Source organism: Octopus bimaculoides, chromosome 12, assembly GCF_046866305.1.
Source record: "Octopus bimaculoides isolate indiv1 chromosome 12, ASM4686630v1, whole genome shotgun sequence".
Lineage (NCBI taxonomy): Eukaryota > Metazoa > Mollusca > Cephalopoda > Octopoda > Octopodidae > Octopus > Octopus bimaculoides.
Window position 1 is genome coordinate 21,992,512 of NC_142939.1, and position 72,089 is coordinate 22,064,600.

General features: G+C 38.0%; 3 protein-coding genes across 6 annotated transcripts in view; 2 read left to right on the forward strand and 1 right to left on the reverse strand.

The window, feature by feature from the left end:
* Window positions 1-3,417, forward strand: part of LOC106874181 (coiled-coil domain-containing protein 112) — a 38,744-nt gene extending 35,327 nt beyond the window's left edge. For all 3 annotated transcript variants that reach the window (XM_089360874.1, XM_089360873.1, XM_052972113.2), the window contains exon 14: window positions 1-3,417. This exon is cut by the window's left edge and continues 160 nt beyond it. The gene's annotated coding sequence lies outside the window, so the exon portion shown is untranslated.
* A 4,871-nt stretch (window positions 3,418-8,288) lies between these two features.
* LOC106874183 (uncharacterized) lies at window positions 8,289-22,130 on the forward strand. Of its 2 annotated transcripts, none has more exons than XM_089360877.1 (5): window positions 8,289-8,635; window positions 13,543-13,612; window positions 18,067-18,215; window positions 19,431-19,600; window positions 21,600-22,130. In XM_089360877.1, the coding sequence occupies exons 2-5, from the start codon at window positions 13,609-13,611 to the stop codon at window positions 21,691-21,693; spliced, it is 417 nt and encodes a 138-aa protein (XP_089217003.1). In that variant the 5' UTR covers window positions 8,289-8,635; window positions 13,543-13,608; the 3' UTR covers window positions 21,694-22,130. The 2 variants fall into 2 exon arrangements, with proteins under 2 accessions (XP_089217003.1, XP_089217002.1); XM_089360876.1 differs by having other exon boundaries at window positions 8,304-8,635; window positions 21,597-22,130.
* Window positions 22,131-24,451: 2,321 nt separating this feature from the next.
* On the reverse strand, window positions 24,452-42,971 carry LOC106874182 (cytochrome c oxidase assembly factor SCO1). The gene is made up of 8 exons (XM_089360875.1): window positions 42,765-42,971; window positions 37,172-37,303; window positions 35,726-35,800; window positions 32,567-32,657; window positions 30,123-30,320; window positions 27,718-27,810; window positions 26,057-26,172; window positions 24,452-24,683 (listed from the first exon to the last, which is right to left on the reverse strand). Exons 1-8 carry the CDS (start codon window positions 42,804-42,806, stop codon window positions 24,549-24,551), a joined length of 882 nt encoding a protein of 293 aa, XP_089217001.1. The 5' UTR covers window positions 42,807-42,971; the 3' UTR covers window positions 24,452-24,548.
* Between the last annotated feature and the right edge of the window lie 29,118 nt (window positions 42,972-72,089).

Here is a 72,089-nt window from a genome sequence, read left to right on the forward strand (position 1 = left end):
AATAAAATTTCAAGTGTCATCGTTAACTCCAGAGTGATACTTGCCACATGAAGATTATTAAGATGGTGGACATTGGAAACATGTAGAATTAAGGAAACTAGGTGCAGATAAAGGCCTGAGAATGGACTGAAAGTTATGGCTGTGTAAGGGACGACCGTGCGAACTCATAAAAGGAGAAATGGTGACGAATGGAAAAACAGAGGACTCCTTTTATTTAAACGCGTCACACGGTCGAACACACAATAATATATCGAAGATGATATACTAATATGTTATGCGACGATAACATAGATGACCAGTAATGAAAGACCACAACCGTATAAGATGAATAACAGATATATTTATTGTAGCGTTAAAGATGTATGTCTGTGTGAGAGTGTGAATGCGACATATAAGAACATAATCAAAGACAGGCCGTCGTACAAAGAAAAGTATGTATGTGAGTGATACATGTATGTGTATGTGTATTATTACAGCAGATAGAAAGAGTCAATAACACGTGAACAATTATACCAGTTCTTTAGTACACTATAGGAAAAGTTCTGTATGTGAAAGTGAGGGGGCTGAGTGTGGCAGAGCTGATCACTAGTTGTGATGTTGTGGCATCGATGCCGGGCCGTGATTCTTGTTATACAGATGTTCGTCGCTGGCTGAAATTTTTGTCTGTTTATTTATCGTGGTGAAGCTGAGTCACCTAACAGAATCGAAGAGAGAGAGATGTGCCGCGGAGGTTTGGTTTGGTGTACATAGTAAGTCGTGTTGACGCTGGTGGTGTAGAGGCTGCTTGGTAGTAATCGTGTTGGTCATGACGATGGTGCTGGTTAGTAGTCGTAGACTCGTATTGCTGATGTGGCGATGGCGGTGGTCATCGTTGGCTGGACGAAGCTGTTGAAGTGGTCGCTGGAACTGCTGCTGCTGTCGTGTGGTACACGGAACAGTTCTCAAAGAGAAACTGGACCGAGACCCATTTGTGGGGTATGAGTTGATCTATTTATAGCGTTAAGAGGGCTCCCAGATGGCTTCAGAATTTTACTCTATCACATGACCTTATTAGGGGCCGTGATTGGTCAGTTTGCGTTCTGGCGGGAAAGGTTCGAAGAATTTGCCGATTCGAATAATAATCAGTCACGTGATGACAAGGTTAATGTTTTCCCTACGTTCGCATTTGTTTATATTTAAATGAGAAGAATGGCGATAGCAGTTTTGTATCTAATGGCGATAGGTATTAGAGACGATAGGTAGTTTCACTACAGCTGTAACTTAAGTGACCATTGGAAAAGATCTTCTTCTTTATCTCTTGTCACCTCTATTTTTGTCATCTCATCCTAAGCATTTGATACCACACATCCTTCTCAAAACAGTCTTTGAGAATTACATCATCCACCACCATCACCATCGTCATCATCATCATTATCATTCAATGTCAATTTTCCATGCCAATGTGGGTCAGATGTTTTGATAGAATTTGGTGAGCCTCGGGGCCAAATCAAGCTGCAATATCAGCTTTGGCCTATTTTCTATGGCTCGACGTCCTTTCTCGTGTCATTCCCTTCAGACTGTGTACTGGGTGCTTTTTACACATGCCGCCAGCACTAGTAATGTTGCCAGGTAACACAACAAGATAAGAAAAGAACAGGAAAAGAAAGGAAAAGAAATGGCTCCTTTAACTAAAGTAGGTGGGGTTGTATTTGTAGGGAGACAGAAGTTATACCAGGTGTTGAGAAGCTAAAATATGATAGATAGATAGATAAGCTCAGGTGTCTCATTATTTTTAATGTTAACCCCAACCACCAGCCTGAAACAACACAAACTAATCGTTTCTAGCTGGTGTTTGCACTTTGTGAGAACCAAATGGCTACGTATTCAGTGGTTATTTCATTTGAAGAGTTAGTTGTATAATTGTGTATTGACTATAGTGATCTTGCTGTTTTGATGCCAACTTGCCTGAGACTGCCTTTGGTTTTTTTTCTGGTTGAAAATCTTCCTGGGCTTTAAATTAACCCTTAAGCTTTTAAACCGGCTTTATCTGGCTCAAATATTCGACCTATTTTATGTTAAAAGTGGCCAGTGTGGCCTCTCACACTTACCCTATGATGTCATTTTATAAGTTAACAATCACATCATTGAAATCTTGAAGTTATGAGATAATGCAAAATTAATTCAAAACAATGTGAATAAATAAGCATTACATTTAACAGAATAATCTGAAAGCTAAAGGGCTAAAATCTCCCGTCAAAATACAGGGTGGCCCACAAGTTGTAAAGGGGTCTGAAATTTTAATAAATTTGTCTTAATTACATTTTTTATTTGTAATTTACAAGATGTGATTTTTCATACCTAACATACATATATTTCCTATATATAAACTGTATATGGTGCTAAGGTATTATAAATTAATCATCACACCTTTATGATTTTGGGGCCAACCTGGATAATGTTAATTTATGTTCTAAACACAAGCTTAATAATAACAAAGTTATTTTTAGTAAATTCTTCTTTAATTTCAAAATTAATTGAAATCATCAACCTGGTAACCTCTCTGTGTCCAGGGGATCAGTTTGCTGAGACCCTCCTGTGTGCTTCTTGGATATAATTGTTTCCAGTTCATTCTTTACTGTTGTCAGTCCACAAATGTCTTTGACAACCTCTTGCTCTCTTCCCCTTCTCACTTCCTCTCAAGATGGCCTTGGGCAATGGCTTGTGGTGCACTATTTGTCCAAAATATGATAGCTTTGTGGACTTGATTCAGTCAGTGTATTTAGTCTCAGTTTTTCTTGTACTGCAGCATTTTTCACTCTGTCTTTCCAGCTTATTTTACTCAATCAGTGAAACATCCACATCTGAAACACATCTACCTTCTTTTGCATTGCTCTGTAGATTGTCCAAGTTTCTGCCTTGGAGATGGCAACCAGCATAATGTAACAGTTTATTTTGACAGAATTGTGATGACAAAATGACTGGTGATACTTCATTGCATGAATCTTTATCATTCTGGCTTCATTTGTCAGTGGATAACACTGGATAATGATGGTAAAAGCTTGCAGTGGTTAGAGCAAAAAACCTGCACTGATTGTGTCATTAAATAAGTTTCTATTCTTTGAAAGGTGTTGTTCTTCTCTTTGGTGATTATCAAGAGTAATAATCCATGGATTATCAATCTCAGTGCAGGATGTCTGATCTATCTTTTGTGACTTGAGGTCCAGTGCCAGTTCATCAGAATTTATTGCTGATTACTGACCAATGTGTCTAGATTTTGTCTTTCAGTGGAAAAGACACAAATGTAATAATGAAGTATTTCTTCTTGAAAAACCAGACCATTTGTGATTAAGCTTTTGGTTAACTTCTTAGATTAAATAGAAGGAAGTATAGAAATATTTTTTTTTAATTAAAAGAAATAAAATTTATTCCACTACACAACTGGTTGTATATGTCTGTCTTTGCATTTTTTTTTTATTTAATCCTATACAAATCATCATCATCCTCATCATCTTCTTATTTCTGTTTTGTGTCTGCTTGCATGAAGTGCAATTACATTAAAGGAACATGCATCTGCAAAGCAATGAAAAATCACACAAGTCCTGCCAAAAGGAAGAAATCAAATAACAGGAGAAAAAAGGCTTGACAATATCAACCTCATCCTCCACCAACATTACCATGCTGTCAAAGCCATCGACTCTTCTATGCAAGAATTGGTCTACAGAATCATCAATGCCATCACCATAAAGGAAGCATTCATCAAAGAAGAAATTAAATTCTTGGCTATGAGATAAAGCTGCTACCACTGATGATTATATATAGGTTTATTTCAAATATCTCTCTCTATATAAACATACACTATGATGCACTTTTAATACAGTTAATATTTGTTAATAAACACAGTACCATTATAAATACAGTTATCCTATTTATGTTTATGTGTAGTGAAAAATTGAGCCCATCTCATTCGTATTACTGTCACCATTTTGATGGAAACCGAATAACAGAAGTATATTCTTTGTTTTTATATAACATGCAGTTATATAATTAAATATTGTTACATACAAAATAAAAGTGAAGTGAAGCAAGCTGATATGTAGATATATATATATATAATAGAAATGTAATCTTATTATTACTTATGTTTAAGCGATGAGCATACGTACACAATTGTGCTCCCACCAACTTTGTTTCCTCATAACAACTGAGATGATGTAGATTCCAATTATATTGGAATTTCTTGTGAGAAAATTTTTTCCAGGGAAGTGGTAGATGATTTTCAGAAAAGTCAGACTGGTCATCTTTGTTTCCTCATAACTTTTGTAAAAATGGTTATTTTTTAATGAAAATTTTGACAAATACCTTTCAGGGTGTTTAGATTATGACTATTTTGAAATTTAATATGAAAGTGAAAAATGGTGGGAAAGCGCACACACATACTGACACACATTACATTTTTTTCAGAAAATTTTTTTTCACCACAAATTGCTATACAGTTGGAATCTATACTATCTGAAGCATATTTGTAGAAAATTTCATAAAAATAATATCTGTTTTTCTGGAAGTTATAAAGAAACAAATTTGTTAGGGGACATATTTTTAAGTATGCAGCAGCCAATGTTCTGGCTGGTAAACTGTATATCATTGTGCACGTGTTACTAAAAGACTATAGTAAACATATATTTAAAAAAAATTATAATTGTAGGTATATATATATATATATATATATATATATATATATATATATATATATATATATATAAAAGAATTTGTTTGACTTACAGCTACAATAAAAATATGTCTCCAAGGTGCCATACAACAAGATTGAAATAACAGGACAAATTTTAACAATGTTGCATTAAGAAGTTGGCACTCTGTCGCTTACTACGTCGAGGGTTCCAGTTGATCCGATCAATGGAACAGTCTGCTCGTGAAATTAACGTGCAAGTGGCTGAGCACTCCACAGACACGTGTATCCTTAACGTAGTTCAGCATGACACAGTGTGACAAGGCTGACCCTTTGAATTACAGGCACAACAGAAACAGGAAATAAGAGTGAGAGAAAGTTGTGCTGAAAGAGTACAGCAGGGTTCGCCACCATCCCCTGCCGGAGCCTCGTGGAGCTTTTAGGCGTTTTCACTCAATAAACGCTCACAACGCCCGGTCCTGGAATCGAAACCGCGATCCTATGACTGCGAGTCTGCTGCCCTAACCACTGGGCCATTGCGCCTCCACAATGTTGCATTAGTTTAATGCTTAAAAAGAAAGGAAAGTCTTGACACTTCATATGCTTGTCCTTGATCAGAAGAAAAATAAAAGAGTGTGGTTGAGAGAAAAAATATATGTATATGTTAATTTTTACAAGGAAAACATTGACAGTAACTTTGAAGTCTCATCTTACCTGCTGTCGCCAGTCTGTATATTTATTCTGGTTTTACCTGGTTTTATATAGCTTTTGGCAGGGTGTTCCTTTGGTAGGTGGAGTAGTGTGAATAAGATTTAGTTCCAGCTTGTGTGATAGCATTCCAGGAAGATTCAATGAATTCAGGAACTCTATTGGATAATTCACTGCCTGCTTTTGTTCAACCACAGTATCAATGGGAAAGTACTTCATGCTGTCTTTTGGAATTTCTTGGAAAAGTTTCCTGTTGATGTTATCCACAGTTTGATTCTTGGGAGCTAATATGGCCCTCTCACAAAGTCAGTTTGAATCCATGAAATGGCGTTTAACATTTGAATAAACATGGTTTATCAAGTTTTGGATACTTGAGACTGAAACTCCACAACTATTTGGGAGTGAAATATCTCCATTTTGATGGTTCCATTGCCAATCTGCAACAACAAAGCATCAAATCTTCCTCTCATGTTTATTTTCAGGCTGAGTCTTTGAACATGGCTCCAGATGTAAGAATGTTTCAGGCAAGCATTGATTTCATCAGCTGGAGTTCCTCTTGCAATAACTGGCAATGCTTGTCTAAAATCACCAAAGAGTAGCACGGTGATACCTCCCATGATTTGTGAATTCTGTCTAATGTCTAATGTCCAGAGCCTCAAATGCTTGCTTGTGTGCCAGGGTACATTCATCCCAGACAATGAATCTTGTCTCCTCCAGTAGCTTAGCCAAGTTGGTTCCACTCTTGATGTTGCAAATGACGGTTTCATTATAGTTCAAATCCAATGGAAATTTGAAGGTGCTGTGTGCTGTATGCCCTCCAGGCAAGAGGATAGTAGCAATTCCAGATGATGCTACTGCTAGAGCTACTTTTCTCTGGAGTCTCACTGCAAGTAAAAGAAGGTTAGTTATAAAAGTTTTACCAGTACTTCCAGATGCATCCAAGAAGAAAATCCCTCCATTCTTGTTGTTGATGTCATCAAGGACCTTCTGATATATTTGCTGTCAGTTTTGGTTCAAGAAGGGGTTCATTGTTTTGATCACATTGCTGCAGTTCTTCCATGTTGTATCCTATTTCTCTCAAAATTTCCCTGTTGATTTGTCTAGTTTCTCTGTTTGGCTTTGGCAGACCAAAATTGCTGAGATCTCTTTGAGCTAAGTTCATCACTTTGTCTTCAATTTCACAGAGAGCTAAATTTGTAATCTGAGGATTCAATTACAATCCTGGATGAGCAAGTCTCATTTCCTGAAGAATATCCTCACTGATATTTTTCCCAAAGAGTAACTGGGTTGGAAAGTTCACAGGTGGCAATCATTACTGCAAACAGATCTCTGACTTGTTTTGGAGAATTTGTTGCAATTGCTTCACCCAGAGTCATATTCCAATGATGATCATATTTGTTGCAAAAAATCACATAAAAAATTCGCGAAAACAATCGCTGGATTTCACAATTAATTTCGATTATTCCCAAAATTTATTTCAAAATTATAAAAATTGCTGCGTACAAAAAAATTCGTCGTAAAAAAATCGCTGAAAACAATCGCAATAACGAAAAAAATATAAATCCTAAATTTCAGGATTGCGGGTCCGGATTCAGTCCGGAATGTTTTTAATTTACTCACGGAGTCGGCCTGATTTCAAAATGGTATATGTTGGACTACGGCCTCTAGGAGTAAAGTTGAAAAAATGTGACACTCTGACATTCGCGTTTATTATTAAAGATAATTAAGTAAACTAACAATCAAAAGCATTCCAGTTGTGGGCGGAGGTAAAAAATACGTACACCACCCGTTTTCGGCATAACAAAAACCCTAACCCTAATCCTAATCCTAATTTAAACCCTAACCTTAACCTAAACCCTAACCATCAAGTGTACGTATTCTTTACTTTCGCTCAGTTGTGAACATCCAGTATTTCTATAAGGCCGAGCGAATGTGAGACTACATTATTCAACGTGTCCCTTCTTTTCTATGACGATAGTTTATAGATGTAGTTGTTATTTCTAGCAGGTAAAGAGACAATGTAGATGCTTCCTTGTTGGCCTTAATACTATTGCAATAGTTGTAATTCCAATTTGTGTCAAAGACTTTCGTAACCTTTGATGTAGTTCTACTAAAATCTCCGTATGACTGACGACAGAGCATGTTTCATATTAGTTCATGTGTCAACGATACAAGATCTATGATTCACAGCCATAAAACTGCTATAATAATGACGCCAACATTAAATATAGCTTATGTTTGATAGACAAACGTATAACTTGGTGTAAGTGTAAGAAAATAATGGTTTCAAATTTAGCATAAGGTCTGCAATTTTAGTGGGAGAGGTTTAACTAATTACATCGACTCCAGTACGCAATTGGGACTTAATTTATCGACCCCCGGACAGGTTAAAGGTCATGTTGATCTCGGCAGGAATTGAACTCAGAATGCAGAAAAATAACGGAAACCGTTTAATAATGAAGTCTAGTGAAGACAAAATGAACATATGTACTAATTTCTTGGTTTTAATAAATTCTAATAGTTATCTAAAAAAAAAAAAAAAAAAATTCAAAATGAAATATTAATAGTAAAAATAATGAAACGAAACTGAAACCGAAAGACGTTTTATCGCTCCATTGATTCTGGTTATTAATTATTTTTAATATAAGTACAAGGCTACACATTTTAAATGAATTTTAAATTAGTTTTCTGAAATTAAAAACAGCAAAAAACAATAAGTTAATTTAATTACTTAATATTTTCTTTCTCTTTTCCTTCTGCAATACGGAAACTGACGAGAAGGACATTGTAGATCTGAACAATATTTTCACATTAAAAAGAAAATCTAAAATTTAAACTGAACCTTAGACAAAACATTTCGAGACAAAAACTATAGCGATGATAACAATTAAAATAATTAATTATAATTTTTTTTTTGTAATTAGACATAGAGCCATCGAGATCGGCGTCTTATTGCTTCATTAACAACGGTTGTAACAACGTCACGATACGGACTTAGGAAACCTTGGAGCAAGAGTTCTTTAGTCATCTTAAATGACAAATCTAAATTCATTTTTATCTCTGTTATTTATTTGAATCTCTATGAGAAACCCTTCTTTAATTTCCTGTATGACCGGTCGTAATTTAATTCACCTAAAACGCGTCTTTAGTCGATGATTCGAAGTTATTGTAATTGATAAAAAGTTCCTTCTGAATCTCATTTGAGGTGTTATTTCACACAGACCAAAGAAATACCAATACCATCAACTTCATAAAATACTTCAGGTAAAGGAACATTAACACATCTAATTATATATATATATATATATATATATATAGTTTTAGAGAAAAGAACCGAACTCATCTATGAATATTTTCCCTAAAACTATATATTTATATATATTTTATACTGTGAAACTTAATTTAATTTTAATTTTTAATAAATTGATTTTAATTGAGTTTTTACCTGTAATTTTGGATTTTATCCCTAATATTATTATTATTATTATTATTATATATATATATATATATATTCCAGTGGAAGCCGTTCACAGATATTGTTATCAAAATTAATATCCCAAACCCTTTCAGAATATTGTTATATTAGGACATAGCAATATATATATTAGGATATAACAATATATAACAATGCTTAATGTTATCGGCTGATAATGATAGTAATTCAGATTGAAGGAATATTAACTGTAAAAATAATTTCGCGTAATTGATACCCAAAAGACATTTTATAACTCCGTTGATTCTGGATATTTAATTATTTTTCAAGAAATTAAATTCCAAACCACACAGATATTGTTATCAAGATTAATATCCAAAACACTTTCAGAATATTATTATATCCTCTGCTTAATATTATCAGCTGATAATGCTAGTAATTCAAATTGAAGGAATATTAACTGCAAAAGTAATTTTGCGTAATTGATATCTAAAAGACATTTTATAACTCCGTTGGTTCTGGATATTTAATTATCTTTTTAAAATTCAAATTCCAAACCACACATTGTAAATATCTCTGAAATATCTCAATGGCTCCGTCCCAAAATAACCAAAATTATACATTGAGGGGAAAATCAACACCTTAATTAATTCTATTACAAAACTCGGCGCTTATTACTAAACTCCTGCATAGCATGGCACATTAATTTTCTTGATTGATATATTAAACATGACTTGAACCTTTAACTTTCAGATTACTCTGTCAACTGTAATGCTTATTTATCTACATTGTTTTGAATTAATCATGCATGCATTATATCGTAGCTTTGAGATTTAAATGACGTGATTAATTATGCATACACACACACACACACACACACACACACATTAATGTTTTTATGTTCAGTTATAATATAATAAATAGTTTTACATTAATCTGATGGGTTACTTTATACTTTTGTAGAGTACAAATTTATTCTTGACAGTGACTTCGAAGTTTCGGTCAGCTGAACCATCATCAACATTCTTGTTAAAGAATAGAATATATATATATATATATATATATATATATATATATATATATATATATAGGCATAACTACAGAGTTGTACCCCACGCGACTGTGGAAGGTCATAACTTTCAGAAAAATGAATATTTTTTAATGAAATTTTCTATGCATATATTATTTATTATGTAGATTCCGAATATACAAAAAATTTTCGGTGAAAGTGTTTTGGAATGGGGGTGGGGGACAATTTTCGGTAATTCCAACAGAGTCCACTTAAATTCCTCTTAACTTCCAGGAAAATGAATATTTTTTCGTGAAATTTTCTACAAATATACCTTGATGTATGTACATTTCGAGCATGTAGGAATTTTGAAGGAAACAACTGCAGGTTATTTTTGAGAAGTGTTCCCCACTCGGTGGTGTTTCGGAGCAAGTCGTTCATAATGGTTTCATTTTTCTCTATTATGTTCGTATGTGCATCCGTAAATTTCTAATGAAGTAATACGCAGAAAAGAGAAACCGTCATAAGAAAACTTACGTTAAAAATAACATGAACACGATTTTTTTCTCAATAGAAGTAAATTCCAAAGTAAACGTTTCTAGTAGAGAAGTAGAAGAGAACAGAAGCAAAAATAGGAATATACACGCACGGTTAAATATAGAAACTATAAAGGGCAGACTCGGCGCAGTCACCCTGTCCCTTCCCCAAGAATTTTAAAATGTTAGCTCTCCGAAACTTTTTTTTCAATCTTGCAAAAACACGAAGATTAAGAATAAACAGAGAAAAAGTACACAAATATATTTTACTTACCTGTCGTATACGTCGGTTCTGTTTTTTTCACATTAAAGGTGGATTAATCCCAACAAAACGACATAAGTTTAGTCACTGTTTCAGTACGTGTTTGTGTTCTTCATTGATCTTAGGTGAAATCTTGTATTAGTTAAGAAATGTTTGTTTAAAAAAAAAAGTATGTTATGTGTATATGTATTTAAAATGTGTATTGCTCAGCAATTTGAGCAAAGAGGTGCTCAAATTGTCTAGTGGAATACCTCTTCCGCCACATGAATTCTATTAAATACGAGGGAAACAACTCGGATGAGGTACCATAAAGTTGCCGATATTTGCGCTTAGCATGCGCCCACATTCCTTCTACATGATTTGTGTGTACACCTGTGGCTTCATCAACAAATGAAACTGAGTGGTTTACCGTTAAATGCAGGAACCCTTGCTGCTGCAAATTACGATAACCTGCCCATTCATCTGTGAAAATGATGCTCCCTGGATGGACATGTTGCCGGATAATGGATTGCAAGGAATCCATGGACCGGCTATTATCCGGGCATATAGATAAGAAGCAATTGGTGGGATTGTCCAATTCAACTCCACCCAACACCCAAGTGCCGTCGTAGTGCGCACCCCGCCGATACTTTCGGTGCATAAATTTAGACTCATCGATGGCAACCACGACATCAGGGCCGCCAATCATTAATGGATTATCAATTAGGTGTTGTGCCAGAATATCTCGGCAGAGATTGGTCCAATCCACCACAGTGGACCAACTCGCAATTTTTTAGCTCATGCATAATTTTCTGCAAGGGTTCATCAATGGACCACCAATACAGAAAGGGCAGTATTGTTCTTAAAGATAAATTACTATTTTGGAAAAACGATCCTTTTCTAATGGAAAAGCGTTTTCGACACTGTCGAGCAGTGCACTTCTACCATCTTGAAGTCGTGGAAATTTCACAAACGAACAATTGTGGCCAGTCACAGACATGAGCTTCTGCTAAAAGTCCATATGTTTTCAGCCATTCAATTAGATGGTCCTGGTCACGGCTGATTTCAAACAAATCCAATAGGCGAAACGGAGGACATTGCATGATATTCATCTTGAAACCTTCCAAAGTGGCAACAGAATAAATTTAATTTTAGTGTGATAATTTCCAAAGTGGCAACAGAATAAATTTTAGTGTTATAATTTCCAAAGTGGCAACAGAATAAATTTTAGTGTTATAATTTCCAAAGTGGTAACAAAATAAATTTCAGTGCGATCTCGGGTAGAGAATAAAATAAAAGCGAACATTGCGATGCTTCAGGGTCTCCAGTTGGACAGCGTAAAGTAGAAATCTACGGATGCACATACGCACATAATAGAGAAAAATAAAACAAATATGGACGACTTGCTCCGAAACACCACCGAGTGGGGAACACTTCTCAAAAATAACCTGCAATTGTTTCCTTCAAAATTCCAACATGCTCGAAATGTACATACATCAAGGTATATTTGTAGAAAATTTCACGAAAAAATATTCATTTTCCTGGAAGTTAAGAGGAATTTAAGTGGACTCTGTTGGAATTTCCGAAAATTGTCCCCCACCCTCATTCCAAAACACTTTCACCGAAAATTTTTGTATATTCGGAATCTACATAATAAATAATATATGCATAGAAAATTTCATTAAAAAATATTCATTTTTCTGAAAGTTATGACCTTCCAAATCGGGGGGGGGGGGGTACAACTCTGTAGTTATGCCTATATATATATAATTAAGTGGAGATTATAATTATAAATTGCGGTTTAAACGATAAATTACCTGCCTCTGGATACCTTCTAACAAAGACGGTACCCACACAAGTAATCTCCAGGAGTGCCTTCGGATTCAACTATCCCCTGGCTGCTTAGATACTTCAGACTACCCCTGAAATATTGAAGCAATCCTATCGTATGCCTATATATATATATATATATATATATATATATATATATATATATATATATATGTTGCACACATTCTTCTATTATATAAGTAGGTGTGTAGCTCTGCTACAGCAAGAAACCTGTCCTGGCCCCTTTTTTTCACTTTAACCCACCCTCATTACCTAGTATAAGGCTGCTTTCTCCTCTACTTTAACTGCACTCAGTCAAAGAGATCTTAAGGTTAATATCCGATCACCAAAAAAAGAAAAAAAAAAAAGAATAAAAAAGAACAGTCTAATAGGTGTAAAAAAAATGTAGAAATTGAATATGAAAGCAAAAATTTGCGCAAACAAACTGGGAATGGGGAGAGGACTTTCGGAAAATTGGATCATGTGAATTTTGTGAAAGTTGGATCATGTGAATTTTCCGAAAGTCTACTCCCCACCTCCCGGTTCATTTGCGCAAATTTTTGTTTTCATATTCGTTTCCTACACATTTTTTTTTACACCTTTTACACTTGTTTTTTTTTTTTTTTTTGTTTTGTTATGGTGACCGGGAGTTAATGTAAACATTTAATTATCCACAGAGAGACTGCTTATATGCCCACTGTTCCTTGTGGGTTATCACAGCAAACATACTATACTTGTACTCAGCCTAGCCAAACAAGTCCTTCCAGCCAAGCACACTGTGTGAAGACTTTGCTACAGTTTGGCACTATTCTAATGCTCTAGTGTGGATTTTTCTTTAAGGAAAGTATATTATTATGAAATATTAAAAATAAAGTTTTTTTTTTTTTCAACCATTGGGTGTGGGCGTACATTTTTCTGGAAAGTTATAGTGGGGCCTGGAGGAAAATAGGATCACCTGATTTTAATATTATGACACATTCTCGGTGGTTGGTTTGATTAATATATTCATCAAACTTGCTGCTAAGAATATGTCATAAAATCTGTAATGAGTTGTATTTTTAAAAATGCAAAAAAAAAAGAATTTCTAATTTTTTAAAAATTGTTTTTGTCATACTTTTACAGGCTGTCTTCATTTTCTTCACTTTGAAAAAATACTAAAAAAAAAAACCAAAACCCCCCAGAAAGAAAATGTGTGAGTATTTGGCTTTATTTTTAAAATGAGGCATAATAATAATTCTCAGGTAATTAGCATTATCGTTAGAGATGAAATACTCAATATTTATATTTACTCTGTTACTTTGACCTTGATTGCCACCAGGAGTTATATTCTTAGATACACATACATTAGCTTCAGACTTATTTAGAACTGGGAACCTTTATTTCTAAATTAATGGTTCATAATTGTTTTATCCACTCGTCCTCTGATAACATTGATTTGAATATTACAAGGCATTCACCTCAAACCCCCATCTCTAATAATAATTCTAGCATGGTTACCCATCCATCCTTTGTGTTTCTCTATCCCCTATTCTCTCATATTCACCTTGTATCTTGAGGCTACAACCTTTATCATTTCTCTCCCTTTTCAGCTGGTGAAGCCATGTATTCACATCTTCTTAGGCAAGACACCTATTCCTGTCCCTCTGTTATATTTTCACACCCTTTAATACTAAACTCCATGCAGTTGAGGGGATCTTTTCTTGTAAGTACACGACAACCCTACTAGTGTTAGTGCAATGAAAATAAAGCACCCAATACACTCTTAATGTGGTTGGCATTAGGAATGGCATCCAACTGTAGAAACCAAACCAAAGCAGACATTGGAGCTTGCCACAACCCTCATGTTTTGTTGGTTCCTGACAAATTGTTAATCTCATGTCATCATGAAAGAAAGACTGTCAAATGATGATGATGATCCCTGTCAGTTATTTCAGTTAATAATTTAAATTAAGCTAGTCTTTCAGATTTATAGTGTAAGAATTTCTTCGTGTTATCATAGGCATAGGAGTGGCTGGGTGGTAATTAGCTTGCTTACCAACCACATGACTCCGGGTTGGGCAAGTGTCTTCTACTATAGCCTCAGGCCGACCAAAGCCTTGTGAGTGGATTTGGTAGACGGAAACTGAAAGAAGCCCATCGTATATATATATATATATATATATATATATATATATATATATGTGTGTGTGTGTATTAGTTTGTATGTCTGTGTTTGTCCCCCCAACATCGCTTGACGACCGATGCTGGTGTGTTAATGTCTCCGTAACTTAGCGGTTCGGCAAAAGAGGCCGATAGAATAAGTACTAGGCTTACAAAGAATAAGTCCTGGGGTCGATTTGCTTGACTAAAGGCGGTGCTCCAGCATGGCCACAGTCAAATAACTGAAACAAGTAAAAGAGAGTAATTAAAAAGCATTAATATTGAATTGTAGTTCAATACTGTGTTTCATGTTGATCCCTGTAAAAAGCACCTGTGCTGCTCCATGCATGTCTATCTAAGAAGCACTCATGCCAGTCCACTTGAGAAAGGCCCATGCTGGCTCACATAAAAAGCATCTGTGCCATTCCACATAAAAAGCACACAGCTCACTCTCTGTAAAGTGGTTGGTGTTAGGAAGGGCATCCAGTTGTAGAAACCATGCCAAATCAGACTGGAGTCTGGTGCAGCTTCCCAGCTAGCTAGCTCTGGTCAAACCGTCCAACCCATGCCAGCATGAAAAACAGATGTTAAATGATTGAACAGTATATGCTGCCAAATATGAATTTCCAGGTTCTTATTTTTTGACTACCGAGAGAGGAATACCGTAGCAGTAAATGTCCAGTGAAATAAACCTACGAATCAGGGCTAACTGTCATCATCATCATCATCATCATCATCGTTTAACGTCCGCTTTCCATGCTAGCATGGGTTGGACGATTTGACTGAGGACTGGTGAAACCGGATGGCAACACCAGGCTCCAGTCCGATTTGGCAGAGTTTCTACAGCTGGATGCCCTTCCTAACGCCAACCACTCAGAGAGTGTAGTGGGTGCTTTTACGTGTCACCCGCACGAAAACGGCCACGCTCGAAATGGTGTCTTTTATGTGCCACCCGCACAAGCCAGTCCAGGGGCACTGGCAACGATCTCGCTCGAAAATCCTACAGGAGCCAGTCAGGCGGTACTGGCAACGGCCACGCTCAAAATGGTGCATCTCATGTGCCACCCGCACAAGAACCAGTCCAGGGGCACTGGCAACGATCTTACTTGGCTTGCCGGGTCTTCTCACGCACAGCCCATTTCCAAAGGTCTCGGTCCGTAGTCATCGCCTCGGTGAGGCCCAATGTACGAAGGTCTTGCCTCACCACCTCAGCCCAGGTCTTCCTGGGCCTACCTCTTCCACGGGTTCCCTCAACTGTTAGGGTGTGGCACTTTTTCACGCAGCTATCCTCCTCCATTCTCACCACATGTCCATACCAGCGCAATCGTCTCTCTTGCACGCCACAACTGATGCTTCTAATGTTCAGCTTTTCTCTCAAGATACTTACACTCTGACGGGTATTCACATTGACATTACACATCCAACGGAGCATACTGGCTTCATTCCTTGCGAGCTTACGTATGTCCTCAGCAGTTACAGCCCATGTTTCACTGCCATGTAGCATGGTTGTTCGTACGCATGCGTCATACAGTCTGCCTTTTACTCTGAGTGAGAGTCCCTTTGTCGCCAGCAGGGGTAAGAGCTCTCTAAACTTTGCCCAGGCTATTCTTATTCTAGCAGCTACACTTTCAGCGCACCCACCCCCACTACTAACTTGGTCGCCCAGATAGCGGAAGCTATCGACTACCTCTAGTTTTTCACCCTGGAATGAGATAGAAGTTGTTTCCTGTTTGTTTGCAGTCTTTATTGCACCTGAACATCTGCCACAAACAAAAACTAACTTGCTAGTTAACCTGCCTTTGATGTTGCTGCACCTCTTATGTGTCCATAGCTTGCACCGGGTACATCTTATAGAGTTACTACCTACTCCTTTTCTACATACTGAGCAGGGCCATCTACCTGAAGGGGTTTGTGTTTTATCTACCTTCCTACTTATTAGGATTTTGGTTTTAGCTAGGTTGACTCTAAGGCCCTTCAATTCTAGACCTTGCTTCCACACCTGAAACTTCTCCTCTAGTTCTGATAGTGACTCCGCAATTAGGGCAAGGTCATCAGCATAGAGGAGCTCCCAGGGGCAACCTGTCTTGAACTCCTCTGTGATTGCCTGGAGGACTATGGTAAATAATAGGGGGCTGAGGACGGAACCTTGGTGGACCCCTACCTCTACCCTGAATTCATTGCTGTACTCATTTCCAACCCTCACCTTACTGGCAGCATCTCTGTACATGGCTCGCACAGCTCTCACTAACCATTCTTCTATCCCAAGTTTCCTCATTGACCACCAGATAAGGGATCGGGGGACCCTGTCAAAGGCTTTCTCCATGTCAACGAAAGCCAGGTACAGAGGTTTATCCTTAGCTAGGTATTTCTCCTGCAACTGTCTCACTAGAAATAAGGCATCAGTAGTGCTTTTACCTGGCACGAACCCAAACTGCATCTCATCTAAATTGATTCGCTCCCTGTTGAAGTAATTTTATTGAGCATTAATAATGATTGTAAGAAAATAATGTATGTTATATTGTATACCTAATCCATTATTACTATCATAATGTCCAGTCCTTGATGTGATGTGGTGGCCCGTTTGCCTCAATGACTGAGAGCTATGCCACTGGAGGGCAAGCTCCTGAAAGGGCTTCTCATGCTGGACAGGGTCAAAAGATTGAGGCCAGACTAATTTGGACCACCTCTTTGCAGAGGTAAGAATGGGGTTGCATAGGGCCAAAGCTGCCATCTGGAAAGTTGAGCCAAGTTACAACATCTTTGATGACAATTCAAAAGCAACAGGACCTGGAAGATAAATTCATCTTCACCAGCTCCGAGGTGGTAGCAATGGAGAAAACTCATTGATGGCTTATGTTCCATAAGGAGCAAAGGGCTTAAGGAAGTAGACAAGCTCCTTTATTGGTCCAAAGCCTAATCAAAACTAATAAATGTGTCCAATCACATGGTTTTATTCTCTATCCTTTGTAACCTTGTAATCTTATGCCTATGTAAGAAATCAGTATTTCTAACTCTTTACTCTTTTACTTGTTTGTCATTTGACTGTAGCCATGCTGGAGCACTGCCTTTAGTCGAAGAAATAGACCCCAGGACTTATTCTTTGTAAGCCTAGTACTTATTCTATTGGTCTCTTTTGCCGAACCGCTAAGTTATTGGGACGTAAACACACCAGCATTGGTTGTCAAGCGATGTTGGGGGACAAACACAAACATATACACATACATACATACATATATATATATATATATATATATATATATATATATATATATATATATATATATATATAAACGACGGGCTTCTTTCAGTTTCCATCTACAAAATCTACTCACAAGGCTTTGGTTGGCCTGAGGCTATAGTAGAAGACACTTGCCCAAGGTGCCACGCAATGGGACTGAACCCAGAACCATGTGGCTGGTAAACAAGCTACTTACCACACAGCCACTCCTGTGCTTATACTTACATTTCTAAGGGAAATAAATTTTTTTTTTCTTTTATTTTGTTGAGCTGGAATTCATGTGACACGATTGGAAATATCTCCATTAGTAGCATTGCTTAATATGATCAAAAACAACTACTTTGAGAAACCTGAAGTATTTCGGACCCTTGTTGCTGTCTTGCATGACTATAACCATTGCCTAAATTCGGCTAAAAAGGTAAGGAGAAAGTATTTTAAATTACAAATATTTACTGTTTGGTGTTATCATCTATTGTTGTTGTTGTTGTTGTTTAGTTCCAAGTCTGTCTTACTATGTGGAGGCGCAATGGCCCAGTGGTTAGGGCAGCGGACTCGTGGTCAAAGGATCGCGGTTTCGATTCCCAGACCGGGTGTCGTGAGTGTTTATTGAGCGAAAACACCTAAAGCTCCACTAGGCTCCGGCAGGGGATGGTGGCGAACCCTGCTGTACTCTTTTACCACAACTTTCTCTCACTCTTACTTCCTGTTTCTGTTGTGCCTGTTATTCAAAGGGTCAGCCTTGTCACACTGTGTCACGCTGAATATCCCCGAGAACTACATTAAGGGTACATGTGTCTGTGGAGTGCTCAGCCACTTGCACGTTAATTTCACGAGTAGGCTGTTCTGTTGATCGGATCAACTGGAACCCTCGACGTCGTAATCGACGGAGTGCCAACAACGAAAACAACTGTCTTACTGAGCAGTCATGTGATAAAAACCATTCATGCATAAACATCCTGTCTTTATTGCATATCTGGGACGACATTATCGAATATGGCCTGTCTCACAGGGGAATATGATTTGAGGGAATTTTGTTACTATTTCTAGCAGGACTAATGACCATATAGAATCTCCTAACATTATTAGATAGATTGACTGAAATTAAATTTACTTGGAGTGGTTGACATTAGGAAGAGTATCCAGCTGTAGAAACCATGTCAAATCAGACTGGAGTCTGGTGCAGCCCTTGTTAAACCGTCCAGCCCATGCCAGCATGAACATTGGATGTTAAATTATGATAAGACATTAAATTTCTAATTTTGAGCTGAAGGCCCATCACATCCATTCATACAAGTCAAAATTATATCACCAACTGCTCCTACTTATAAGGCTATATTACATTATGAAACTATTTTATTTTACTAAACTATACACATTAAGGAAAAGCAATCCTTGCTTCAACTAATCACATGGAAGTGTTACAAATGGGCTAAGTAATGGAGGAACAAGCAGAATTATTATTATAAGATTAACGGTAAAATTATTTTATTTGTGGAGGGAATTCATGGAATGTTTGTTTCTTCTTAAAATATTGGTAGTTTAAGAATTGAGAGAGAGAGAGAGAGAGAGAGAATGTCCTTAGCAAAATATTGTGTTGAATATGAGACATTCTATTTTCTGTCTTTCATTGCAGGTGGTCAAATATATTCAGTTGTTACTTTCTGATAACAATGACTTGGCTCATTGTTTGTTAAGCCTTCTTCCCAAGAAACCAATTGCTTGTGACCAAAGTTTCAACTCCATCTGTAATGTGAACCCTTATTCTGGTGTTTCATCTGTAGTTCTACAAGGATTTAATGACAGGTTAATGCTTTTGATTTCAGTTGGATTTCATGCTTTTTTTTAATTTTTTTTTATTACACTTCCACACCTGGTTCTGTGATACAAAACCTACTGTTTTAAAGTGCTGTGTTCAAATTTAGATTAATATAATTTTATATAAAAATTTTAATTTAATTTTTAGTTATATTCCTAACAGCAAACTCAGTAATGAAAAATTATCTATTTTACTAAATCCCTGCAAATGTTTTGCTATATTTTTTGATTAATTGAAATATATATATATTCCAATAGTGACAACAGAGTTTAAATATTTTAAGATGGATAACTTTATGTGTGGTTTCAGCCACACTGAAAAGATTGTGTAGAATTTATTCTGATACTACAGGGGTAGTGATCCATAAATATTCTAGACCTTATTTTAATGGGGAACAGTGCAGATGAGTTTGAAGTTCAGAGATTGAGAGCAAAATTTTGGAGAGAAGGGAGTGTTATATATAAATCTGAAGTTCTAAGGAGAAAGTTATCAGATAAAGTCTTCTGTTTGTAATCTCTTACTGAACTCATAATAGCGTTAGTGATGAGATTCCAACACTTAACATCACAACTTTGCTAGCTACAATAGTATATGGGTTCAAATCACTAGAAATATATTTTGAAGTGGCTGTAATAAATGGCTGCAGAAAAAGGGTGATTCTGCTATTTTTTAGAGGTGGAAAACCTTCATGAAATTTATTGTAGACTAAAACACAAATTAGTATTATACAAATACCAAGTAATAATGGAGGACTAAGGTGGCAAACTGGCAGAAACGTTGGCACATCGGGCAAAATGCTTAGCAGCATTTCATGTCTTTACATTCTGAGTTCAAAATCTGCCGAGGTCAACTGCCTATCATCCTTTTGGGGTCGATAAAGTAAGTACCATTTCAGCACAGGGGGGGGGGGTCGATCTAATTGACTTAGCTCCCCCACCAGAACTTGGTGGCCTTGTGCCAAAATTTGAAATCAATAATAGGAGGGACTGATGCTACACAACATTTACAGTCAAGTAATATTTGAAAATGAAGCACCTGTTGAAGAACTTGGCATCAAGTTACTTACGACTGCCTAAAGCACTTTCAAATGAACAATATCTACTGGAATATTTTGTAGAAACTGTTGAAAGGTAGTGACCGTTTGTATACATGACTGGAATGAATCAATTGGTCTTTTAGTAATACATTAGAGTAAAAAATAACCAACAAAAAAAAAAACTATTGTTGGTAGTCACAAACAGCAAAGTAAATTAAGAAATCGAAGCAGATCTTAATGAGAAGGTGAACAGCAATAGATCTTCAAATGAAAATACTAGTTGTGAATATCACTGTTGTAAATAGTTACAATAGGACCAACAAATACTGAAATATTGGCAACTTTGTATCAACAAGGCCACTGTTATTGACAAACATTGATGGCTCTGTGAATGGCAATGTTTGTATTGTGTTCAACATGTCTCTCAATAATTTGAACAGCATTGCAGTTAAAGATTGGTTTCTGTCAGGTATGTCTACACTCTAGAACCTTGTTTTGAATACCATGAAACTCAAACATAATCACTACTTCAACAATGCAGATGCTGTCCTCTGTGCATCCATTCTAACCCTTTCTGTCCATGGTACATCGGTCATCATTTTATCTAACACACTCTACAGCCTCCATTTGTATACCCCATACTCAGAGTATTGCTGGTCATTCTTCTCCGAGTAGTTTTACTCCACGTATTGTATATATGCACTATTAATGAATGATAAACTCAGATGTCATAACTAATGCAAAAACAATTAACTCAGATGTCAATGTTATTAGCATGTATAACTTTCCTTATTTACATTCCTGCTGGAAGGAATAGTGGGGTGGTCATTAAAATGAATACCAGTTATGTACTGGAGTCAGTTAATTGACTACCTATCCACTAAATTTGTAGTGTTGTGCTAGATGTGAATGTCATTAACATGTATAACTTTCTTTGATTATTTCAGCAGCTCTGTTCTTCTGACAAACTCCTATCCTCATAGCAAGCCAGCGATTATCATCTGTCACAACTGCTACAGTCCCATTATGTTCAACACTCATTAATGTCCTGTGCTTTCCAAATACACTGTCATCCAACAAGGCAGAATGCTGATAACAATTTCACAGAACCTTATGCGCTCAATACACAATGTGTGCAGTCTTCCATTTGGGTCATTTGTTTTTTCTAAAAGTTTGGGAGTTTTCTTTAAAAATATCCTTCAACTAAATACAGCAAACGTCAACTGAAGATAGATAAGCTCCTTGTGAGTCGAATACACAAACCAATTTTAATTTTCCCCATAAAATCCTTGAAGTCACAACTTCCTATTTTGCTTCCCTTAACAGCATTAGGGCCTTTGTGCTTAGTGAAAAAGACCCCAGCATTTTTTCTATAGCTAAAAGTTTCTTTTCCCTGTCAATAAGATGAAACTTGAAAATATTTTGGCAGTGTTGTAGTGTTGCTATTAATAATAATAATAAAGTTAATAAATGACCACAAGGCTAAGTATTTTCTTGATCCTTTTTTCCATTTCATTCCATGAAATGGTTATAATTGCCATACTAATTGTTCATTAACATGACTGTTGTCTCTGAAGAAAGACGTCACTAACACAACACTATTTCTCCTCAGTTTTCTATGAGAAAGTGCACAAATAACTAAATATATATATAGTTGAAATTTATAGAAAAACAAAAACCGAAGACAGGTGTATGGACAACAAGCAGGTGTTTTAGTTTGATGCTCGAGAAAGTGAAAAAGTCTTACACACATTACGAGAAAGCAGTAGAATATTGCAAAAGCATTCAGCTCTGAATGTAGAACTTGTAGCAAAAACAGCTGTAAGCAAATGAAGGTGATTACTTAACTCCTGTTTTCTTGTTATTCAATAATTTATATTATGCTCTATACTCATCTATCACTTTACTCTAAAAGCCTCTGTATATTGAGTTTTAAGATCTGGTTATTAGTATTTCTAAGCTTAAGCAAAATCTATCTATCTATCTATATATGTATGTATATATATATATATATATATAAGTCAGTAAATAGTGGGGTTGTGTTAACCGCACGTGGAGAAGTAATAGGAAAATGAAAAAAAAGGCAGAATGCTAAACTGGAAGCATATTTTAATAAAGATTTCTTACCGGTTTTCATTGCGAAAGCAAATTATCAAGAAGGAGAATGAAAATGTTTTTTACAAAGAAGTACAAAATGAAGAAAATAATATCATCATCATCATCATCGTTTAACGTCCGCTTTCCATGCTAGCATGGGTTGGACGATTTGACTGAGGACTGGTGCAACCGGATGGCTACACCAGGCTCCAATCTAATTTGGCAGAGTTTCTACAGCTGGATGCCCTTCCTAACGCCAACCACTCAGAGAGTGTAGTGGGTGCTTTTACGTGTCACCCGCACGAAAACGGCCACGCTCGAAATGGTGTCTTTTATGTGCCACCCGCACGAAAACGGCCACGCTCGAAATGGTGTCTTTTATGTGCCACCCGCACAAGAGCCAGTCCAGGGGCACTGACAACGAAAAAAATAATAAATATACCCATACATTATATTGTCTTTGAGCTTTTGAAGTTCAATAGTAGTTCATGTAAATAATGGTAGGAAAAATAAGGATGTATGAGAGTTTTGTTAGGGTTAAAAGTTTGTGTTAAGCAGGAAATGTGGTGTCAAAACAGGAAGTGTGTGTAAGGGGAGACAAATGTTTTTAGTTGGAGTTATGAACTCTTTTTCAACAGGCAGTTTGTGTCTTTGAGCTTTTGAAGTTCAATAGTAGTTCATGTATATAATGGTAGGAAAAATAAGGATGCATGAGAGTTGAGAGTTTTGTTGAAAAAGAGTTCATAACTCTAACTAAAAACATTTGTCTCCCCTTACACACACTTCCTGTTTTGACACCACATTCCCTGCTTAACAAACTTTTAACCCTTTTTTTAAACCTAACAAAACTCTCATGCATCCTTATTTTTCCTACCATTATAAACATGAACTACTATTGAACTTCAAAAGCTCAAAGACAATATAATGTATGGGTATATTATTTTTTTATATATTATTTTCTTCATTTTGTACTTCTTTGTAAAAAACATTTTCATTCTCCTTCTTCTTGATAATTTGCTTTCGCAATGAAAACCGGTTAGAAATCTTTATTAAAATATGCTTCCAGTTTAGCATTCTGCCTTTTTTTTTTTCATTTTCCTATATATATATAATATATATATATATATATACATACACACACTTTCAAATAATGTGCTTTGTACAGCTCAGACTTTTGTGACAAAATCCCTATTGCTTGGTGAAGGAGGAAGAAATGTGATTTTTTATCTGTTGTTTTTCTGCTTGCATGGTAAGATGTGTCATCTCCAATTCAGTTTCTCACCATTGTTGTCCTTTGCGAAGTTCAGCCACTTGAGATCAGCTTTCACCACTTTTCCATGTTTGCCGGCAAGTTCGCTTCCCCTTGAATCATTTGTCTACTCAAATGTCATTCTTTGTACACATCACAAGCCCTTTGCAGATCAGTCTTCTCTCTTGCATGGCCACATTCCATCCAGATAGTAGTACAATTCTCTCTTTCCTTCTAAAACGTCTTTGACTTTGCTAAGTTGGTTTTAAGATTCTTCAATTTTAGATTTTGCTTCCACATTTAGAATTTCTTCTTTAAATTTTTTGCAACAGATTCAGCTGTCAGAACCAGCTCATGGATATAGAGTCCATGGTCATCCAAATTTAAACTGTTTTGTTGTAGTTTGTACAACTGTAAGTCTATAAATGTAAAACTTAATAATTATAAATGTGAAACTTAATTTATATAACAATTTATTATGGTTTAGTTTTTCAAAACATGTTTTTACATTTAAATTTCTCATTATCTAATTTAGAAAAGTTAAAATTTGTATTTATTTATTTAATTCATACTTTTTCATATGCAATGTTATAGAATTGTAAATGTCTTCAGCAGTTCGGTTCTGACCAAAATAATCTACAAAGTCACCTTTTGGGTTTATCAGGTACATGATAATAGTATGGTCCACCTGCCAAAAAAAAAAAAAGACAAAACAATAATTAACATTCTTTTCTAATCTAGGCACAAGGCCCAAAATTTTGGGAGAGGGGTCAGTCGATTAGATCGACCCCATTTCGGAACAGGTACTTAATTTATTGATACAGTTCTATATTTAAGAGATGAGGAATTATGTACATTATTTACATTTAACGGATATTTGTCCTCATCTTGTTTGTTGTTAACACAACATTTCGACTGATATACCCTCCAGCCTTCATCAGGTGTCTTGGAGAAATTTCGAACCTGGGTTCTCATTCCTAAGGTATTTTTCGATATTGGTGACCTGAATAATATTAATAATAATATCGAAAAATACTTTAGGAATGAGAACCCAGGTTCGAAATTTCTCCAAGACACCTGATGAAGGCTGGAGGGTATATCAGTTGAAACGTTGAGTTAACAACAAACAAGATGAGGACAAATATCTGTTAAATGTAAATGATGTTAATTTACTGACCCTGAAAGGATGAAAGGCAAAGTTAACCTCGGCGGAATTTGAACTTAGAATGTAAAGACAGATGAAATACCGCTAAGCATTTCGCCTAGCGTGCTAATGTTTCTGCCAGCTCACTGCCTTAAAACAATAATTAATATTAAATTAGAGATTAAGGCAGTGAGCTAGCAGAATTGTTGGCATGCTGGTTGAAACACTCAGCAACATTTTGTCTGTCTTTACGCTCCGAGATCAAATTACGCCAAGGTCAGTCCGTCCTTTCAGGATCGATAAAATAAGTACCAGGTGAGAATTGGAGTCAATGTAACAAACTTACCCCACCCCACTGAAATTGATGGACTTGTGCCATAATTTGAAATCAATATTAAAACAGAAATTTGAAATTTATCAAGAATATTTTAAAGTTAGTGAAGGAGAAAATTTGCAGAATGTTAAAGTAGTTTGAGTGAAGCATTGGGATGTTAAATTAGATAAAATCATGTTGAGGCTCATCATTTGATGTCTATTTTCCAAGCTAGCATGGGTTAAGACGGTTTGACTAGAACTGGTAAGTTGGAGAACTGCAACAAGCTCCAGTCATCTGTCTAGACTTGGTTTCTATGGCTGGATGACCTTCCTAATACCAACCACTTTACAAAGTATGTTGGGTGTTTTTTATGTGTCACCCGCGCAATATAAAATGAAATACAGAAGTGAAAACAGAACAATGGTTTGTTTTGTCTTGTATTTCTTTCATCACACCATATGGGGAAATTGGAGATTGAATAAAGCCATTATCATTGCTCAAATATGCAGGAAAGGATAGTGACATATGCAGACTGTAGGCACTACAGTAGCCAGGCTGTTTTGTCTAGTCTTTGAATTGAAATTAAAGAAAAGAATCTTACAATGTAATCATTATCTTCATCTTTTGGTCCAGAACTGTAATAGACACGATAAGCTCTTGTTGCCTGGTGAATTCTTTCTTTGTCTCCAGTAAGGCCTAACAGTTTGGGTGAAAATTCTGAAAAGATAAGATAATAGTTAGGTATCAGAGTGGAAGAAAATTAATAAAATTACCAAAATATTTGAGAAAAAAAAAAAAAAAAATCCTGTATTTATCTTTTTCAGTCATTGGATTGCAGCCATGCTGGGGCATTTCTTTGAAAGGGTTAGTTGAAAAAATCGATCCCAGTACTTATGTGGTTCTTATTCTATAATCTCTTGTTGGACTGTTAAGTTACGAGGAGGTAAACAAACCAACACTGGTTGTCATGTGGAGGTGGGACAAAGACACACACACCTATGCACATAGAACAGCATTCCACCTGCCAAATTCCCTTACAAAACAAAAGCAGGCGAACGCTTAATTTACAAGAGTTACGACCTTTTCGAGAGTTCACTCCCCTTTAAGAATTTTAAAGCCACACTTTTATTCTATTTTGTGGCATAAAGACATGTATAAAGGTTCAATACACACATTTATGCTGGTGGTGCTTCTGAGCTGGATATATATTTGTCATAATGAACCATTGCTGACCTTTTAGTCACCAACGGTACATTATCGACAACTGGACAAAAAGTTACACATACGTTATATACAACAAAGACACATTTCAGAGTCCAACTCATGCCAGCATGGAAAATGGACGTTAGTGGAGGAAGATGATATGTAAAGACCCCCTTTGATCATGAATGACCATGGGATAGCACTAGAGAGTTTCTACCCAAGGCACAAGTCTGGGCAAGGTTGTTTATGGAAGACTAGCATACCAGCCTCCCCTCTCCATGCCACCGATGTTATCGAAGGGAAAGACAAAAGCCGATACAGCTTGGCACCAGTGACGTTGCAGTGAACTGGAGCAACGTGAAATAAAGTGTCTTGCTGAAGAACACAACACACAGCCCAGTCTGGGAATCGAACTCACTACCACATGATTGTAAGTCTGACGCTCTAACCACAGCAATGCAGCTTCACACACATACATATATGTGAAAAATATTTAAAAAAAACTGAAAATGCATCAGGATTTTCTTTTGAGAACACATATACCGTGTAATTAAAACAAACGGAGAATAATTTTATTAGATGTGTTTATATATATATGAAAAATAAAAGCGATATGTTTTAACAGAATTAATGTTTTTGTGTCATAGTTCAACTGAAATTATATTGGTATATGTATTCCTAAGGTGAGTTTGGCATATATAATTTATATAAACATATGGGATCAGATATAAAACTTTCTCTGTAGAGGTGGAGCTCTCCTGACAAGCACAGGAACACAAATAAACAGTACTTTGGAAATTGCATCTTGTGTTTAAGCTGCTTCTTCCTACCTTTGCTCTGTATATTATAACTAGTAATCCTACTAAGTACGTTAGTAAGCACACCACTTCACTGGAAGTAGATTGGATGAGGATACTGTGTAGTGCTCAAACTTCACCAGTAACAGATATTTAACTGAATACACAGAAAATACTACACACACATACAGACAGACACAGTGACTGGAAATATCAAATAAAATATTGTCTTCTTAAGAGTTTCTTTCAAGACGTGACTTACCATTCACATATGATTTAATGGCATCAACAGTGTCTCTTTCTGGATCAACTGTAATAAACAATGGCTGCACATTCGAAAGATTAGGATTCTTGTCTAAAGGAGAGAAATAATTCAATATTAAAATATATGTTTATATGGATATCAGAAAAAATACGGAAAGCAAAAAGAAAAAAAAAGACTCGCATTCTCAGCATCACAATGATTTTTGTTCTGTGCGGAGAAGACTTATCAAACCAAGTGAAATTGTAATCGTAGTCGTGGCCGTTGCTGGTGCCATGTAAATGGCACACTGCCGGTGTCGTGTAAATGGCACCTGTGAAATTGTAGTTGTGGCTATTGCCATTGTCATGTAAATGGCACCTGTGCTGGTGGCATGTAAAAAAGCACCCATTACACTCTCAGAGTGATTGGTGTTAGGAAAGGCATCCAGATATAGAAATCATGCCAAATCAGACTGGAGTCTGGTGTAGCTCTCCAGTTTACCAGTTCCAGTGAAACCATCTAACCCATACCAGTATGGAAAGTGGACGTTAAATGGTGATGACATCGATGATAAGTACTTATGTAATCTTAGTCATTGCTTGTTAAGAATAAATGACGTTTTGTGTTTTACCACATGAAGAATACATTTCAAAAGTGAAGTGAGGAAGTTTTTACAATAAACACAATCAACAATGATGAGGTGTTGTGACACACACAAAAACACATCTAGACATGGCAAAGCAGTCTCAATACACATCATAATCTTTCAGCAAACACAGGGATGGAGATATAAATGGGCAAATGGGTTATGTAGGATGTACCTTGTCATTTGGCAAAACAACTTTTTTTTAGCCACAAGGAAAAGTAGTGGTAAGGACCCTTGACTGGGTCTCTGAAACTTGAAGGAGGGCAAGGGGGAGGTTATGGGAAGGACCCTTCATTGGGTCTCTGAAAAATGAGAGAGGATGAGAGGAAAGGTAGTAGGAAGGACCTTTCACTGGGTCTCTGGAACAAATGGGAGGCAGAGAGAAAGGGCTCCTTAGATTGGGAGATCTGGCTGAAGTGTCTGCAACAGAAGGGATTCTGCTAACAACAGCCAAGTGCCAGGTAGTGGTGTTAAACCAGAAATTGATGGTGCCAGAGGACAGCTTCATCAGGGTTGACCAGGGGCTGCACAACAATAACAACAATATCTGGATGATGATGAATGTTAATAGAAAAGAACCCATTCAAACAATGAAGCAAGATGCCTGTCAGCAATATAAACATGAGTTCTTTTATATGCCTCAAGTCCATATGAGAAGTCCTCTCATGTTAAATAATACAGTATTGCGTGTTCTAACACAAACATCCATCATAAGTGGAAGATAAATATTACTTTGGTATTAACACTGCTTCTACTCTTTTACTTGTTTCAGTCATTTGACTGCGGCCATGCTGGAGCACCACCTTTAGTCGAGCAAATCGACCATGGGACTTATTCTTTTTAAGCCTAGTACTTATTCTATTGGTCTCTTTTGCCGAACTGCTAAGGGACAGGGACCTAAACACACCAGCATTGGTTGTCAAGCAATGCTAGGGGTACGAACACACACACACACACACATATATATAACAGGCTTCTTTCAGTTTCCGCCTACCAAATCCACTCACAAGGCTTTGGTCGGCCCGAGGCTATAGTAGAAGACACTTGCCCAAGATGTCATGCAGTGGGACTGAACCCGAAACCATGTGGTTGGTAAGCAAGCTACTTACCACACAGCCACTCCTGTGACTTCTGTTGCTTTAATTATTTTTCATATGCTCACAGGGTATTTGCAACCAGTTAAAAAAGGGTAAAGACCCCCTTTGGTCATCAATGACCATGGGATTGCACTTAGAAAGCTACCCTCCGAAGCACAAGTCCAGGCAAGGTTGTTTATGGAAGACAAGCAGTTGCTCATGTATATCAGCCTCTTCTCTCTCCATGCCACCGATGTTATCCAAAGGAAAGGCTGCTACAGCTTGGCACCAATGGCACTGTTACTCATTTCTAGAGCTGAGTGAACTGGAGCAACATGAAATAAAGTGTCTTGTTCAAGAACACAACGTAGAGCCTGGTCTGGGAATCAAACTTACTACCTCATGATTGTGCACCTGACACTCTAACCACTGAGCCATGTGCCTTCACTTGAAACCAACACCTGAATAGATTCTCTATATTACTGACAGAGGAATCAGCTGCTATGTCTAGCTGGATGTCTGTCATTGACAAGCCCAAGGAAGAGCAAAGTCACATGATCTGGCTGTTCTGGTGGTCAGTGAGATGAACGAGTGCTTTAATGCATTACAAGTTCTCTCATGATAAATAATGCAGTATTGTGCATTCTAATGCAACATTCACTTTGAGTGAGAAATAAAGTTGAAATGTTTCTGTGACTCACCTATCATGTCAACTGCTTGAACCATTTTCTCGATTTCATCAGGACAGATGTCTGGACAATGAGTGAAACCAAAATAGATTAACACCCATTGACCAAAGAAATCTTTATTAGATTTAGGTTGATTGTTGTGGTCAATGAGAGACCATGGGCCTCCTAAGGCAGCTTTGCCGAGTTGTCGACTTCTTTCCTTGGCCAATCCTTTAAAAAAAAAGAAAAAAACATTACTGTAAATACAAAATCAAAACATACTTGGAATTATAAAATTTATCAATTAAGGATAAAAGTAAATTAAAACTATATTATTATTATTATTATTAAAACAAGTCAGGCAACATATCTTGCAGTATTTAGCCATGTTTCTTTATGTTGAGGGTTCAAATTCCATCGAGGATGACTGCTTTTTATTCTTTTAGGGCTACCCAAATGTATCACGGATTACATTCACAAATGCTAAGTAGGGGTGAGATGGGGATAGACCGCTGCTACTCAGAATATAGCATAGTACTTACATGTGTTTTATGCATGGTGGAGTCTTCTGCCTGGCCAGTTCCCATCAAACTATCCAACCCATGCCAGCATGGAAGGAGGACATTAAATGATGATGACGATGGTAAACTCAAAAGCCCTGTGGGCCAGCAGTTCCCAACGTTTTTGCACTTGTGACCCCTTACCTAAAAGCTTGAAACCCATGTAGCCCCTTACTATCAGTTGATATGTTGAAATTAATATTATCCCAATCCACTTCCAGCAAGGCTATGTGACCCCTGCTGTGGGCAGTATAAATTGTAATTACGCTACTGTGTTCAATACCTAACATGTCCTTCCTATTATTCTAAGATGTATGGATGTAAATTGTGAAGGTGCATGGCTTAGTGGTTAAGGGTATTCACTCACGACTGTAAGGTCGTGAGTTCGATTTCCAGCCTTGCGTTGTGTCCTCGAGCAAGAAACTTTATTTCATGTTTCTCCACTTCACTCAGCTGGCAAAAATGAATAGTACCAGCCTTATCCCATTTTGTGTCATGCTGAATCGCCTTGAGAACTACATTAAGGGTACACGTGTGTGTGTGTGTGTGTAGTGCTCAGCAACTTGCATGTTAATTTCATGAGAAGGCTGTTCCATTGATGGGATCAACTGAAACCCTTCTCACCGTAAGTGATGGAGTGCCAGTTATGGATGTCAATTAATGGAGATTACGTTGTTATTTCTAGCAAGTTGAACAACTGCTGAGAACCTCATTTGCGATGACAGTGACAATGCTAATAGTTTAATGTCTGTTGTCCATGCTGGCATGCGGGGAGGCTGTGCCAGGATCCAATCTGATTTGGCATGGTTTTCTATGGCTAGATGCCCTTCCTAACGCCAAAGAGTGTAAAGGGTGCTTTTACATGCCACTGGCACGGGTGCCATTTGCGTGACACCAGTATCTGCCACAATTGCAATTTTGCTCGGCTTGATGAGCCTTCTTCTCAAGCACAACATAATGCCAAAGGTCTTGGTCATTGCCTCCACGAGGTCCAACGCTCGAAAGGAACTCAGCCACCTCGCCTCTGTGTGGCCCAACACTCGAAAGGAACTCAGCCACCTCGCCTCTCTGAGGCCCAACACTCAAAAGGAACTCAGTCACTTTGCCTCCATGAGGTCCAACGCTCAAAAGGAACTCAGCCACCTCGCCTCTCTGAGGCCCAACACTCGATAGGAACTCAATCACTCTGCCTCCATGAGGTCCAACACTCAAAAGGAACTCAGCCACCTCACCTCTCTGAGGCCCAACACTCAAAAGGAACACAGTCACTTTGCCTCCATGAGGTCCAACGCTCAAAAGGAACTCAGCCACCTCGCCTCCATGAGGCCCAACGCTCAAAAGGAACTCAGCCACCTCACCTCTCTGAGGCCCAACACTCGATAGGAACTCGGCCACTTTGCCTTCATGGCGATAATAATTAATTCAACTCTTTAGCATTTAAATTGGCCATATCTGGCCCAAATATTCAACCTGTTTTATGTAAAAACTGACCAGATCCAACCTCTTACCTTATCCTACAATGTCATTCTAAATATATACAAACACACCACTGAAATCTTGAAGCTACAAGGTAATGTGTGATTAATTCAAATCAATGTGAAATAAATAAACAACGTATTCAACAAAGAAATCTGAATGCTAAAAGGTTAAATATTCATTTTAAATCTTCATACATGGCCAACATTTTTGAGGGGAGGGGCAATTTGATTACATTGACCATAGTACTCAACTGGTACTTTATTTTATCGAACCCAAAAGAATGAAAGGTAAAAGTCAACCATGGCAGTATTTGAACCCAGAACCCATAAATAACAAAGAAATACTGTTACGTATTTGGTCCGATATTCTAACGATTCTACCAGCTTGCTGCCGTATCATAATTAAATGTTATAATAGGATTCATAATTAGATATTTACTTAGCTCTTTTGCTTGTTTGAAATAGAACATTGCCATCGTAAATACACCACCAATAGCAGCTGTAATGATCACTGTTTTCCATGATATTGGCTGAAAAATAGAAAATACATCCAAAGAAAAATCAATATTTTTATACAACAAAATTGATCTGATTCTAAGTGATTCGTTTATGACAGAGAAGGTGCCAGAACCAATAAAATAACTTCTTGATTTCACAAGTGTTTTAATGTCTTGTAACAAAAATTCATCAAGCGGTTTTATAATTGAACTGCAATTAAATGTGTCTTCATAATGTTGCAAGTTTTTCAGCGACTTAGTGAAGGATATATATATATATATATATATATATATGCTGAGACCCCCTTCGGTCATGACTGACCATGGGATTGCACCTAGAAAGTTACCCTCCCAGGTACAAGTCCAGGCAAGGTTGTTCATGGAAGACCAGCAGTCGCCAATGCATACCGGCCTCCCCTCTCCATGCCACTGATGTTATCCAAGAGAAAGGCAAGGGCCGATACAGCTTGGCACCTGTGATGTCGCAACTCACTTCTACAGCTGAGTGAATGGGAGCAATGTGAAATAAAGTGTCTTGCTCAAGAACACAACACGTAGCCCGGTCCGGGATTCGAACTCACAACCTCATGATTGTAAGCTCGACGCTCTAACCACTGAGCCATGCACCTTCACATGAGAGAGAGAGAGAGAGAGAGAAAGAGAGAGAGAGAGAGAGAGATGTATACATGTCCATCATCATTGTTATTACGTCTTCTTAATAGGTCATATGGGAATTTAGTAGGAAGGGTTTTATAGTCCGATTCCCTTCCTGGCACCAAACCTTTTAAACTACCATCTGTAACATGCAAATATATGGTGTACCTGCTAAAAGATATGGGATACTCAATAATGATTTACACACACGCGTGCGCACACATACACACACACACACGTTTTTACTTCAGAAATTTAATACATCACATAATCACTACAGTAAATTGCTTCTTAGGATTCACTCATTGACTAACAAGTGTAGTGAGAAACTCGAACAAATAAATATGTGATGTGCTGACCAGACAGCAATGACCCAGAAACAGCTAACAGCAATGAAGATAGCTCGGATGACAAAAGTGGTTTATAAGACAGATTTAATAGACTAAAGACAGAATGTTCAACTGTCTGTGACACTCTTAAGAGAGAGATTTCCTATTAAGGTTTAGTTTTAAAGAAGAGAGGTTAAAGGGTCATTGACTTTTTCTCATGCACACACTCTCTTTCTTCCTCTGAATACATTGGAGGTAGTGGGAACATTACTAATCTCCATAACACAGACACACATACATGTATGTATGTATATCATCATCATCAACATTTAATATCTGTTTTCCATGTTGGCAGAGTTTAGATGGCTTGAAAAGAACTAGCAAGACCTGGGTCCACACCAGGTTCCAGTGTCTGTTTTGTCTTGGTTTCTATGACTCTATATATACACACACACACATATTTATACACATACACACACACACACATACATACAGAGTGTGGTGAATAAACTGTCGCCTAAATTATGCAAAAATGAAAATAACACTGACATCTCGTTATAACAGATATATTCAGAAAAGAAGTTTCAGGTACGGAAGCAAGGTCTAGAACTGAAGGGCCTTAGAGTTAACCTAGCAAAAACCAAAGTCTTAGTTAAGTAGGAAGGCAAACAAAGCACAAATCCCTTCAGGTAGATGACCCTGCTCGATCTGAAGGAAAGGCATAGGTAGAAACTCCATAAGATGTACCCAGTGTAAGCTATGGACACAGAAGGGCAGCAATATCAGAGGAAGTTTAACAGAGAAAATAGCTTTTGTGTGTGAAGATACACAGGTACAATAAACACCGAAAATGTACAGAAAATAGACTGCCAGGTGTGTAAGCTAGAGGTAGTAGATAGCTTCCATTATCTAGGTGACCAAGTTAGTAGTAGAGGTGGATGCTCCGAGAGCGTAGCTATGAGAAAAAGATTAGGCTGGGCAAAATTCAGAGAGCTCCTACCTCTGCTGGCAACAAAGGGCCTCTCCCACAGAGTGAAAGGTAGATTGCATGATACCTGTGTGTACAGCTATGCAACACAGCAGTGAAACATGGGCTGTGACAGCCAAGGACATGCCTAGGCTTGAGAGATATGAAGCCAGTATGCTTTGCGGCATGTGCAATGTCAGTGTGCATGTATAACAGAGTGTAAGCATCTTAAGAGGCATCAGGTATGGCATGCAAGAGAGATGACTGCACTAGTATGGTCATGCAATGCATGTGGATGAGAACGGTTGTATAAAGAAGTGCCGATTACTAACTGTAGAGGGAACATGTGGTAGAGGTAGACCCAGGAAAGCATGGGACAAGGTAGTGAAGCATGATCTTCGAACTGTAGGCCTCAGAGGGGCAATACCTAGTGACTGAGACCTTTGGCGATATGCTGTGCTTGAGAAGACCCATCAAGCCAAGTAAAATCGTAGTCATGGCTGATGCTGATGTCATGTAAAAAGCATCTTTCGAGCATTAGACCTCATAGAAGCAACGTGGCTGATACCAGTGGCATGTAAAGAGCTCCTTTAGCATTACGTTCTGTATGAGAAGAAGACCCATCAAGTCAAGTAAAATCACAGTCATGGTAGATACCAGTGTCACGCAAACGGCAACCGTGCCAGTGGCATGTAAAAGCACCCATTACACACTTTGAGTGGTTGGCGTTAGGAAGGGCATCCAGCCATAGAAACCATGCCAAATCAGACTGGAGTCTGGTACAGCTTCCCAGCTTGCCAGCCCTGGTCAAACCATCCAACCCATGCCAGCATGGACAACAGACATTAAATGATGATATATAAGAGCTTTGGTCAAAAGCATATCAGCTGGAACTGTGGTAAGGGTTTGAATGCACAACAGTCAATCCATTCATTTTGTTTGGTTTGGTTCACAAATAGTCCAATTATGTGTGTATAATAGGAAACTAGAGAGCGAGGGGGAGAAATTAGACAGAGTGGTGTTATCTTGTTAAAACTAATTATATATGACTGCCAAAGTTTACATTTGTAAAAGACTGGAACACGTAGAAAGTAAATGCTTAAAATAGGAGGAGGAGAAGAAATTTAAGTTATAATATGAAGCATACGTACACTGCTGTAGGAGTCTCCTTTTGAAAAATGCCTCAAATGGGATAGACTGTTGTTGTAAGTGATTGGTGGTTGGATCTGTGAATAGAATAATAGGATAATATATTACATCATTGAAATACAACAAAGTCCAATTTTACTGATGGTACAACTGCATCAAGTTACAACACCATCTCACGAATGGTTCAGATACAACATTGCTGCGTGAATCAATATCTGTGGATGAATTAAATATTGGTTTTAAATTTTGGCACACGGCCAGCAATTGTTGGGGAGGGTGCTAGTTGATTACATCAACCCCAGTGCTCAACCATGGCTTATTTTATCGACCCTCGAAAAGATGAAAGGAAAAGTCGACCCCAGTGGCATTTGAACTCAGAACATATTGTTGGAAGAAATGTGACTAAGTATTTTTCTGACACAGTAACTGTCCAGCCTACAGGGTGGTTGGTGTTAGGAAGGGCATCCAGCTGTAAAAACCATAACAAAACAGACACAGTAGCTTGTACCTGGCTGGCTCTTGTCAAACAGTCCAACCCATGCCAACATGGAAGATGGTGATGAGCAATGATTCTGCCAGCTCACTGCTCTACAGATGAACTAAATATTGTCAGCAACTTTTTTATAGAAATTAATTCAAAATGACTGTGGCCATGCTGGTGCACTGCCTTTAGTTGAACAAATCGACCCCAGAACTTATTCTTTGTAAGCCTAGTACTTATCCTATTGGTCTATTTTGCTGAACCGCTAAGTTATAGGGATGTAGACATACCGACATCAGTTGTCAAGTGATGGTGTGGGGTCAAACATATACATAAATAAATATATATATATATATATATACGACAGGCTTCTTTCAGTTTCCATCTACAAAATCCACTCACATAGCTTTGGTTGGCCCAAGGCTATAGCATAAGACACTTGCCCAAGGTGCCACACATTGGGACTGAACCCAGAACTGTGTGATTGGTAAGCAAGCTTTCTTACCACAAAGCCACTCCTGTGCCTCTGTGCCATTTGATTATATTTATTTTATGTTTTAATATGAAGTAGTGAGAAAGGATCTCTGGATGCTCCGAGAGATTTAGCTGTACTTGATAAGACACATCAAGCTAAGTAAAATCATAAGTCTAGTCCTTATTCTATTGGTTTCTTTTGTTAAACTATAAAATGAGGATGTAAACAAACCAACACTGGTTGACACGCATTGGGGAGTAGCGAGACACACACACACACTCATACATATGATGGGATTCCACACAGTTTCTGTCAACCAAAATTTCCTCTAAGGCATTGACTGACCCAGGACTATAGTAGAGGACACTTGCTCAAGATGCCATGCAGTGGGACTGAACCTGAAACCACAAGGTCGCAAATGAAGCTTTTTAACTACAAAGCCATGCCAAAAGTCAAAATCTGTTTTGAAAAGGTGAAGTGAAAATAGCTTACCGGTAATCTTTGATTTTTATGATAGAATTTTGGTCTGAGACTGGAAAATGACTGACAATTAGGAGGAAGAAGAAACGGTTTCACTGATAAACGGCCATGTGAAATACCAAATATTTGTTGTGGTCTGTAGCACTGCAATGATACATGATAAAAAGAATGAAATAAGATGACATATAATACAAGCTGAAACACAGAACACCTAGTTAGGGCACAAGTGCGGAAATGAAATTTGCTCATGGGGTGCAAACCCAGCTCCAACGGAGGATTTTCAGTGTGGTTTTATTTCCCCACCGTCCCACAAAATTTTAGTGGGTGCCCTTGCACCTTTTGTACTCCCTGTTCCAAAGCCTTTGGGTTAGGGTTCTAGTTAGGGGTTCAGTTTTATAAAGGGGACATATAAAGTCAACTGACCTAACCTCTAGGATATTATTAACCTTTTATTAGCTTCAGTTATTAAACCAAGACCATGCTGGAGTTCTGCCTTCACAAGTTGACCCAAGTATTTATTGATCATCATCATCATCATCGTCGTCGTTTAACGCCCGGTTTCCATGCTAGCATGGGCTGGATGGTTTGATTGAGGACTAGCAAGCCAGGAGGCTGCACCAGGCTCCAATCTGATCTGGCAAGGCTTCTACAACTGGACACCCTTCCTAACAGCAACCATTCTGAGAGTGTAGTGGGTGCTTTTTACGTGCCACCAGCATGGGGGCCAGTGAGGCTGCAATGGCATCGACCACGCTCAAATGGTGCTTTTTACGTGCTACCAGCATGGGACCAGTCAGGTGGCACTGGCATCAACCGTGCTCATACGGTGCTTTTTGTGGGGTGCATTCTTCCCCTGGGAAGGTTTTGGCACTTATAAGTAGCCATCTTGCCCGTTTCCTGGCAAGAATGTAGTCAATCTAACTAGTGTCTCCACCAGACTGGTAAGTGAGCAGGTGACTGGCAGGTTTCCTGAAGTTAGTATTACAGACCATAAAATCATTTGCATCACAAAACTCTAGCAGCTTGGTTTCCTCCTCATTGAGGGAACCAAATCCATAGCCACCACGTACATCATGGAAGCTCCTTGCATGTTGTCCAACATGCCCATTGAAGTCGCCAACCACAAAGAGAAGGTCCCTGTCATTCGTCGATGAGGTAGTCTGCAAGAGGGTGTCATAAAATCGGTCTTTCTGTTCATCAAGTAACCCTGGTTGATGAGCCTAAGCCGAGATTATGGTTGCTAATCCATGTTGCTTAAGTATTCTATCAGCTTAACAGTTAAGTTAGAGACACAACATAAAACATCCTTATTCCTCTAGACAGGTGACAACATAAATGCAGATATATGTACGAAAATATAAATATAAATATATATATATATATATATATATATATATATCATCATCGTTTAACATCTGCTTTCCATGCTAGCATGTGTTGGACAATTTGACTGAGGACTGGCGAACCAGACGGCTACACCAGGCTCCAATCTGATCTGGCAGAGTTTCTACAGCTGGATGCCCTTCCTAACACCAACCACTCCGAGAGTGTAGTGGGTGCTTTTACATGCCACTGGCACGAGGGCCAGTCAGGTGGCACTGGCAATGGCCACATTCAAATGGTGTTTTTTATGTGCCACCTGCACAGGAGCCAGTCCAGCAGCACTGGCAATGACCCTGCTCGAATATTTTATCCTGTGCCACTGGCACAAGTGCCAGTAAGGCGATGATGGTAACGATTATGCTCAAATTGGTGCTATTTACGTGCCACCGGCACGGAAGCCAGACAGCTGCTCTGGCACACACATACACACACAGGGAGAGAGAGAGAGAGAGAGAGAGAGAGAGAGAGAGAGAGGGGTGGTGGCTGTGTGGTAAGAAGCTTGCTTCCCAACCATATGATTCCAGGGTCAGTCCCACCACGTGGAACCTCAGGCATGTGTCTTCTACTATAACCTTAGGCCAACCAAAGCCTTGTGAGTGAGCAGAGGGATATAGACACTTGCCCAAAATGCCACACAATAGGACTGAACCTCGAACGATGTGGTTTGAAAGCAAGCTTTTTAACCACAGTCATACCATACTCAAGAAATCAAATCAGTCTCATTTAATTCTACCTGTGGAGATATAAAATCTGTGGCATAACCACATTATTTACTTTTCGAATTGAAGCTAAATGGTATTCTTTTACTTGTTTCAATCATGTGACTGTGGCCACACCGGAGCACCACCTTGAAGGGTTTTAGTAAAACAAATTGACTCCAGGACTTAGTTTTTTAAATCTAGTATTTGTTCCATCAGTCTCTTTTGCTGAATCACTAAGCTATGGGGGCATAAATACACTAACACTGGTTGTCAAGCAGTGATGGGGTGGGGACAAACACAGATATATATATATATATAAACAGGCTAAGTCACGGGGATGTAAACACACCAACATCAGTTGTCAGGCGATGGTGGGGTGACAAACACAGATACACAAAGTATATATATGACAGGCTTCTTTCAGTTTTCATCGACCAAATCCACTCACAAGGCTTTGGTTGGCCCGAGGCTATAGTAGATGACACTTGCCCAAGGTACCATGAAGTGGGACTGAACCTGGAACCATATGGTAGAGAAGGAAGCTTCTTACCACCTATTTATTGAAAAAAAACAAAAAAAAACTATACACCTAACATTACAAGTTAGCCCTAAACATTCTTTAGTGCACTAAACTTATGCAACTTAGACTAACCAGGTTAGTGAAGCCCTGGTTTCTATACACTACGTTACGTCCGTCCCCATCTCTATCTATCTGCCGCCACTCACATGAATTTACCTCTCCACCCACTCTATCCAATCTTCAGCATCATTTCTCTTATATTCACCTCTCTGTATTCTGAGGGTGTGTTCTGACACCTCTTCACCACTCTCTCACCTCTACAGCAATACACTTGTTTCTATCCCTTTGCTATACCCTAACCTTTCATCGCTTGGCATAAAGCCATCTCCCTCACTACTACACCCGTTTCAGTTGAAGGTTTGTATTTTGTGAGTTACTTAGTACAGCCCTCTGGCTTGGCAGCTTCTGTCGAACTCTCCAACCCATGCCAGCACGGAAAACGGCCGTTGACGATGATATGGCAATAAGTTATTACTAAACTATCTTAAAAACATAGGGATTATGTCTTTGATGAAGGTCTAAAAGGACTGGAAACTAGTTATAGGAATCCTCCTTGTTCTGACCAAAGAGAAAAAAACAAAACGAAAAGAATCTGTAGCGTCACCATTTTGTTTACTTTATGCAGCAAGGCTAAAAATGTGATAGTCTTTCAAGCGTGTGTGTATAATGTGCGTGTGCGATAGATAGATAGATAGATAGAGGGTTTTAAAATAAGGTTATGTAGAGTGATCAATAGATCTGAGGTGTTTCTCAACACTTATCTGCATTTATGTTCGCAAACTGGTGACTTCTTTTCGCATATTGGGTGTGACAGCGCAATTAAATTATAATTGACTTCTAACAAGTGATTAAGCATCATGATATTTCGTTACATTTTCCTTGCTGGTAGCTCAATGTCTGGTTAAAAGGGTTAAAGGAATTCCTTACAGAAAGCGACTAAATTAACGAGAAGAAAATTTTGTGGCGCTCATTTGCCGTTTTGATCTTATCTCACACAGAAGGAGGACAATTAATTTGTCCACAACTTACATCGAATTAATCAGTGTTTTTTTTTTGTTTTTGTTTTGTATGCACTCATATTTCGAGTTGTGATTATTCATAACTATTTTAATTATTGACGTTTAATGAGCGAATATTTTTTTATTAATATAAGATATAAAATCGAATCACTTAAGCCACTAAATACTTTGGGAAAGCTAAGCACGTTACAAGTCTCTTCGCCTACGCACAATAATGTCACTTATATAATTAATTGTTAAAGGTGATAGGTAACAAAAAAAAAAAAAAAGAAAGTCCTTAAACACGATCGATCTGATGAAAATATAAAATAAGCAAGATATCGGTTAAATCTGTAAACTTGAATAGATAATTACACGAAAGAACTTCGACGAAGTCACTCCACTGACTCAAAGTAGCAGCTAAGTTTCACTTAAGTCTCTTATTTATTTAGTGAACCGATCAAGCTAAGAAGGAGCTCCTATGATATAGAATCAGTGGTTCCCAACCTTTTCACTATCAAAGATCCCTTTTATTTAAATGAGTTTTTCGACGAACCCCTTTTAATATGCTTATCGTTCTGTGTGCGTGTATATATATATTTATGAAATTTTGAATTTAGTTCACGGACCCCCAGTACTACCTTTGCGGACCTCAGGTTGGGAATCGCTGATATAGATTATTCAATGTAAACGGCTTAATAATCTACAACAAACTCACTTCTGTCCTTAAAATTAGGAAGTTTGTCCTATAATAAAGGTAGAATTATTAAAGTTAATTAGGAACATCGTAAGGTTGTCTCTTGCTCAAAAAGAACTAGCTGGGACTACTCAAAACAAACAAGAAAGTAGAACCCCCCCTCCCAAAACCCAACAACTTATTGAGAATATATACACATGTCCTGATACATTGCATTAAATTATTTTAGTGAATAAGCTGTCTATTCTGTGTAATCCTAATTTCTTTCTTAACCGAAACAGAGAACACGGATATCACCTTTGCTAAAACACAAGGTTATTTATTTTTTATTTCATATATACAGGACGAGGTTAAAGTCAACTGAATCAGTCCGAGTATATTACAGGTGGTTCTATTTCATCTTGAGATAGATGAAATAGTTGTTATACATAGAATCTGAACACGATCTTGTATCAATAAACCATGGATTTCTTACGACGTACAACTTAGACTCTGGACATTAATGATAGGAAATAAAGAAAAGCCGGGAATATTTATTCAAAAGAATATATTTAGAAAAAAGAGAAAGAGAGAGGAAAGTAACACCTATGTATGAATTATGCATATATGGATGAATTTTAATTCATTCTGTGATAATGAGTTTGACGCACTAACCAGTGCGCGAATGACGTTACTATGTATCTATATAGGTATACATGCACACAATATATTGTATATACGTACACACAAACATGTAGAAGCACGGCCAGATACAAAGCTGAAATCATTTATAAAAAGGCATTTATTTACTCCATGTACCCAGTCTTTGTGGACACCCTGTATATACGTGCACACAAACATGTAGAAGCACGGCAAGATACGAAGCAGAAATAATTTATAAAAAGGCATGGGCAACCTTTTTGAAAAGCAGGCCTCATGAGACACGATTCATTATCAAAAGGGCTGCATTTAAAAAAAAAAAAATGAAAGATAATTTTTCTTGTAGGTGTGCCATTCAGAAAGTCCCACGAGCCGCAGTTTGTCTTTGATTTGTTTAAAGGGTGAGCAGCAGAATTTCATAGAAACCAATTACTGAAAGTTTGCATTGCAGAAAAGGTCGAAGAAGGTAAAGTTACATTAGAGTTATCTCCCTTTATACTACTCCCAACACATGATGCAATATACATTTCATATATATTTACATATATGCATGTATATTCAGACTATTATCGTTAAATAAAAAGACATAAATATACTTGTGACTTACTTTCGTCTTTTGTAACGTCCGACAGTATAACAAAAAACTCATATCTGAAAAAGAGGCGAGACTATTGTTTTAGTTGTCCGCTACTTACAGCGTTCATTCAAGTACATTGTAAAAGCAGAAACTAAGCAATAACACCGCGTACTTTTTTATACTACGAAACTAACGCTCATATTACGTCTGCTTGTAAACTACCAATTAAAAAAATGGTAAGTGGATTAAAAATAACCTTTATTTATAGTTATCAAAAATTTTAAATTCTTTTGAATTTCGTATTTTTTTTTTGAATTATAATTTCGTTTAATTCTTGGACGTCTTCCAAAAAATGTTAAAACATTTCTAGAACTTGTCTAGTACTTTATTTTATCGATTCTGGAAGCATGACAGTTAAAGTTGACCTCGACGGAATTTCATACCAAAACATTCGCATCTAATTCACCGCTCTACATGGTTCACCGTTTTTAAAATCCTGTTCGAACATTTCGTTAACGTCTTCCAATAACAATTGATCAAAGGCATTCCAACCGTAACCACCATGTTTTGCGGTTATATAGGAATCTGTCTGTCTGTGTGTGCATATGTATGTATGTATTTATTTGTGTGTGCGTGTGTGTGCGCGATCTTTTATTTATTACTTGTTTCGGTCATTTGACTGCGGCCATGCTGGGGCACCACTTTGAATTTTTTTTTAATTTGAATGAGCCGACCTTCCACAACTTAATTTTTTAAAGGCTAGTACATATTCTATCAGTCTCTTTACTGAACTGCTAATGTTACGGGAACGTAAAGATACCAGCACGGGTTGTCAAGTGGTGTTGGGGGACAAACACAAATACACACACTCTCTCTTTCTCTCTCTCTCCCGCTCTCCCTCTCTCTCTCCCTCTCTCCCTTTCTGTCTCTCTCTTTACCTCCCTTCCTCCCTCGCTCCCCCTCCCTCCTCCCTCCCTCCTCCCTCCCCCTCCCTCCTCCCTCCCTCCCCCTCCCTCTCTCCCTCTCTCCCTCTCTCTCCCTCTCTCTCTTTCTGTCTGTCTCTCTCCCCCTCTCTCCCCTCTCTCCTCTCTCTCTCCCCTCTCCACATCCCTCTCCCTCTCTCCCCCTCTCTCCCCCTCTCTCCCCGTCTCCCCCTCTGTCACCTCCCCTCCCCCTCCCATCCCCTCTCCCCCTCCCATCCCCCTCCCCCTCTTTCTACAACTACAGTTTCTCTTTTCTATTCCAAATCATTATATCAGGTCTGTTCTGCTTACATTTTATCGAGGTCTTCACTGGGACATTCCACCAGTTCTTTTTATTATGAGTGGCTATGGCTTCTACCATATTGTGGGTTCGTATTTCTTTGTCCTCGGGATTATCCTTCCGACTGACTTCATTATAGAGTGTCCTAGCTGCAACATAATGTCTCATCGGCAGATAATACCGTGATGACATTTTCAGACAGTTGCTTATGATGTCGTTGATATCTTCGGTGTTAACTCCACGAAGTCTGCATCGGTTGTCACATTTTGTTGCTTTTCCTACATCTCTATCCCTTGTTACCTGGTTGATATTTCCTTGTTCCTAGATTGCAAACACATACCCTTCAAAGTGAGAGGTAGTACTCCGGCTATTGGTTCATAATAAACTGCTTTGATGATCGATGTTACTATCATCTTGGAACTACTTATCAAAATATCCATGCATAGTCTTCTGCTCATATAGGCTCATCTTTTCATCTGATGATACGTTGCGGTTGAGCCATGCAACTTCTTTGGCCATGTATTGTAGGTTATCAGACAAAGATTGCTGCTCAAGGTGCTGCCTTCCAAGTCTTATGATGTCATCAGCCTCATGTATGCAAACTTGGTCAAAGGATGCACTTGGTTGTTAAAAGATGTTGCCGAAGGGATATGATACGGCATTCAAAAGTATTTTGGATCGGTGTTAAGCCTCTGCCACCTTCTTATCGTTTTAGGTAGAGGCGGTCTACGTCACTGTTTATGTGGAAATTACGTGTGCTTGTTAGTATTTTTCGGGTTTTCACATCAATGGCTCGAATCTCATCAAGCGTCCCATAAACCGGCCTTCTCCACTTTTAATATATACTGCTCTACATCTTAGAGTGTGCTTCTTCCCTAGAATGTTTCGTGTATATAAACTAGAATGTTTCATGTATATAAACTAGAATGTTTCATGTCTGTTGTGCAAGCCATATACCAGAAATATGTCCCAGAGTACAAGGCCAAAACAAATACGAACAAGATACCAAGGGAGAGGAAGATCCTCATGTGACGACGGAGGAAGGTTGCAAATCGACTCGACTAACATTCCAAAAGTAGCGAAAGGTCTCGCCTAAAAACAACGCTGATTGAGATTGAAAAAAGCCTGCAACAATCCTATATGGGGGGAAAGAGCAGACAAAGAAGCCTGGGTTATAAAAAGCATTAAGTCAAACCCAAAAGCCTTCTTTCATTACACGAAAGAAACAGCATCAGTACGCTGCAAGATAGGACCCCTCTTCCAAAAAGATGGCTCCTTCACAGACAGTCCAACAAGGATCAGTGAGGTACTGAATGACCAGTTCAAAAGTGTCTTTACCACTGCGTTGAAACAAAGACAAGTGAATGAACCAATGGACTTCTTTGTCTATAACCAGCAAGGCAGTTACGATGGAATACATTGACATTAGTGAAGAAGATATACTACTAGTCATAGATGAAGTGGACACAAACTCAACTGCTGGTCCTGATGGTTTCCCAGCAATCCTCCTCAAATCGTGTAAGCATGCTCTGGCAAAACTCCTCCAGATTCTCTTCCAGAGCTTTTTTGCAAATGGCAGACTGCCAAGCAAGCTGAAGGAGGAAATAATACGCCCAATCCATAAAGGGGGAAAGCAGAGCAGATGCCAAAAACTATAGGCCTATCTCTCTGACTTCACACATCAGCAAAGTTGTGGAACGGATAGTCAGGGGGAAACTAATCGCATTCCTTGAAGAAAATAACTTGCTGAGTGATACCCAGCATGGCTTTCGACCAGGTAGGAGCTGCCTGACCCAGCTTTTACATTATGACTGGGTGTTGAGGCAGTTACTCAACATCTCAAATGTGGACGTATTTATACCTTGATTTTGCAAAAGCTTTTGACAAAATGGATCATGGTATGATATGCCACAAACTGCGTGATCTCAGCATAGCTGGAAAACTTGGAGAGTGGTTACATGACTTTCTGAAAGATAGAAGTCAAGCGGTAGTGGTTAATGGAGTCACCTCTATGAAAACACAAATAGGAAGCGGTGTTCCACATGGCACTGTCTTGGGACCACTGCTTTTTATAGTGGCCCTCTTAGATATACCCTCAAGTGCCCGGATAGCCACCCTTGCAAGCTACGCAGACGATACGAAAGTCTCGCAGAAAATACAAAACTCCAGTGATGTTGCACATCTGCAGCAGGAGTTCGACTCAATTTACAGATGGGCTGAAGATAATAATATGCAGTTTAATGCTGAAAAATTCCAAGCCCTGCGCTACAAGCGCCCGAAACTGAATATAAATCTTACAGGGTCCACTGGTCCACAGGGAATTTCAATCCTAGAGCCTAAATTATTGAGGGACCCGGGTATCGACATGAGTGATGATACCTCTTTCCCAGTGCACATTACTAAGATGGCGACAAAGTGCAGACGACTGGCTGGCTGGATCCTGAGAACATGATGGTCCTCTGGAGGACATTCGTCCTCAACCGCCTGGATTACTGCTCACAGCTATGGTCACCCACCAGTGTTAAATTAACAGCCCACCTTGAAGCAATCCAGAGAAGATTCACAAAGAAGATCGTCTCTTTGCAACTGCTCAGCTACCGAGAAAGGCTGAAACAGCTAAGACTCTACTCCCTGGAGAGAAGGCGGGAGAAGTATGCAGTAATATACACCTGAAAAATCCTGGAAGGAATTGTGCCAAATTTTGGCATTGAAAGCTACACCAATACCAGAACGAGACGACACTGCATAGTGCCAAAGATTCCAGCAACGCCATCGAGCTTCAGGACCAGTTACTGCAACAGCTTGGGTTTCAGGGGCCCACGACTTTTTAATATTCTCTCAAAGAGCCTAAGGAACCTGCACAAAGTAGATGTAGGCGTTTGTAAATCAAAGCTGGACCTATTCCTGCCGAGAGTCCCAGATGAACCTACCTCACGGCAAGAGGTGCAAATAAGGGTAGCTATATCAAACTCCATTCTTCACCAAGTGGTACATATTGGAGGAGGCTATCAGTAATAACAGTGTAGCAAAACTGCGGTGCATCAGTATAGCCTCTGAGCTAAAACTACGACGCCGGAGTTTTAATGGTGGCAGCTGATGAAGGGGATGTTTCTATGTGGCCTGCTTGTTTGTTGCACCTTGTTTACCATTTTGTCCTTGTTCTTTTGCCACGTCATGTACCCAGTTATGTATCTATATGTACATGTAGATGAACGTATATACATACATGTACATATATATGCATATACTCATATATTGTTTATATATATATATATATATATATATATATATATATATATATATATATATATTGTGTATATATATATATATCATTGCACTCAAGAAGGCGGTGACCTGGCAGAATCGTTAGCACGTCGAGAAAGTGCTAAGCGGCGTTTCGTCTTTATATTCAGAGTTCAAATTCTGCCGAGGTCGATTTTGCCTTTGATCCTTTCGCGGTCTATAAAATAAGTACTAGTTGATATAATCGACTTAATATTTCCTCCGAACTTGATGGCCTTGCGCTAAAATTTGAAACAAAAATTTCTCTTCCGAATTCTACTTGGTACTTATTTTATCGACCCCCGCAAAGATGAAATGTAAATTGACCTAGACGGGAATTGGCAAAAGGGTCGTACTTAACACCGCAAGATCTTGCCCGATGCTCTACCGATTCCAACATCTAATGATGTAGCAAATAAATAAGAGCGGAGGTTAGGATGTTGCATTCAGTATTGCATGATCATAGTTTCGATTCCGGACCGAGCGGGTTGTTGGTTTGTTGAGCAAAACGCTCCCTTTTTTTGCGTTGGTCCAGTTCACTCATCTGATAAACCCCGAGTGATTCTGCGACAGATTGGCATTCTATACAGGGAGAATTTTGAGGCCGCGGTTGCTTATAGGCCATGGAAACCGACTAGCCCTATGACTCCTAGGACTTGAAACAATACTATCCAGGAGTTGATGGTGATGATGATGATGATGATGAGGAGAACAAATGAAGAGAACAAATAAATGGAGGAAAAAATAAACGGACGATATATATATTATTATCATAAAAATTACGAAACCTTTAAGTGTGAGGCGTTACACACACACACACACACACACACACACACACACACACACACACACACACACACACACACACACACACACACACACACACAAACACACAGACACACACAGACACAGACAAACACACACACACACAGACACAGACAAACACACACACACACACACACACACACACACACATGCATATGTAATCTATATCTATTCAACCAATATTTTGGAGTGCCTTAATTCTTGGATTGTCTTGCATCATTGGATTGCCATGTCGGATTACGTCGACTCTTCACTCTACATTATAGGTGTGCAGGGACGTGCGCGCGTATGTGTGTGCGTGTGTGTCTACACGCGCCAGTATCAATTTTGTGTTCTGGCGGTTATTTCTTTTTGAAAGGGAATTAACTCTTTTTTTCTTTTTTGCAAGGGAAATAACTCTTTATTGCTTGCTTTTATGATAAATTACTTCTCGGAATTGGTAAAAAATATTTAAAAGTAATCCTTTATGAACTTTTGAAATATTTTAAACATTTCGTTTTCAACGGTGGAACAAGCAGTAGACAAAACTATAAACCACAGCTAGTAAATATTGAGTCAAATAACCCTTTTGACAGAGAAACTCGAAGGCTATCCTTGGGACTCAGACCCACATCATATGACGTCATTTTCAATCTGAATGTTATTTTAAAATATGCATTTTTCACACAACTTGTCATGTGGCTACCAAAAATACTAAACGTTACACCAATCTTTGGTTTACTGTTCTCCAAAACCAATCAGCTACCTTAATTATTTCTGTGGACGCTGATTCTAAATATACCATGTATGTTGAGCTGTCAGCTTTTGTTTTCGAGATAAAATATGTTACTTGTATGTTAGCGTATCTACTCTCGGGACTCCAGTTCCATTTTGTATTTTGGTGGCTTAGAATTTAGATATATTTTGGAATATATTTGGGACATTGATTTCAAAAATAACATCAGCTTCACCCTTGGAGCTCTAATTAATTCATAACATGCGATGTTAATTAGTAAAAGTACTAAAGCCATTAGTATGTCACTTGCCAGTAACGTGGCGAACGGGCAGAATCATTTGCTCGCCGAGCAAAATACTCAGCACCGTTTTGTTCGCCTTTACGTTTAGAGTTCAAATTCGACCGAGGTCAAATTTGCCTTTCATCATTTTGGGGTCAGTAATGTAAGTACCGATTGAGCACTGGGGGTCGATGTAAGTGACTTATTCCAAACTGGCTGGCCTTGTCCCCAAATTTGAAACCCTTACTCCGAACTTGCTGGCATTGTGCTAAAATTTGAAACTCAATATGCTACTTGCCATTTAAACAAATAATACTGTATTTTATCGACTCCGTCAAGAATTGAACTGAGAGAAAAGACAGAAGAAATGTCGCTAAGCTTTTTGTCCGACGCGTTAACAATTCTGTCTGCTCGCCGCCTTCAGCTGTAACAAATTTTCGTTTCAGATTTTGGCACAAGGCCAGCAATTTCGAGGGAAGGGATAGATCAATGACATCGGCCCCATTGTTTTATCGTTACTTAATTTTACCGACCCCTAAATGATGAATGGTAAAGTCGACCTGCGCAGAATTTGAACTCAGAACGTGAAGACGGACGAAATGTACTTCAGCATTTTCTCCGGCATATTCGCCACCTGCTGCTGCTCAGTAATTTTGGGGAACGGGGAGAGTCAATTACATCGACCCTCTAGTGCTCAACTGGAACTTATCTTATCGACCCTGGAAGGATGAAATACGTAAAGACGGACGAAATGTCACTAAGCATTTTGTCCGGCGCGCTAACGATTCTATCTGATCGCCGCCTTAAAGCTGCAACAAATATTACAATACATTTTGACTTGGGCTTAATCAACTCTGCCAATTCCCCGCCCCCATTTCACTTCTTTATCTTTTATCTGATTTCTTTTAACCATTTTCTTGTTTCATTCATTGGACTGTGGCCCTACTGGGACACTGCCTTGAAGAGGTTTGTAGCCGAACTAATGGAACCCAGTACTTATTTCTGTTTTAAAGTCTGGTAATTATTCTGTAATTTTTCTATTGTCGAACCGCTATGCCACAGGGACGGAGATGTGGCCGACCTCTTCATGATCTGGTGGGACAGAAAAAATAAGCAATCCTTAGAGGAACAGTCCTCTACTGTTTTGCTTTACCGTAGGTATGTAGATGACATTAATATTTTAGTTAGGACAAACTCTAGTAATTACAATGTAGAAACCGAGAGGAGCATAATAGAGAGCATCCAGCACGTAGCTAACTCCATCCACCAAAGTATCAAAGTAACTATAGATTACTCCACTAGGGACCCTAACAAAAGACTCCCTGTCCTTGATATTGAACTTTGGTTAGAGACTGTGAACAACAGAGTGCAGCTCCTTCCCTCTTGTTACATGAAACCCATAACTTCTACATATGTTGTTCACAAGAACACAGATTTGTCACACAACATGAAAATTAACATACTAATAGCAGACTTAGGATAATGAACAACATGTCCCCACTATGTAAACCCTATGAAGCAAAGAAACATGTATAGTACTTCATGCACCGCATGCAGTTCTCTGGATATGACCAGAAAGATAGGGTTCGGGTATACAAGGGATCTAGAAAGAAGTTAGATAACATTATATGTCATGAAAGCAGTGGTACCTGTCCTAAGTATAGAAGTAAAGACTGGAATAGTGTACAAAGTGTTTGTAACAAAGCAAACAGGGTGAACATGTGCTACAAGACTGACAAATATCAAGGAGTGATGTTTGTAGTGGCCATAACCCATGAAGAATTAGCCCGAAGATTTAGGAAAGCTCTGAAGGAGGAGAAAATCAACATTGAGATCGTTGAAAAGCCCGGAAGTTTCATCAGATCACAACTAAGTAGGATGTACCTCTCTGAGAATACCACATGTACCAATGATAGCTGCATGGTATGTAAGATTAACCCTAGCATTAACTGTAGAACTAGAAATGTAGTCTACAGCATAAGATGCATAGAGGCTGCTTGTAAAGACAAGAACATGATATACATAGCTGAGACATCTAGAAGCATTGCGGAGAGACTAAATGTACATGTCAAACAATATGATGACAAAAAACTGTCCTCCATACTCTACCAACATGGAGGCATACTTGGTCAACTTGACGTCTGCAATTTATCCAAGCATCCAAAGTGCCCAACACTCAAATACAGAAGTATGTCCTCATAAAGGAAACATCCCCAGTACTAAATAGGAAGTATACATAGTAGGTAGTCATACTCCAATACCCACAGTTTAAATATACACAGGTAGAATTGTCAGTAGGCTGTTATATATATATATATATATATATATATATATATATATATATATATATATATATATATGTGTGTGTGTGTGTAGGTAAGTAGTTATGTAACTAAACAAGTAGAGAAATAGATAAATAGATAGGTATATAGGTAATACGGAGAAACACACACACACACACACACACACACACACGCATGCGCGCACACACACATACACACACATGAACACACAAACATGAATATGCAGAACACATACATACAAACGTACACATATGCATACACATATATATGCATACATACATGCATACATACATACATACATACATACATACATATATGTATACATATGCACACTGACGCACACACATGCGCACAAACAAACAAAAAAAAACGCTGGTCTGATAACGGACAGATTCAAAGACTATTGAAGAAGTTGCACGAAGCAACGAAAATTTTAGAAAAAAAAAATAAATGAATGAGTGGAAATCGAACCGTTGAGTATGTCAAGTAATAAGGCACTAAGAGAGAATGACTCTCTGCAGACACAATTAGATATGCTTCAACACACGAATTCATATAAAGAATCTTGCAAACCAAACGCAAAAGCGAATTAGAAAAGTTTTCCATTGCATATGGGAGGTAACTCCAGGTAGAGTAATTATCAAGGGAAGAAACTCTTATATAATACATAAAATAAAAAGTAAATAAAAAATATTTTCTCACCGCAACTTCAATTTTTACATAAATCTAAACTAAGGTTAATCCTATAATCAGGTTTATTTCTTAACCCTTAAACTTAAATAATCCTTGAACGATAAATAGTGTACCAGACATGTAAAAGTAATGGGACCGGTTTGTGTCAAACTAGAGTTTAATTTCTGAGAAAGACAAGAGAAGACCTATCTGAAGTGTGCGAACGAGTGTGAGTGTGTGCGTGAGTGCGTACGCGCGCGCGCGAAGATTCGTGAGTATTTGTGTATGTTCATATGTATGTATGCAAGTATGTATGTATATATGTATGTCGTTATTTAGTTTTATCTCAAGATTTCTTGCCAATAGGCACAGGAGTGACAGTGTGGTAAGTAGCTTGCTTACCAACCACATGGTTCCGGGTTCAGTCCCACTGTGTGGCACCTTGGGCAAATGTCTTCTACTATAGCCTCGGGCCGACCAAAGCCTTGTGAATGGATTTGGTAGACTGCAACTGAAAGAAGCCCGTCGTATATATATATATATATATATATATATATATATATATATATATATACATATATATATATATCTACAATATTAGGATAAAGACTTTATAAGAATTTATCAAGTAGTTAGCGTGAAAAAACCTCATAAGGAAAAAACACCATCATTTTTTCCCTTAAATATATTTAATTTATATAAGGGCATTACTATACGCTCAGAGGGGCTCCATAAGTCAAAACTACCAAAATAAGCACATTTTTACCGATCGCGAGGGAATGCAACTTTCAAAGCTAACCTCCTAAAAACTTTTAACTTAACGGTAAACCAATGGTTTCATAATCAACGCAGTAAACTGCATCTTTTATTCATCAGTACACGTATGGTCAAGACACATAAAAATAAACAAAAATCAACATACCCTGACGAACGCTCCATGTATTCAGCATAGTACATAGACGATTGTTCATCCCTATATATCCATGAAAGAGCGTTGAGGCATTATTGTATAGTAATGCCCTTATATAATTTAAATATATTTATGGAAAAAAATTATGGCTTTTTTTCCTTATGAGGTTTTTTCACGCTAACTACTTGATAAATTCTTATAAAGTCTTTATCCTAATATTGTATTATGAATAATTAGAATATATTCAGTGCTGAATATTATTCCGTAAAAGCACATGTGCCGAAGTGTAACTTAAAAAGCCCGCCTCACTTACACCGCCGGTGTTACCAATCGTAAAACGGCATACACACGTGCGGAAAAAATGTGCTTAATTTAACTAGGAAATCCGCACCTAAATAATACTTACCCCACCCCAATTACCCAACGAAACTAACCAATCTACCACAAGCAAACCTCTACCCAGCGAATTTACCAGCGCAAGAACAAACATTTAATGTAAGAACTACCACTGTGTTTACATTACCATCACATATGTATCAATTATTTTCGCATCCTAACCGATGCATCTATCTATATTCGCATTCTGAAGAGATTTGCTTAAACCAGTAAATTGAAACGATCGTAAATGCTTCTATCTTCTTTGTTATCTATTTAATTAAAGACATACCAGCGAAAACCACGAGTTTCCTATTGTTGTTATATCTATTTTCTTATCCTATATAGCCTAAACCTCGGTTTACCAACCGAACCACCTGCTACCGTACAATATTACAAAATTCTATACCTACCCAGCTAATAGCCAGGAGCGGCTCTGGATTTAATTATCCCTTAGAGGTATTAAACCCCTCTAACTTGATATCTACACTATATATATATATATATATATATATATATATATATATATACAATGTGCGGTGAATAAATTGTCATCTAAATTACGCAAACATGATAACACTGATATCTCGTTTTAACAGATATCTTTACAAGAAGTACATAAAAATACCTTAAAATACTTAAAGAGTAAATTTATTCAATAAAATCGCCATTGGCTTCAACCACGGCCTCTAAACGACTTTGGAACCTCCTGCAACTCTTCTAGACGAACTCCTTGTTTAGGTTGGTGAATGCTGCCATAATCATTGTCTTTAGTTCATCTTTGGTGTTACAAGGAGTTTTGTTGGTCTGTCATTCAACTGCGCCCCACACATAATAATGAAGGGGTTGCAGTCTGGGGAGTTAGATGTTAAGGGTGATGTGGTCGCAGAAATTGTCTGAGAGCCATGACTGGGTTCTCCTGCCTGTATGGCATGGTACAGAGTCCTGTTGCCAGACTTAGGGCCTTCGAGCAGCCGCCCACTTGACCCAGGGCAGCACTATATCCTCCAAGCACTTGATGTAGGCTTCCGTGTTGAGTGTGAGGCCGTGTGGGAAAATGAATGGAAGCATAATGTTACCGTCACTAGTGATCACTTCAAATACCATGATGTTGACTGGATGTTTGATTTTTATCTCTCTAAGTACATGTTTTGGGGTGTTCATCACCTGATCCTGGCAAAAATTTTTGTCGTCTGAGAAAAACCATAGCTTGTTCGGTTGGAGGGGATGCTTGAGTTTGTTCAAAAGCTTCGTAGAGCTATCTTTCCTCTTGTTCTTGATGGCTTGGGATAAAAATTGGCCCTTTCTCATCTTGTATGAAAAATACTGAATGTCTTCATGCACTACCTGTTTGATAAGAAACTCAGGCACTCCCATGTCCCTAGTGATGGATCTGATTGACTTAGAGGGATCATTGTTAATCATGGCCTGGATCTCAGGAGTTCTTTTCTTATCAGAACGATCAGTGAGTTTTCCGAGGTGTCGTACCTTCGTAATCACCATTATACTAATCTAACTCTTTCCGAATCCTCTGCAACTATATATATATATATGTAGTTGAAATTTATTGAGAAAGAAAAGACGACGAAGACAGGTGTATGAACAACAAGCAAATGATTTAGTTTGACGTTCGGAAAAAATTAAAAAGTCTTTTACGTTTCGAGCCTACGCTCTTCCACAGAAAGGAATAATAGAAAATAAACAGAGAATGAAAAGAACTTGTAGATTTCAACACACACACACACACACACACACACACACACACACACACACACACACACACACACACACACACACACACACACACACACACACACATATATATATATACATATATATGCACACACACACACACACACACACACACACACACACACACACACACACACACACACACACACTGACACATAGGAATAGAGGCCTGGATACCTCATCGTAGGCACATCAGTCAGATGAATAACTTTCATATGAAATGTTTTTGGCAAATTTGCAAGGTTGAGTTGGATGATAGAGTGAAGAATAGCACTATCCTGGAAATGTGTGGAATATCCAGGATAGAGGCTTTCTTGATCGTGTCTCAGATGCGATGATATGGACACATCCTTCGCATGAATAGCGGTAGAACGCCTAAACATGTTTTTTATGGTCAGCTTGTAAATTCACGACGTAATGTACGCTCGCCACTTCTACGGTATCAGGACAAATTAAAAATTAATTTGAAACCCCTTAGTATTAGTAAAGGAAACTTTGAGAATCTTGCGAAAAACTATGGAAATTGGAGGAGAGAGAGTGCTTTATCCAGCTTAAAAGTTTCGAAATCCAAAAGATACAACATCAACAGTAGCTACGTGAAACTGGAAAAGAAACCAACCGAACAACAGTCTTCCCGCAAATCATCATTGTCCCCACAGTGATTTCTTAGGTAGGGCACGTGATGGTTTAATAAATCATTCTCATGCTCATATCTATATTGCTTTTGGTGACCTGAGGACTCAGATAAGGAGTCGCCAGGTGAAGTGAATGAATTGTAAAGACTGGGGAATAGTAGTATCAAAAGTAAAATGTGTATGTTGCTGACTGCTTATTTGGTTGGATATTATTTTCTGTTTTCTCGCTGAACATCCATACGTCGTCTTCGACGGGTGAGTCCCTCATATCGCTCTATCTCTCTCTCTTTGTATATACATACACACATATATATATATATATATATATATTCATATAATGATATCTCCACAATGTATTTGTGAGATAAAACATGTAATCGTTACCAAAATAGCAAAAAATTCGTCCACAAAGGTCTATAGTAGACTCCTTATGGATCGATCTCCTTGGTTATATATCAAAAATTTAAATAACAGTTTTGACGCTAATATCCATTTGTATTAAAGTTTATTACTTTGACCTTATACAGAAATGTTGACATAGGTAATAAACTTTAATGTAAATGGATATTAGCGTCAAAACTCTTATCTAATTTATATATATATATATATATATATATATATATATATATATATATATGTATATTTCTGTGTGTATGTATATGTTTGTGTGTCTGTGGCTGTCCCTCCATCGCTTCCAATCGATGCTGGTGTGTCTACGTCCCCGTAACTCAGAGGTTTGGCAAAAGAGTCAGTAAGTACTAGGTTCACAAAGAATGAGTCCTGGGGTCGATCTGTTCGTCTAAAGGCGGTGCTCCAGCATGGCCGCAGTCAAATGACTGAAACAAATAAATGAGTAAAGCAAGAGAGAGAGAGTGTATATATATCTATATATATATATATATATATATATATATATATATACATATATACATATATATATATATATATATATATATATATATATATATATATATATATATATATATATATATATATGGAGAGAGAGAGAAAGAGTGAGTGATTCTACTTTTAACTCAATTTATGCATTATTTAAAAGAAATATATTGTTCCACTTTTGAAAATAAAAACGAAGACCATGATGTTTTATTTGAATTATCGATAAAAAGTTCCATCGCAGTTAAATGTTTCATTACTTGCTGGACACCGTAAAAACTAATGGCTGAATTGTAGCACCGTTTTTAGTATTTTTTCAAGATAATTGACTCCAAAATTCTGTGTATTTGATCTTCAAGACAGACTATTTGTCGCTCTGTGCTTGCTATTGTTTCGACAGCTGCCGCTCTGCTACTCAAATGGGCAAAGTTCTTTAACTTGATTAAATATTCATTACTGTAACTTGTCGACTTCGTTTCTTAGCAACATAAAATTTGATATCAGATGTAAGATGTGTCTAAAATACGATACCAGATGTAAGATGTGTTCTTGCTTTCGTTGTTACCTGGGGAAGCTTGGGTCTCTGATGGGTAGGAAATCGTTGTTAGAAGCAATTGTTAAACCTTAATCGCCTATTTGTTGAGCGTAGGGAATATAAATGATATCACAGCTAGGGATTGTTTTTATTGGGTCATCCCATAAATAATGCGTTTTTTTATACTTCACTTATTTTTCAAAATTAAGATAAACAAAGTTCTTTTTTAATCTAAAATGCACACTCCTTCATCTTCTACAATGCTCTTCTATCTATCTGGTAGACTTGCAAGGTCCCTCTTCCAAAATTCCCTTGTCCATGACGAAAAATCTCCTCCAGTACTGTTCTGACCGTGTCTACAGAATTCATATTTTTTCAATCCAAATGATTTTGGAAACTGCGGAATAAATGATAATCAAATGGGCAATGTCCGGTGAATATGGTGGGTGGGACATTGTTTACCATTAAAACTGCTTCAGCCTTTGGAATATCGTCTTCACTGTATGTGGCCGAGCATAATCCTGATGGAAGAACACCTTTCGTCTTGAAACCAAAGATGGTCGATTTCTTCTAGCGCAGGTGTCAATGAGTGGTTGAATAACCAAATCCAAGCTTCTCTGCTAGTTTCTTAACAGTTACAACCCTCACCAGGGTTTGCAGGACGTCCTCCTCGAGCTCTATAGATCTTCCAGGACGAGGCTCATCTTCTGGGCTGTAGTTTCCGGCTTAGAATTTCTGGAACTACCGTTGACACTGGCTTACGCTTATCGTCTACTCACCATATACTGTCCTAGGCTATAATATTATAGTAGAAGACACTACACTAAGGTGCCACGCAGTCGGACCGAACCCAGAACCATGTGGTTGGGAAGCAAGCTTCTTACCACACTGCACCGCGACTGCGTCACGACTGCGCCACTGGTTATCTATGATTATAGATGAGTCAAGAATCAAAAACAATGAAGTTTTGCGCAACACTCCGTCCGTCCCTCCCTCCCATATATATATATATATATATATATATATATATATATAAACGCTAATATCAGTATTCTCATCTCTAATGGAGACCTGTATCAACACTTCCACAAAGCATACTTGAACAATTGTGAAGATCACTTCTAATGAAACCATTGGCTGCCTTGTTAACTCACAAAGTATACACACACACACACATACACACACACACACACACAGACACATACACACACATACATACACACATACATACATACATACATGCATGCATACATACATACATACATACATACATACATACATACATATACACTACTGAGAAGAAAAACCAAGCTTTTATCTTTTATTAGGCCGATCCAGATCTGAACTAATAATGTTGTTATACAGAAAGTTTATGTTACACCTACTATGAGCATTCTGAGAAAGTTTTATAAAAATATGGTTGTAAATATTGCTTGAGAGGACGGTGCCCCAATAACATTTCAAAGGGAAAGTATACAACTTCCATGCAGACACTCAAATTTATAATCATATTGGTAATTTATAGTTTGTTCACGAATTTACATGCTGGTGTTTCTTTTGCTTGATAAGAAAGCTTCTAATTTTTATGTTTTTGTAGTATATCAAGTATATTATTACTGTTAATTTATGGTTTAGTGTGGCGTATTTTATGTTCTGTTTTATGAGACATTGATAACGTGATTTAGTATTTCGATTGTCAATGTGTAAATCGTAAACTATATTATTCCAAAACTCACATTGGCCAAACCAATACAACACTTTCTAGTAGATTTCCAGTGCACTTACAACAAGGAGAAACTGCTTCACACTACAACACGGAACACAAAACAAAGCTAGATTGGAAAATAGTATATATTTTTTATCGTTTATCTTCTACTAGGTTTAGTCACTGAACTGCGGCCATGCTGGGGCACCGCTTTGAAGGGTTTAGTCTAATAAATCACCACCCTCGTACTTATTTTCTTATGTCTGGTGCTTATCCTATCGTTCTCTTTTACCGAAACCGCGAAATTACGAAGCGAATTACGTAAGCAAAATCAAGAGGTGCGGGGAACAAACACAGGCGCGCATACACACGCATGCACACACACGACGAGTTTCTTTCAGTTTCCGTCAGCCAAATTCCCTCACAAGACATTGGTTGGTCCATGGCTGTGTAGAAGATGCTTGCCCAAGGTGTCGCAAAACGGGAACTGAACCTGAAAGTAAATTGTTGATTAACGAACTTCTTAACCAGAAAGCAACGCCCGGAAAGAAAATTAGATAGAATAGAAAAAAAAAAAAAAAAAAGATTAAGGAGGCTGGAAAAAGCTCACTAAAATTTTAAACTTAAGCAGTATAAATATAATACAGTATTACTCTTTTACTCTTTTTACTCTTTTACTTATTTCAGTCATTTGACTGCGGCCATGCTGGAGCACCGTCTTTAGTCGAGAAAATCGACCCCAGCACTTATTCTTTGTAAGCCTAGTACTTATTCTATCGGTCTCTTTTTGCCGAACCGCTAAGTTACGGGGGACATAAACACAGCAGCATCGGTTGTCAAGCAATGCTAGGGGGACAAACAGACGCACAAACATATAAACACACACACATACATATATATATATATATATATATATATATATACGACGGGCTTCTTTCAGTTTCCGTCTACCAAATCCACTCACAAGGCTTTGGTCGGTCCGAGGCTATAGTAGAAGACACTTGCTCAAGGTGCCACGCAGTGGGACTGAACCCGGAACCATGTGGTTGGTAAGCAAGCTACTTACTACACAGCCACTCCTGCGCCTGTATAGTGACAATTTTTAACAGCTTTGATTAAAACAACCTAATAAACGAACAAAAAAACAGCCGTGGATAGATAACCTTTAATTAAGCTCCAGAAAATGTATTTCTTCATTAAAATGGTGAAAGATAAAGTAGGGCGTAGAAGAAGTTAAACGAGAAGCAGAAAGTGACATCAAATTTGTGTAAATAAAAGCGAGGAAGTTTATTATGTGATGTCTGGAATTAAGACATTTGTAGGGAATGATTATATGAAATGATATAACAATACGTTAATGGTTTTTATGAGTACTGAGCAAAGCAAGGATTGGCTGGTAAAAATTTCAGTGAGATATAAAACCAGATGGGGTAAAAAAGAAAGCACATTGAATAAAATGTGTTGGAAGTTTGAATATTAGATGCGTAAATGCATCATTGCCTGAAGGACAGTTTTAATTTGAAAACAAAAAAATACCTATCAAAAGCAGATGTCGTTTGTTTGTATGGCATCTTACAAAGTGAAGGCGTGTGAACCAGCGGTTAAGGCGTTGCACTTATGATCGTAAGGTCGTGGTCTCGATTCCTCGACTTGGTGGTGTGTTGTGCTCGTGAGAAAAAACAGTTCATTTTATGTTGCTCTGCGATCACTTCGACAGCTGATGTTTGGCCCACTGTGCACCTGTATAGGTAATATATATTTTTAATGGAGGGAGTAAATGCACAGCACAGGTAATGGATCATTATAAACAAATCAATTCATGTATGCAGGTTATTCAACAAGAAATTGCAGGACACTCATCTGCGGCGAACGACAAAAGAGTCCACCATTACTATTAATACATACACACTCACATTAAGAAAACATCAAGAGAAAGCGAGAAAACGCTTGTGAATGCATGGGCAACACTGGTTTTCTATAAAAAATATCGTTGTTGTCCAGGCCTGTGTTATGGAGAGGAACTTATCAAGTGTTAATCGGTTGTCTTTTGAGATACAGGTACAACATTGATTTTCTGGAACTTATGGTTCCAAAGCCTTTCCAGATTACTGATTTATTCTGAACCAGGGGTGGTGGTCGCCTTGGTCAACATACTCTAAATTAAAGAAATATTAAATTTACTTAAATTACACAGTGTTACACGATTTTTGTCCTTGGGTAGCAAACTGTTATTTCCTATTTGCTTATCCCTAGAAAGTATGAAAATAAATGGCCAATATTTCCTTCAAACTTTGCCTTTGTTATATTTATTCAAACCCCAAAGAATCCCTCTCAACGCATGGCTATGATGCTCCTCAACTACTTCTGCTCCTGATCAGAGATGCACATATTATCAGTCACTAAGGACACGCTGAAGTGGTTAAAGTCAAGTAACTGAAAAACAAATCTGTGGTACTGAGCAGAATATTTGCTTTAACGATATTTCTGCTTCTGCAATTCAGCGCTGAATCTGTCGGAGCTGTAATGGAAAATAGGTCACTTTCGAAACGTTGATGTCCAGGTTACAAAATCAAAGTTTGAAGGGCATATTAGTCATTTCCGTTGTTTTCTAGATAAAAGCACATAGGAAATAACACTTACTAACCAACCACACAAAAAAAAAAAATGATAATTTTGAGACATAATGTTATAGATTCTTAGCTGACGGTTAGTAGTTATCAAAAGAGGTAGATCAGTTCGTTAGCTCATATAAATAAAGCCAATATAGAAGATAAAGTTTAGCGTTTGAGACGATTGGAAGAAGGAAAAAAACTATTTCTACTTTTGGTATTATGAGGCATCAATATATCGCACAGTATTTTATGACAACAGGTTGTAAAAGTGTTGAGTTGAACACAATTGATATGAAAGAGAAGATTAAGAAGAATATTTGCTATAACGATATTTCTGCTTCAGCAATTCAGTGCGGAAGCTGTCTCAAATGTAATGGGAAATAAGTCAGTCTCAAAACATTGATGTCCATGTCACAAAGGCAAAGTTTGAAGGAGATAATCGTCATTTCGTTTGATTTCTAGATAGAAACAAAAAGGAAATAACACTTACTAACAAAAGACACACACAAAAAAAAAAAAAATACAGTGTAATTAAATGAAATACAGGTACCTGTACATTAGTGTAAATAATACAAGTATGCAAGGTACTAGTTTGTGCAAGGTACTAGTTTGTGCAAGGTACTAGTTTGTGCAAGGTGCCAGTAAACTAGTCTGCAAGACACAGAAATCTGAAGTTCCTGTTCGTAAACTAATGCGGATTATAAGAAGTTCCAGACCATCATTATCCGGAAAGTTGGTGTTGTACCTGTACATAAAAGTTTAGGATAATCCATAATCTGTTGATTTGCATAGTTGTTTCTTTATTTTGATGGATGAGATTTAGTACGGTATTTTGAACTCTCAAGGGTTTCAAATCCTGCCGTGCCCATATTATTATTTCGTCCTTCTTCTCCCTTTCTTCATAATCATTATCATCATCATCATTTTCTTCTTCTTTGTCGTTTCCTCCCTCCTCCTCCCTCTCTTTCCTTCTATCTTGTCTCTCTCTCTCACTCTCTTTCCTTCTGTCTGTCTGTCTGTCTGTCTGTCCGCCCGTCCTTCATTTTGTTTGTCCTTCTTTCGTACTTCCTCGCTTCTCTTTTTATCACAATCCTTCCATCTCTCTCTACACTTCCCTCCCACCTCTCTTTCCACGCGTTCTTCATCTGTCTTACAATGACTGACGCTATAAACGATCGAATAAAAGACTTTAGCCTTTCCCCAACTCCCAACTCCCCTCGTCACCACCTACACCACCACCATCCCCTATCCTCACCGTCCTCACCGCAGGGGCAGAAGGAAGAGAGGAAGAAGATAATGCAAGGCGAAGAGGTTGTACGCAGCTGATTTAGCTTGGGTGATGGATTTAGTCTGTTACCTGCTTTAACACCACCACCTGATCTTTGGATGACTTTAGTAGAGTCCGTGAAGGCGCGTGGCTTAGTGGTTAGGGTGTTCGGATCACGGTCGTGAGTTCGATTCCCGGCGACGCATTGTGCCCTTCAGCAACACTCTTTATTTCACGTTGCTCCCGTCCTATCAGCGGGTAAAGATGAGCTGTATCTGTAATTCAAAGTGCCACCTTTGTCACATTCTGTGTCAGGCTGAATCTCTCCGAGAACTACGTTAAGGGTACGCGTGTCTGTGGAGTGCTCAGTTATACGGATCAGCACGTTAATTTCACGAGCAGGCTCTTCCATTGTTTGGATCAACAGGGACCCTCATCGTCGAAACCAATGGAGTGCCAGTCAGTAGAGTCCACTCCGGTATAAGCATTCCGGTCACGTATCTGCTTCAGGATGCCTTTCTCCTTTTCTCCTTCCCACCAGTATCAGAGATCCTATGAAGAATTATGGCATTGCCTTTTCCCCACTCCCACACTAAGCGAAGAAAAGACTATTTCTTCTCTTTTCCAGTTTCTGTAGTTCGTATTGTAACAGGATAAAGAGAAATAGAAATCAGCTGTATACAACCTCTTTGCATTACCTTCTTCCTCTCTTCCTTCTGCCACTGCAGGGAGGACGGTGGGACAGAGGGTGGTGGTGGTGGTGTAGGTGATGAAGAGGCGCGTTGAGAGTTGGGGGAAAGGCTAAAGTCTTTTATTCGATCGTTTATGGCGTCAATCATTGTAAGACAGATGAAGAACGTGTGGAGAGGCTGGAGGTAAGTGTAGAGAGAGATAGGAGGTAAGTGTAGAGAGAGAAGAGACGAAGAAGAAAATGATGATTATGATGATTATGGTAGAACTCAGGAAGAAAGAGAAGGACGAAATAGTAATACGGATCAGCAAAAGTAACATCAACAACAACGACTCAAACAGTAACAACAACAACAACAACAACAACAACAATAGCAGCAACAATTGGCAGACAAGCGAATAATGCAAGATTATTCCTGACAAGGAAAAATGGAAGCACAGGTGTCAGGAATATGAAAGATGTAGACAATGAAACAAAAGTTAGAGTGACATGTTACATGGCATATAAATACTGCATGCAAGAAAGATTGGAAGAAAGGATATTGTTTTATTTAAAGAGAAGCAGATTATAGAATGTTTAGTGTCGAAGAAGAGGTGAAATTCGATGACGGAGAAACCAGAATTAATGTAGGAAACGTTGAATGGAAATCGGATAGATGTTAAAAAAGAGAAAGTAGACAAAGAACTCAGCGGAATTTTAAACTTAAGTAGTATAAAGATAACTGTATGGAATAAAGGTCTTTAACAACTGAGATTAAAAAAAAAAATGAAAAAGAGCAATGAATGGTTAAGCTGTTGCTAGATTCTTGTAACACGTGTTTCATTTTTAATATGTTGGAACAAAAAACGAAAAGTAGAGCGAATAACTTAAGCGGGAAGTAGAGAATGACATCAAATTTGTGTAAATAGAATAGAGGAAGTTTACTATCTGATGTCTGGAAGTAAAACATTTGCAGGGAATGATTATATGAAACGATCTTACAATACATTAATGGTTTCTATAAGCACCGTTAGCAAATCAAGGATTGGCCGGAAAAAGATTTTAGTGTGATATAAAACCAGATGGGATAAGAAGAACAGATTGAATAAAATGAGTTGGAAGTTTGACTATTTTATGCATAAATGTGTCATTGCTTGAAGGGTAGTTATAATAAGAGAAAATACCAACCAAAAATATATTATTTATGAAAATGTTCTTTTACAGTGAAAATATATATGCATGCACACAAGAAGAATAAAGTGAGAAACCAAGAAAATGTAGGTCAATAGCTCTTGAAATATTGCGTACAGGACAAGAGGATACAACGTAAAAATTGTACTAATTGTTATTGGTTGTTTAGCTGGAGAAATGATGAAATTAAAAGTGAAGTGAGCAAGGTATTTACAGAACATGAAAGCGGTTGTAGAAATATAAATATATCCGTTGATACAGAAAACTGTGTTGTATAAAAGTGCAACAATGCCAAGAAGAGTTCTGTCCGGAGTTAGTTACTCTGTTCTAAAGTGCAAAGAAAGACTTGGAACTGATATTTTCCGGTCGACTCTAGACTGCAAACAAAAATATTAGTTTCAAATGTTGGCACAAAGCCAGCAATTTCGGGGAAAGAGCTAAGTTGATTACATCGAGCAAGTGCACAACTGGTACTTAGTTTAGCGGTCCCGAAAGGATGAAAGGCAAAATCGACCTCAGTGGAATTTGAACTCAGAACGTAAAGACAGACGAAATGCCGTTAAACATTTTGCTCGGCGTGCTAACACTTTTGCCAGCTCGTCGCCTTAGTAGAAATATCGGTTTCTAATTTTGGCACAAGGCCAACAAGTTCGGTGGGAGGGGTTAGTCGATTGCATCGACTCTAGTGTTCAGCTGGTAATTATTTTATCGACCCCGAAAGAATAAAAAGCAAAGTCGATCTCGGCGGAATTTGAACTCAGAACGCAAAGAGGGACAAAATGCAGCTAAGCATTTTGTTCGGCGTGCTAACGATTCTGCTACCCGCCACCTTAACACCTTGTTAGAAATATTAATAATAGTATATTCTAACTTTGATATATGGTCATATATTCTGGGAAAAGATCAATCTGCCAATCGCACTTGCTTCCAACCTACCAAAAGTGATAAAAGCAGTTGAATACATCTTTAACTTTGTAAGCTGAATTCTCTGAATGGTGACAATCAGTACGCTTCCGTAAAGTCGAATCTACTGGAAACATTTACGTCGCTCTCTGGGGATGTCTTCCTCTTTTGAACTTCTACGAAAATAATGTTGTTCCATTTGACATCAGCAAAGCTTGTTAATTCCATCATCACCTTTCTTATCAGTATCACGAAAGAGCACCGTACACAACATATCTTTACACTGAAAAATGTAAACACATTATGCATACACTGGAGCGAGTAAAAAAAAAATACTATCAGGAACTACGTGCAACACATTTGCAACATTCACTGATTAATTAAAATACACGATGGAGACTGTAAAATGACGTAAAAAACCCCAACTTAGAACGCTCACTGCCAAAATAGATGAACAACAATCCTAGACAGCAAATGATATATTATTCTTATTTTCACGAGGTGTCAGAGTCGTCCGCCCGTCGGTGGAAATAGAATGGAGCACAGAGGTATTTCTTGCGACCCCTTACGTCCTGCGTTCAAATTCCGTCAGGACCGTCTTTGCTTTTCATCCGTTCGAGGTCGATAAAATAAATACCAGTCAAATACTGAGGTCAATGTTATCGAGTTAGCCCTCCTTTCAAAACTGCTGGCCTTGTGCTAAAATTAGAAAGAACGACCGTATGTCTCTATGAAACATACGGTGCCGGCTTGGGCAAAAATACTTTTGTGAAATACCAGCTGTTGCCGATGCTTGTACATTTCTCTTTATTATGCCGCCGATGTCTAAGAAAACGGTAAGAAATGGTACGCTGGCGTACGTACACTTTGGTCTCTTATATGTAAGTATATATTTATCTAAGTCTCGTACGACTCTATTCTTTCTACCAGCCCTTTCACGCTTATTCGTTCATTCCACTCTTCGTTGTTTTGTTCCCCCTCTCTCACATTTCCCCGCCTTCTCTTCTTGCTCACTTTCCGTCCTCTCTTCACTTCACTATATCCCTGTCGTTTTTTCTCGCCTCTCCTTAATTCTTCTGTCCGTCTACCTATCTCTCTCTCTCTCTTCTCTCCCTACGTGACCGGTGTTCGGCCAAACCTGCCCTTTCTTTCTTGATTTAGCCGTCGTCCGTGCAACACCTATATTCCTCCCTGTGCCGGTGGAATCTTATATCCCTTCCGTAAGGCTTCATTTCCACACACGCCAGCTTAATTTAATTCGTCCCTAGTAAAAAGATACCTGTTCTTATGTCCTGATATTTGTATTTGTGCAACATTTTCCGTTTTTTTCCGTTCTTGTTTTCGTATACATTCGCTGCTTTCTTCCAAGGAGTCTAATGCTCTTAGCTTAGTTTTTCCTTGGGGCTGACCAGATTGGAGCAATCTCGAGTATAACCAGCCAAAATTGCAAAGATAATCTGGAACTCGACTGAGGAAAGAAAACTCCGAATGACCCGTCCTTGTTTTTTTTGTATCGTCTATCTGGATGTTTTGTTGTCCCTTTTTTGTATCACCTAACTGACTGGATGCTTTGCGCTCTTGTCCTATTTTATATTATATTATATTACACACACACACACACACACACACACACACACACATATATATATATATATATATATATATATATATATATATATATATATATATATATATATATATATATTTACACACATATATGTATATATATAGATATATATATACCTGCTGAAAATAACAGTCAAAATTCTTATTTAAATCGCCAAAATACACTGATAACAACGTCAGAAAGCAAACGGGCCAATCTCTCAGCACACATTCAAGTATTTGGACTCACGTGGACCGGTTTCTGGACTGGCATAATAGCTTCACCTTCCTCAACACGCGTTACCATGATAGAGAACTCCAACCCTTCGCGTTGAAGTCTGCGCTATATAGAAATGTATATATATATATATATATATATATATATATATATATATATATATATATATATATATATATATATATATATATATATATTTATATATATTCGACGGGCTACCACAGTTTCCATCAACCATATCCATTCACAAAGCATTGGCCAGCCCGGAGTTGCAGTGGAAGACATTGCCGAAGCTGCCATGCAGTGGGACTGAACACGAAGCCCTCTCATTACAAAGAGTGCCTCTTAATCACACAGTCATTCCGGCACCCTATACGTTCTTCTAAACATTCTGCTTCCATCAATCAAATTCTTTCTCTCACTCTCTCAAATAAAACTTTCTTCTCCATCTTTTTCTTTCTTGTCTATCAATCCTATCTATCTCTTTGCTTCTCTTTCTTTCTCTTTCATATTTAATCTCTTTCTTCTTTCTCATTTTATTCACACGCTTTAATTTGTTTTTTTTAAACTTTTTCTACTCGCCCCACTTTTTTTTTTACGAACATACTTTCTTCTCTAGCACTTACAGATATCCCTTTCATATTCTATCTCTTTCCAGCTCACTCACTCACTCACTCACTCACGTACATAAGTTTGCCTTCTTTCATACCTTAATGGCTCCCCCTTTCTCCTTTCATTTCTCTCTTTCTCTTCCTCTCTCTGTCACACACACATTTATCTATGTGAATGTATATGTATATATGTATACATACACACATATACACAAACACACACACAGATATTCATATACACCTACAGTCAAACACATACGCACATATATGACATTCGTCTTCTCTCTCTAATACACAGTCTCTTACATAAATTCTTTCTCGTTTTATTCTCAAACGCAAATACTTTTTTGTTCCTTTTCTTTATCAATTTCTCTGACATTCACTCTTACTCTCCACCTCTTTCCTCTATTCTTTCTATCAATTCACAAATATCCACGGCCTCACCAATTCACAATCTGACACTTCTTCGCTTTTACATCCTCTCCAGCTTGTCAACATGACGGTTGCTTTCACAAAATAATCTAGTTTTCATTCATACTGAAACGATGCTTTAACCTTCAGTGTTAAATGTGAACTTTCTGCCTCGACATTCATCATTATACACACTCCTTCACCTTCTCCACGTCTACACCATCGCAACTTATTGTCTGCTGCTTATATCTTAATACGTGCTACGTGTAGGAGGCAATATATTTAGCAGGGAGCTTGGTTTCAAACTGATCACATGTGGAGACAAAGTATTATATACTTAATGCGGCGGGCTCGCAGAATCGTTAGCACAACGGATAAAATGGCGAATTTTCTACTGGCTCTTTACGCTCTGAGTTCAAATTGCTCTATCCATTCGGGGTCGATAAAATATAGTACCAATCAAGTAATCGACTTATCCCCTTCGCTCAAAAGCTGTTGCTCAAAAATTGTCGCTCAAAATTTGCCGCTCATAAATTGTTGATCTTGAACACTGCAATGGACAGGTACATTATTCTAGTGGAATGTTGCGCTGTCGGTCACTTAACGCCATGGAAACCGAGTAACCGGGTTTATGAGTCCCAAGGCTGAAAAAACAAAAAGACAAACTCATATCCACTTATACCCGAACACAGAAAAATATCTATTGTCACACACATACTGTCCTTAGGGTCTCAGGCGCACGTGCTTCAATTTTTGGCTGATAAGGACCAGAAGTTCTATGAGCGGGAAGTTGCCAGAAAGATGGCAAAAGGTCATCGAACAAAATGGAAAATATATAATTGATTAAAGTCCATTCTTCGCGTGAAAAAAGATTGACTTTTATTTCATACTAAAAAGCTGAAATTACTTTCTTGCCAACCCTATATATATAAGGAAAATAGTATAACGCTCGGGAATTGAGAAAGTCTTTCACGTTTCGAGCCTACGCTCTTCTACTGTTCTGCTATAGGTAGGATCATCAAAAAAGGTACTCCATCCAGTGAAAGCTATATATTATTTAAAGTACACACAATAATTAATAAGGCAGGGAGCTGGCAGAATCGTTAGCATCCCGTACCAAATGCAAACGGCATTTCATCCGTTTTCACGTTCTGAGTTCAAATTTCACCGGGGTTTGCTTTGCTTTTCAATTTAGGGGTCGATCAAATGAATATCTGTTAAGCACTGGGGTCGATGTAATAGACTTAAGCCCTGCCCCAAACTTGCAGGCCTTGTGCCAAAATTTGAAACTAATATACACAGAATAAAAAGAAACAAAGGGCTACTAGTAAAAGTTTCATGCCGCCGTAGAAAACACAATAATTCGAGAAATTTATACAACATAAGATGTGTCTCCAAGTGATCCATCAGGTTTGGTACACATGGTTAATCCTAATTCGTTTTAATGGTTGGACTCGAAGTTGATAAAGCTATAAATAAAATGCAAATATTCGGTTGAAAAAATTAGAAGTTGCCCGCATGACTGGAACCCTCACGTTCTGAAGAATGAAAGATGTAGTTTCGAGTTTCACGGATAGCCTTCAACTATTTCTATCCAAAGGGGTTTTTTAAATCCAATATTTATACGCTATTATTTATAGCTTTATCTACTTCGAGTTCAGTTGATAAAAACGAAATACACACACAGACAAACACACGCATACTATTTTATTCGGTCGTTCTTTTACTTGTTTCAGTCATTTGGCTGCGGCCATGCTGGAGCACCACGTTGAAAGGATTTTTAATTGAAATAATCGACCCCAGGACTTATTTTTAAGACTAGTACTTATTCTATCGGTCTCTTTTGTTGAACCGCTCAGTTACGGGGACGTAAACACACCAACACCGGCCGTCAAGTGATGATGGGGCAAACACAGGCACAAAAGAAGGCACACACACTTACACACACAAATACGACGAGCTTCTTTCAGTTTCCATCTACCAAATCCACCCACAAAGCTTTAATCGGCCCGAGGCTATAGTAGAAGACTTTTGCTGAAAGTGCCACGCGGTGGGACTGAACCCGGAACCATGTGGTTTGGGAAACAAGCTTCTTACCACTTTTCGAATTTGTTAATCTTTTATATTTAGTTTTAAACGAAAAAGCCCTTTAGTCGACTAATATGTCGAGACCTTGCAAGCCTCGTCAGCTTTATCTTCTTAACGAAAAGATTATGGCGGTTATTTGGTGTCACGTTTTGTAGTAGGCAGCATGTGATCATAGGAATAATGTTGTAACTGATAAAATCCTCATCGTCGGACTGAAAATTGCTTAAGAGATAACTACTGCGCCGTGTCTCTGTGTTGTTGTAACTAAAGATTCCATTGCGAATAATTTAGTTCTATGAAGAATTTCATTATAATACATTGTCTGTCTCCTTGTGAAAAGCGCCCGAAACGTCTATGGCATTTTTTTGCTTTCATTTAAATTTTAAACAAACATCTTATCCATCGTACAGTATTCTTGCTGTATTGTATTTTCACTATTTGACGTTACATCACACACACAAACATGTATAAATAAACACACACATAAGCACACACACATGCACACACACACACATACACACATACACAACACACACATGTTATATGTATATATGTACTTATAAGTGTGTGTGTGTGTATATATATATATATATATATATATATATATATATATATATATATATATATATATTTATATATATATATACATTTATATGTACTTATAAGTGTGTGTATATATATATATATATATATATATATATATATATATTTATATGTACTTATAAGTGTATATATATATATATATATACGTATGTGTATGTATCTATGAATGTATGTATATGAAATGCGCGTGTGTGTGTGTATATGTGCGTTTGTGTGTGTGTATATAGATGCGCGCGTGTGTATATAGTTTGCACAATACTTCACTAGTGTTTGTGTGTTTGTTGAAGTTGTTTGGTGTGTGTCTAAGACAGATAAAGAACGATAGAATTGAAATATGCTAGATAAGGAGATAGTTTCGGGAGATAAGGAGACAAGTAATACGCAAGTGAAAAACTCAATGATTGAGAGATAGTAGTAGATATACACTGATAAAATATTTCGAAGAGAAATTTTTAAAAAAATCGATGATCGTGCAAACAGCAGACGCAAAAAACATAACGTGAAAAAGCCAACTAGAAAAATGGCTACAATAATCGTACTTGTTTTCATAATGTCTTTTTGTTGTTGTGGCAACAAATGCAATCACTGCAAAAATTTACGAGCATGCGCCTTCATAACGTTGATAACAATATCCAAGTGATAATTTTATATCTGCTCAGGGATAGTAAAAATGTTCTCTTCGTGGTTGTAGATTGTACAAAATATTCGCGTGTACAGTGTGGGTTTTTTCGCTTTGACACCGCATGGTTTCGTGTTCAGGCCCACTGCGTGGCAATTTGGGCAAGTGTCTTCAACTGTAGCCCCGTGGTCGATCAATGCTTTGTGAGTGAATCTGGCATGCGGAAACTGTGTGGAAGCCTGTAATATCTGTCTGTCTGTCTGTCTGTCTGTCTGTCTGTCTGTCTGTCCGTCTGTCTGTCCGTCTGTCTGTCCGTCTGTCTGTCCGTCTGTCTGTCCGTCTGTCTGTCCGTCCGTCTGTCTGTCCGTCCGTCCGTCTGTCTGTCTGTCCG

What these genes read in the sequence shown, in the direction of transcription:
- LOC106874183 (XM_089360876.1), top strand. An exon ending in GCCTAAATTCGGCTAAAAAG is followed by an intron (nt 18,216 to 19,430) that starts GTAAGGAGAAAG and finishes CTTTCATTGCAG; the next exon opens with GTGGTCAAATATATTCAGTT. An exon ending in CTACAAGGATTTAATGACAG is followed by an intron (nt 19,601 to 21,596) that starts GTTAATGCTTTT and finishes TGATTATTTCAG; the next exon opens with CAGCTCTGTTCTTCTGACAA.
- LOC106874182 (XM_089360875.1), bottom strand. Translation starts at nt 42,806, where the DNA reads ATGAGTTTTTTGTTATACTGTCGGACGTTACAAAAGACGAAA. An exon ending in TCAAGCAGTTGACATGATAG is followed by an intron (nt 27,811 to 30,122) that starts GTGAGTCACAGA and finishes TCTCTCCTTTAG; the next exon opens with ACAAGAATCCTAATCTTTCG. An exon ending in ATGAAGATAATGATTACATT is followed by an intron (nt 24,684 to 26,056) that starts GTAAGATTCTTT and finishes TTTTTTTGGCAG; the next exon opens with GTGGACCATACTATTATCAT.